This window comes from Thamnophis elegans, chromosome 3 (genome assembly GCF_009769535.1).
Source record: "Thamnophis elegans isolate rThaEle1 chromosome 3, rThaEle1.pri, whole genome shotgun sequence".
Classification (NCBI taxonomy): Eukaryota; Metazoa; Chordata; class Lepidosauria; order Squamata; family Colubridae; genus Thamnophis; species Thamnophis elegans.
In genome coordinates this window covers 113967135-114028082 of record NC_045543.1, presented here as the reverse complement: position 1 = coordinate 114028082, position 60948 = coordinate 113967135, and the positions used below count along the sequence as shown (strand labels likewise).

At 38.3% G+C, this 60948-nt stretch overlaps 1 protein-coding gene across 2 annotated transcripts; it reads left to right on the top strand.

Moving 5' to 3' along the window:
- The first annotated feature begins 16877 nt into the window (after positions 1–16877).
- Positions 16878–30528, top strand: ENC1 (ectodermal-neural cortex 1). Of its 2 annotated transcripts, none has more exons than XM_032213534.1 (3): positions 16878–17191; positions 22915–24716; positions 28430–30528. In XM_032213534.1, exon 2 carries the CDS (start codon positions 22927–22929, stop codon positions 24694–24696), a length of 1770 nt encoding a protein of 589 aa, XP_032069425.1. In that variant the 5' UTR covers positions 16878–17191; positions 22915–22926; the 3' UTR covers positions 24697–24716; positions 28430–30528. The 2 variants fall into 2 exon arrangements, with proteins under 2 accessions (XP_032069425.1, XP_032069426.1); XM_032213535.1 differs by having other exon boundaries at positions 16878–17234.
- The last annotated feature ends 30420 nt before the right edge of the window (positions 30529–60948 follow it).

Here is a 60948-nt window from a genome sequence, read left to right as displayed (position 1 = left end):
AACTATACCAGCTATGTATCTTATAACTGGTATTGCCCAGGTATTTATGGCCTTGATTGTATTTCCACCATTCAATTTAGATTTCAAAATTTTCCTAACTCTGTTGGTGTACTCTCGCCTGACAATAGTTTTTACTTCTCCATGCTTGATGTTATCCAATTGCAGAATTGCTAAGTATTTGTAGGCTTCATTTTCATACATTTAATTAGTTGGCCATTTCAATTCCCTCACATGCAGTGATTTTGCCCCTTTTTATGGATACAGTGGCGCATTTTTCCATGCCAAACTGCATTGAAATATCGGTGCTGAATACTCGGACTGTGTTTGTCAATGATTGGATTTCTATTTCTGACTTTCCATAGAGTTTCAAATCATCCATATATAGTAAATGCGAAATTTTTTCAGCTTCTATGGCAATTTGGTAGCCTAATTTCATTTTTTTTAAGATTACTGATAGTGGGATCATTGCGATGATGAAGAAAAGAGGTGAAAGTGAATCACCCTGGAAAATTCCTCGCTTGATATTAACCATTCCGTAGATCTCATTCCCTACTGCCAACTCAGTTCTCCATTGTTTCATTGCCTTTTCAGTAAAGGATGTAATATTTTTGCTAATGCCAGTTGTTTCTAAGCATTTTATGATCCAACTATGTGGCAGTGAGTCAAATGCCTTTTTGTAATCAATCCAGACCATATTCAAGTTCGTTTTTCTGTTCTTACAATTTTCTAATATCATTTTATCAGTTAGGAGCTGATCTTTTGTGCCCCTGCTCCTTCTTTTGTTGCCTTTTTGCTCTATTGGCAAGATGTTTTTTGTTTCCAAATAATCCATCATGTTATCTGCAATAATGCCTGTGAGTAATTTGAAGGTTGTTGGCAAGCATGTTATTGGTCTGTAGTTTTCAGGTATTGTTCCTTTAGTTGCATCCTTCTGAATCAAGTATGTTTTTCCAGTTGTCAACCATTCATCAATTTGGCCCTTTTGTAAAATTTCATTCAGTTGCCTAGCCAATATTGCATGTAAACTGGTCAGACATTTGAGCCAGAAACCATGTAATTGGTCCTTTCCAGGTGATGTCCAATTCTTTACCTTTTTTACTCGATTTTTGACCATCTCAGTTGTTATTTCTAATACTTGCATTTGTTTGTTGCCAATGCTTTTCTCAAAGTCATGTATCCACTTTGCTTCCTTATTGTAGTCCTTTGCATTTTTCCACAATTCTTTCCAAAATTCAACTGTGGCCTGCTTTTCTGGTTTTTCACTTTTGGTGTCACCATTCACATTAAGACTTTGATAAAAACGCCGTTGGTCTGATCAAAATTGCTGATATTATTATTGTTGTTGTTGTACAATTGTATCACAGCGGCCAGTTGTTTCGCCGGATTTGGCATTGGTTACTAGTCGGGCCCCACCCAGGGGCCTAGGACGTCGTAACGTATTTTCGTAATATGCATGCAGATCCAAGCAGTGCGGCTTTTTGCATTTGACTGATGGTGATTTTGTCAATTTTTAACTGTTTTAAATGTAATTCCAGTGCTTTTGGAATAGCACCCAGTGTGCCAATTACCACTGGAATTACCACTGCTGGTTTGTGCCATAGTCGTTGAATTTCGGTTTTTAAGTCCTGGTATCTTGCGATTTTTTCATGTTCCTTCTCGGCGACCCTGCTATCACCTGGTATTGCGATGTCTATGATTGTGACCTTATTTTTCTCAACCAGTGTGATGTCTGGTGTATTATGCGCCAGTATTTTGTCGGTTTGTATACGGAAATCCCACAAGATCTTGACCATCTGATTTTCAGTGACTTTTTCAGGCTGATGTTCCCACCAGTTTGTTGCTGTTTTAATATTATAATTTTTGCACAAATTCCAATGGATCATTTGTGCTACTAAATTGTGCCGCAATTTATAATCAGTCTGCGCGATTTTTTTACAGCAGCTGAGTATGTGATCAACAGTTTCATCAGCTTCTTTGCAAAGTCTGCATTTGGCATCATCAGAGGATTTTTCGATTTTGGCCTTAATGGCATTTGTGCGGATAGCTTGTTCTTGCGCAGCCAGGATTAGTGACTCTGTTTCTTTCTTTAATGTACCTGTTTTTAACCATAACCAAGTTTGTTCACTGTCCACTTTATCTTTTATTTTTTCCAGAAATTGACCATGCAGTGCTTTGTTCTGCCAACTCTCCATTCTTGATTTTATCACATCTTTTCTGTATTCTTGTTTTGTCTGTTGGGCCTTCAGTAGATTTTTGTTCTTTACTTCGATTAATAGATGTTCTTGAGTGTCTTTTAAATAATCAGCCAGTGCATGTTTTTCTTCTTCAACTGTTTGCTTCACTTGTAATAATCCTCTGCCACCTGATTTTCGGGGCAGATATAGTCTATCAGTATCACCACGTGGATGTAAACTGTAGTGCATTGTCATTAGTTTCCTGGTTTTTCGGTCCAAAAGGTCCAAATCAGCTTGTGTCCAGTTAACTATGCCAGCTGTGTATCTTATAACTGGTATTGCCCAGGTATTTATGGCCTTGATTGTATTTCCACCATTCAATTTAGATTTCAAAATTTTCCTAACTCTGTTGGTGTACTCTCGCCTGACAATAGTTTTTACTTCTCCATGCTTGATGTTATCCAACTGCAGAATGCCTAAGTATTTGTAGGCTTCATTTTCTTTGCATTTAATTAGTTGGCCATTGGGCATTTCAATTCCCTCAGATGCAGTGATTTTGCCCCTTTTTATGGATACAGTGGCGCATTTTTCCATGCCAAACTGCATTGAAATATCGATGCTGAATACTCGGACTGTATTTGTCAATGATTGGATTTCTATTTCTGACTTTCCATAGAGTTTCAAATCATCCATATATAGTAAATGCGAAATTTTTTCAGCTTTTTTGGCTGTTTGGTAGCCTAATTTCATTTTTTTTAAGATTACTGATAGTGGGATCATTGCGATGATGAAGAGAAGAGGTGAAAGTGAATCACCCTGGAAAATTCCTCGCTTGATATTAACCATTCCGTAGCTCTCATTCCCTACTGCCAACTCAGTTCTCCATTGTTTCATTGCCTTTTCAGTAAAGGATGTAATATTTTTGCTAATGCCAGTTGTTTCTAAGCATTTTATGATCCAACTATGTGGCAGTGAGTCAAATGCCTTTTTGTAATCAATCCAGACCATATTCAAGTTCGTTTTTCTGTTCTTACAATTTTCTAATATCATTTTATCAATTAGAAGCTGATCTTTTGTGCCCCTGCTCCTTCTTTTGTTGCCTTTTTGCTCTACTGGCAAGATGTTGTTTGTTTCCAAATAATCCATCATGTTATCTGCAATATTATTATTATTATTATTATTATTATTGCCACAGCGGCGCAGTGGTTAAAATGCAGTACTGCAGGACACAATTTGGCAGATTGAATTTCACCAGGCTCAAGGTTGACTCAGCCTTCCATCCTTCCAAGGTCGGTAAAATGAGAACCCAGATTGTTGGGAGCAATAGGCTGACTCTGTAAACCACTTAGAAGCACTGTGAAGTGGTATATAAGTCTAAGTGCTATTGCTATTAATGTGACAAAGTTAAGATTTCTTACATTTTGAATATACAGTGCAGCTCAACATCCAACTGATTGTAATATTCTTCAATAAGCAGAAAAACAAAAGAATTAGGGTATTATCGAGGAATATGTCTGCATTTGAAAATAGCCAATAATACTGAACTGGGCATCATTTTTAATTTATTAATGATATATGATTCAGAATCTGAACAAGATTGAATGATAAAGTGGATGTCCCAAAGATGCTTTTTTCAAGGGGCAACTGGACTTTCTTGTTTTTCTTTGAAGGCATTTTGCTTCTCATTCAAAAGCTTCTTCATCTCTGAAGAAACTTCTTGGATAAAAAGCGAAACGTCTTCAAAACAAAAGGGATAACCATGACTTGGATGACTGAGAATCTTCACAGACGATCAAGTGGATGCAAAATTTGAATGCAGTTGTATTATCCACTGAGCACAGCAGAGCAACATTGTAACACCAGCAGCAGGTAGATGCATAGAAGAATGCCATGATAGAACTAATGGAACAGCTGGATAGAATTTTCCTATAGTATCACAACAATTTGTGGCTCAGCTAATGCTACTGTGTTCCATGGGAGCTTGCCAGAGAAGTTTGGAGGGGACCAGAATCAATTGTGAACATTTCCAGCTCAGTGTAATGTTTATGGCTGGCAGATTGGTGGAAATTCCCACTGATCATACCAACGTGACTTTTGTGCTAGGTTTGCTGAAGGAAGCTGCAGCTAATTGAACAACACTGTGCCATTCATTGAGGGGAAGGATCTGAGCTGGACAACTATCAGGATTACATGTGTAAGCCCTGATGATAATTTGGAGGTCCCATCCGAAGAATCATGAGATCAAGAGATCCAAAAACTCTCCAAAACAAAGTTAGAGGAGAGCAAATAATAAATTACTGTACTTTTTGGAGATGCAAAATTGCTTAATCCGATTGTTCAAAAAGGCCTGAGAGATAAGCTGGTAGGGCAAATAACCCCCCAATCCTGGAAGAGCTGTACCAAAATTGTTCATGCAGAAATTTATTTCATCAGTGTCTTTGCTCCCCAATGAAAGAGACATGTGGATGGTTTTGTAGCATTGGTATGTCATTGGTAAGAATAATACATAATCTCAGATGCTCCAAGATTATTACCTGAATCTATATTACACTTTGCCCCAATTTCAGAACCTTTGTTCAACTGTTCAATACTTTGACTAAGGACAAGAACAATTTTATATTATCACCCATATTTGTACTTTTTAATTCAATTCGAAAACAGCAGGGGGCACTCTTGTATTGTCAAAAAATCTAAAGTATCATTACATTTTCAATAAGGTTGCTGCAAAACAAAAAAAAATTAATACAATCCTATTCTATGTTTTCCTTAGGTTAGATACAGCTCTCTTGAATGAAATTCCCCCTGAGATTTGAACAGCTCCCATCCTGCTGGTGTTTAGAAGGGTCTTAAAAACCTGGCTCTTTGCCCAGATCTTTAGAGAGAATAACTGATGCCCCCTCCTCCTTTTTCCCTGTTCCTTTCTTTGCCATGGATCTCCTTATGTCTTGTGCTGTTTTTTGCATGTGTTTGTGTGTGTCTGCTTTTTTCTGTTGTTCTTTATCTTTAAACATTTTAATGGTTGTAAGTGTATGCCCAAGGTCATTGGAAATCAGGCCGCATACAAATTTAATATATTACTATTATTATTAGTCATAATTTAAAGATATCTGACTCTCCTCACAGGATAGAAAGAGTATTGATGCCTTTGCACTTTAGTGTTGGAGAAGACTCCTGAAAATATTATGGACACCAAGAAAACAAATCAAAGCAAATCAACCTAGAATTCTCACTTGAGGCCCTAATTATTCTTTCTCAGACACAACATGCGAAGACCCATCTCTCTGGAAAAGGCTCTAACGCTGGGAAAGAGAAAAAAAAGAGAAGAGGGTCGCCATTTGCCGGTGAATAGAGTCAGTTGCAATGGTGATGAGTGCATCATTGGGAGACTTAAAAGAACCGGTTAGGCTTGTCAGATTGTCACGGAGAAAACTCACCTAGTCAATGGCACATAGTCAATTAATCTCTCTATACTTAGCGAGCATTCATTCATTCATTCATACACTGGAAACTAGTTTTACCCTTTCTTTCTGATAATAATTACACTCTGAATTTTGAAAGCAGCTGAGGCACAAGGCACAAAACTGCTTTAGCGATTTCTCATGTTTGGCAAAGGTGGGTCAATCTTAGGCAGAACAGGCTCTCTCAAGCAGCAGTCAATACAGAGAGTCTCTTGGCTTATGGCCACAACTGAGCATTTCTATTGCTAAAGTGAGACAGTTGTTAAGTGAATTTTGCTCGATTTTATGACTTATCTTGCCACAGTTGTTAAGTGAATCACTGCAGTTGTTATAATTTAGTTAGTAACAGAGTTGCTAAGTGAATCTGGCTTTCCCATTGATTTTGCTTATCAGAAAGTCGCAAAAGGTGATTGCATGATCCTGGGACATTGCAACCTTCATAATTATGAACCAGTTGCCAAGCATCTAAATTTTGATCAGATGACCATGGGGATGCTATGGTGGTTATAAATTGCTTTTTTCAGCGGTGTTTAATGTCAAACAGTCACTAAATAAACTGGGGGAATATAATTCTTGGTCCCATGGACTTCTGCATGTCACCTAAATTAAGGCTTAATTTTAACTCTGAACTTAATTGATTTTGGGTACAAATGCGTTGAGGGTTCAAGGGGCATTTACAGACATTCAAGATTTTAATTATACCTTGTGGCTTCAGTTATCTCATTCTGTTAGGCTACTCTAACTCAGTGGTGGGTTTCAAAAATTGTTCGAACCTACTCTGTGGGTGTTACCTCCTTTGTGGGAGTGGCTTGCCGCCCATGTGACCGGATGGGAGTGGCTTGCCGCCCAAGTGACCGGATATGAAGATGCTGACGACACTTGTCAGAACCATCTTAAATTACCTCACACACAGCACTGGTATGCATAAGAATATGATGTAAACTTGTTTTTTAAAAGGCATCTTTGGTTTGCGTTAAAACAACTTCAACACACGCAATGTTCTGATTGCACCACAAACGCAGTAGTCATCCTTACCTTTCACAGAAGCACCGAGTTTTATAAATATGAGCATGATAGTGTAGAATAACCATATCCAAGGACCAGTAGTGGGTTTCAAAATTTTTTGGAATCTCTTCTGTAGGTGTGGCCTGCTTTCCGGGTCCACTGGTGGAACCTCTTTTAACCGGCTCGGTAGATTTGACGAACCGGTTCTACCGAATAGGTGCGAACTGGTAGGAACCCACCTCTGCTCTAACTATACTTCTATGTTAACATACTAAGTCACTTACTGCTACTTATTTTTCCCTCTCTCAATTGTGTCATTAATCTACACTACCCCCCCTGCCCTCCCATTTTATCCACAAACTCTATATACATTAAAAAATGGGACAACTTAGACCAGTGTTTGCCAACTGTGACAGTCTATAGGTGTGTGGACTTCAACTCCTAGAATTTTATAACCAGCATCGCCATTGATGACAATTCTTGGGAGTTGAAATCCATGCATCTGAAGCTGACAAGTTTGAGAAACACTCTTTAGGTAGTAAAATGCCCTGTGTTAATTTTCAGACTTGGATATTGGGAGATTATTTAGAGTTCATAATGTCTCCTGTAAAATGAACAATAAAATAATTTTTATGTCTCTTCTTTATTTACAGCCTGTGAAGAAGGAAAGGCAGAAAGAGGGACGGAGGGGGAGAATGTGCATTAAAATAAAGATTTTAATTCACATTCATAGTAATGCAAGAGTGGGCCATAGATCATTTTATATATTGTGCATTATATAGAAGAAACACAAATATTATTGTGGAACTTTTGGTGCTGTCTGAGCTTGTTTGTCTGTTTCATTATCCAATTAGGTGACATCCTCAGTGCCAAAATATTATTGAATTGGTATAAATAATTGTTATCTTACAGTAAATGTGTTTTACTGTATATTCCAAGTTTTCCACAATACATTTGTTTTATTCTAATAATAGCAGGGTGATACATACCGTTTATGCAACCTAATTTTACTAGCTATATTTACTAGCTAAAATATTCTTCTGTTTCTTTAAAACTCACTAGCAAATTAAGTATGGATTTTAATCTGTATTCTGTAGGCCTGGTAGCAGCACTTTACCAAGGTGGTGCAGTGGTTAAATGCAGCACTGCAGGCTACTGCTAGATCAGCAGGTCAGCGGTTCAAATCTCACCGGCTCAGGGTTGACTCAGCCTTCCATCCTTCCGAGGTGGGTAAAATGAGGACCCAGATTGTTGGGGGCAATATGCTGACTCTCTGTAAACCGCTTAGAGAGGCCTGAAAGGCCTATGAAGCGGTATATAAGTCTACTGCTATTGCTATTGCTACTCAGCTAATGGACTACTTGAATTCCTGCTCTATTAAACTATGCAGAAGATAAAGGAAGGGACAGTCACCAGTGCTTGAAACTAGTGTATAAGTTTTGAATGGCATCCTTTTTGTTTGTGCTACCATATTACTCAGATAAAACAAACCTCACAATCTATAGGCAGAAGGTTTAGATAGCGAATGTCTGATTTGAACCTCAAACACTCCTGCAAGCCAGAGAGAGTGGTTGCAATAGTTATAGGCATACTTGAAAGTTTAAAAGCATGTTAGAGCCATTCAAACAGTTTTTTGTTTTTTTTTTGCTGTGGAAGGGTTCACCCGTTCAGAAAATGGTTACAGTTCTGTACTTCTACCGCAGATGGCTGATCTTAGGTGTTATTCTGGTGTCAAACAAAATACTGTAGGAAGTTAGCACCCACTCTTCTCCTAGAAGAATGAATAATATTCTAGGAGATATTAAAAAGGCAGAATATTATATTTCCCTGAATTACCCCTGCATGACCCCATGGGAGTCTGACAACCAATCAGACTACATTTCATACACAGAAACAGGAAGCTTCAAGGCTGGGCCAAAGAGAAGGTATTAATCTCTCTCTCTCTCCCACCCATGTGCTTTTTTTGCCCAGGATCTCAAATCCTGGGCTTTGCTGGCTGAGGAACTCTGGGAGTTGCAGTCCACAAGTCTTAAAGTTGCCAAGGTTGGAGACCACTGCTCTATACCATTAGACCATCTTCCCAAGTAGTCTCCATGTTTCCAGAGTCTTTCTTCCCACTTGGAACTGAACCCAGATGGATATTTCTACCAACAATTCAGAAAGCTTTTCTATCTTTTATATTGGGAAAAGCATGGCAGGATTGCAATAGAAAGACAATATTCCCTGGGCCACTTGTAAAATTTAGTATTTGAGGCTGAACAATGACCCAATGAATGCTTTCTGGAAAAAAAAATCCCTTGTATATCCGTCAAATAGAAATCATATCCAGAATATATTTTCCCCAAAAGATATATAGTGTACTTGCTAGAGGTGCAAGAATACAAAGTCTGTGTAGCATTGTTGCTTTTTTAAAAAAAAGAAAAGAAAAAAGAAAAAATATATAATTGTGGGGCTGTAGTTGAGAATGGAAGGACAAATGGAATACTTTTCCTGCTGTCATTTTCCAGATTACCTTCACATCTATTTTGTTCTCACTGGATATAATATTTATGCACTTTATTGATTAAAAAAAAAGAGCTCAAAACCGCAACTCTGAACACAAACTGAACTAAGAGAACAAATATTAGAATTTCCTTCCTGCTCAAGAACAACTTTTGATTCATGATTTTTCCTGCCTTCTTGCCTACCTGATCAACGTTTGATATATGTATCTTTATATGTTATATATATCTTTTTTCGGCCCTTAAGGAAAAGGTCAGGCTGTGGGTTTTCTATACATGCAAATCCTTCATTTCAATAAATGGCTTATGACTGACTCCAGACAACAAAACCAATCATTTTATATAATGGGAGACAATAATAGAACTGCTATCTAAACACAGATTTTCACACGGTCTTATGTAACCATTGCTTTCTGTCTGTATTTAAGTATCACCTCTTCAGTGATCAAATACCTTCCCCATTACAAAAAGCAGCCTTTACTGTTTTCACTTCCCAAACAGCTTTGTATTGAGCCCTTTAATTAAAGCAGTATGCACACATTTGCTCCCTATAGATCTTTTCTTTCAGGTGGGGACAAGTCTGGACATGCTCTGAAGATCCGTATATTAACAAAAGTACACAAATATAAAACAGCAACACTTTACTGTTTTGAGCAGCCATTGGATTTATAATTTAATTAAAATCAATTATCTGGTTTCCAAAACCAAACTTTCAGTCCTATGAAGGTCACAGTTTCACAGATTCAGATCAATAGGCAGCGTAAATGTGTTTTATTGATTATATTACAAAGCCCTTCAAGGCCCCAGTAGCTAAATGTGTGAAGCAATTAAGAGACTTAAATTTGCTACTCCTGTACAAAACCTAATACACACCTATGATGGTTATAACTGTAAAACTATTTAGCTACAACCAATAATAAATCTTCTTATGAATCAGCAGTTTCCAGTTGTTACTAATGTATGAAAATGAACATTCAGAAATGAAGTATTAACTTTGCATCTTATTACTGGGTAATGATAAATATGCCAGCAATTTAATACATGGTAATAATCTTTTTTGTGTGTGTGAGTGTACTATTTTTTATGGACAGTAACATTTATATATGTACTATAAATACACTATTGAAGTTCTTATACAGTATTTAACAATATGACTTTTGTTCTTAAATGCATAATTTCCTAAGATTGCTTGGGTTCCTAAAGACAGCATATATAAAAGTAAGACAGTCAAATTAAAGCGGAATAAAGAGCATTGTGCTTTTATTTTATAAGTCCGTCTTTCCAAGGAGACTTGTTATTTAGACATGCCTTACATTTGGTGGCCAGCATCTGCAAATATTCACCTTTATTTAGGACCTGGCACACACCTGCTTCTTTTCCCCTGCCCAGAGTCCCTGGTATATTTGTAATATTGTCATGGAATGCATTATAGTCAATATTTCATCCTTGGCTTCTGGCAAGAATCCTTTTAGAAATGTCATGACAAACACAATGCATTTTTTTTAAAAAAAGGGAATGAATAAAGCTAGGTCCATTTTATATAATGTTCAATTATTTGAAAATTTACTGTTTAAATTTGAATTTTCTTTCCAAGCACTTTCTCTGGAAAGTTCACATCTAATGCAAGATAGTTAATCTTGTCACAGGTTTTGATGAACTGCAAATTTCTGAATTATTCCAACATTTTGGTACTATCATCCGAGGTGTGCCAAACTATATTGGACTGTAAGTTCTACTATCATCGTCATTAGGTTCAATCATTCAGATCACTATGGTGCTGTGTCTCTTACATCAGCTTCCCTACCATCTGTCAATTTCAAATGGGTAATAATTTTTTTCAGAGACCATGTCATCTTGACACATAGCAGGTTACTTCATGTCTTTCATATCTTAACAGCATCAATACATTCTCTGTGTTGAGATAGCAACTTACTGTGTATGCTGTTTGTTCTTTAAACCTGCTTTTGAATAGTCACAGGAAATCTCACAAGATCATACGCGGAGATACATGGCTTTTAGAATATAAGCTTCCATTATTATTGGAAACTATAATTTATACTACAGATCTTATTTTTTTCTGGGTTTTTTTTTTGGAGGGGGGGTTAATAGATTTGCAGCATCACTTGATCTCTTAGGTCTTGAGTCAAGTTGGATTAGTGATTTTGCATGATGGCATTATCAAATTCATCACTTGATTCTTGAATTGGTAGGACAATGTTTTAAAGCAGCTTGAAAGGAAAAGAAAGGAAAAGAAAAAGGAAGAGAATAAGCAAGAGGAAGTGCTTTCTATTGAATTTAACTAGACAATTACCAGACTGTAGAATTATACTTCTGAAACATGTTTGCCCTGCACTGCAGTTCCTATAACTTGTCATTTTTGGCTTTATCCAGAACCAGATTGTGATAACATTGTCTGATTATTGTAGTTTAATTTTTGTAAATATTTAAGAGCCAAATATCTATAAGCTTATTTTAATGAGAGAAGAGTATCGTTTAAGCATGCAAAAGGGCCTTCATGCACATTATAAAAATAAGTTCATATTTACGAGAGATTGTACTTTGGTATGACTGGGTCTGTGATCAAACCTTGCTCCTTCTCTAAAGTTATATTTTCATTTGCCATTAGTACTTTACATGTTTAGGGTAAAAAATCTCAGTTGTGCAGCCAAAACAAACAAACAAACAAACAAACCAGAACCAACCAACAAACAAACACAAATGTCTGAAGATTTCAACCTGGCTTCATAGAATAAGCAAGAAGCGTGTGTTTTCAATCAATGGCTCTATGCCTGCAATAATTTCTACTGTAGCACCTTCTTTACCACTAAGTCTAGGTAGGACAACCTGGGATTGTGCTGTGGTGATTGCCTTGACCTGGTTCTTGCTGCCTAATTTTATTAGGGGGAGGGCCTTCTCTGTGGCTGCTCCGGCCCTTTGGAACGATCTCCCCATGGAGATTCGGACCCTCACCACCCTTCTGGCTTTCTGCAAAGCTGTCAAGACCTGGCTATTCCGGCAGGCCTGGGGCTGATGAGTTCCCAGCCCCACTTGAATTGCTGTGACTGTTGTGTTGTTTTTAATCTGTTTTGTGTATCTTGTTTCTGTCTTGTTTGTTTTTTGTATTTCCCCCCTCCCCACTTGTTTGTTAGCCGCCCTGAGTCCCTCGGGAATAGGGCGGCATACAAGTATAATAAACAAACAACAACAAACAACAAGTATTTATTTATTAAAATATGCTGCCATTCCTAAAGGCTCTGAGCAAAAACTTGAACACGTGTACCTGGACAACATCACAAAACAACCAAACAACCAAACAGCTACAGGTTCAACAAACTACTGAACTCCTGGCTATGTTTTCAAGGACTTGAAAGGTAGAAGCTATGCAAATCTCTCTGAAGATGTTGTTCTACTGCATTGTTTTCTTTTCCTCTCTTCAACCAAGGTTATAGAAGCAAGGCTAAAAATGCTTTTCTCTTTCTGGTAATTGAGAAATGTAATAGCATGTTAAGCTCAATATCTGGTTGTGAATCTAGTGAGGCTTATGTCTTCTGAGGCATGTTACCAGATTATAACGTCCACAAAGCACAGATTGACACCAAAGAAAATGTCTCTTTGGTAAAGCATATTGAATTTACTGAGAAACATAAACTAGCAAAGAAAACATGGGCAATTGTTAAGATTTGAGAAAAGGATTAGGCACAGGAACAAAGAAATAATAAGAAGGCACAACCATGACGGCCATTGTATCACAGGAAATATAGCTCTGAAAGAAACCTGTCTGTCTCCAGTGTGTGCAAAATAGAATCAACTGCTAACATCACATTTGCACAAGACGTCCTTGGGGTTTTTGATTGTTTGCTGCATTCTGGAGAATTTGACGTCACAATTTTCAGGTGGAGGACTTACGTTTCCTTTCATTTCTTATCCAGATCCAGGTAATGCTTGTAGTGAAACAAAACAAAAAACACAATAAACGTTCCAGAAACTACTACTCTGTAAGTTTTACCTACTAGAGATAGAGTCAATTGGATTTCAAATCAGTTGTACGTGCATTTATCTTGAAGAAGCTTTAGCAAGTTTGCATTGCTGGAGGTTCCCATTATATAAACTTTCAATGTTCCTACTACATATAAAATGAACCTAAAGTAAATTCAGTCACAACCAGGGCATGGAAGCAGTCCAGGCCATTCCTGGAGGTGGGGACCAAGGAATCAAAAATATGTAAGATGTTATAGTACTTTGGTGTGTTTTGTTATAGAGATAAGAACTAATTAGTTCGCTTCTCCTAAGAATCTACCCAGTCTATGCACAACTCTATATGAAAATGAGAAGCATCTAGCTTTAAAGAAAGTTTTGAAAGATAAAGATATACAATATACTCAGAACTTCCTTAAAGCAAAAGGAAATGAAAATAAGCAACCAATAATATTCAGCTTCATTTGAGTAATACTGATAAATGCTGTTACACTAACAGTATGTACCATGTTACCATTGGAGTGATCTTACAGAAATACATTTGATTTAAATACATTACGTTTTAAAATGATATAAAAAAGTACTCTTAAGTAATTTGAAAAAAGTTCCATTAAGAATACATATGGATTTTATTTTTGTTTGTTTGCTTTAGTACATTTTACAAGGACAAATCCTGCTTTTAAAAATGGCTTTTAAAACAATTCTTTATTACACTTCTCTTATTAAAGAGGCAACGTGTGTTCCTGCTCAATAGAAGTGCCAACTCTTTATGTGTAGCTTTGAAGCCCAGTCTTAATTCTTATGACTCTTTTTCGTTAATAAAGACTACAGTTCTCAAACAAAAGAAAACTTTTAAATAGGGGGTTGTTTTTTTGGCACTCCTTCAAATGTCCTCCTTCAAATGTCCTATGCAAAAGAAGAGTGATGATTATTCTTTTACAAATCCTACCATTTAAAACAATGGGAACATTTATGGTGCTAAATTGAAGACATCTGTACCAAGCAGCACTATCTAAATTAGGGACTAGATTTTCATCACTCTCTCTGGAAAGCCACAAGCATGGTCTAATTTAAGTTCAATGTAACAAAGCTTTAGCACAGAGGAACATCCAGAGATTTTGATAACATTCTGGTTCCCACTATTATAGTATACCCAGCAGCCAGATCCATAACTGAGATTGATTTGAGATTATTTTTTACCATGGCAACGGAAATAAATTTGACATCAATGGACGCATGTATTAATATTAGATTTCCATATTCATGATTTTTTAAAGAGTGCAGGCTCTGTAACATTTTAATGTCTCTCTTTCCTTCTCCTTTTAACATTTGTTTTAATATTTGGGTCAGTCAACTTATTTATTATATTTTACCAATTATAATAACTGAGTCTTTGGATATCTAGTACCTAGTTGATCCTTGCTATGGTGTTTTGTTGTATTTTAAATTGTAACTGGAAAAAATAGAGAAATTGGGAGTCATAGATATTATTTTCTCCTCTAGTTTTATGATCTTGTAAGGTTTTTTTTTTCTCTGTAAGGAAACAAAAGTCTTGCCAATGAGCCAAGTGAAATTATGAACTTCCTCTTGGGAGAAATTTAGACAGTCTCATTTTGCTTCCTTTAGGGCTATTTTTATACTCTAGGTGATTCACCATCTCCCAGCAGACATAAGGGAGAGCATCTGCATTCAAGCTATCTGGATCCTAAGTACTTTAACAGTGTTTAGTCAACCATGCAGTATAAAGCAACAAGTTTCTTGCAAACTATTATAGGTTGTAGATTGCTGATAGGCTAATATGACTGCATTTGGACTGATTTGTGCTTAGCAAAAGTATGGCTTGAATGATGTATTGAAAACTCCCAGGTTCCAATCTGGTAAGAGGGTGGAAAAGACTGATAAAATCTCCTTCAACCATATGTCTAGATTACTGATAATCCAGTAAGAACATTCAGCTATTGGCAAAAGTCTGGATCATCTGTCACCTAAAGGAGCTCAATTCTTTTGACCAATGATTCTTTTACAAGTTTGAAATGTGGTACAATGCGCTAATATAAGCTAAGTGCACAAAACACATCTTTCCCCTGATCATCTTCCTTTTTCTTCTCTATGCCTGAGTTTAGCCTTGTCATGGTTGTTATAATCATTGCTCAGTGAATAAAGCAGAATCATCTAGCACATATAATCTTTATTTAAACTAAATTTGTATATCAGCAATTGCATGATCTCTATAAATGCCATATGCTAAACAAACCTAGTGCATACAACTTGCTAAGCAACAGCCCATAGGTTACCCAACAATTGGGTTCACACTATGCTCTAGGTCTTGTTTACTGGATATATGTATGTATGTATGTATGTATGTATGTATGTATGTGTATATATATATAAGGTTATATATATATTTTCATATATATATATGTGTGTGTGTGTGTGTGTGTGTGTGTGTGTGTGTGTGTGTGTATGTATACAATTTAATACTAGTAAATAGTATTGAACTACTTATTATGAAAGCAATAATAATGATGTGGATTTGTTTGAACTTTAAATGTTGTATAAGTCCAAGTTGTCAGTTTTATACAATTTATGGCCACCAATAGAAAAATAACTGAATTATGTATCAGTTATATCTGTTTAAAGCATCAATTTTGCATTTAGACTCCATCACAACTTTATAGAAAATAAAAACCAGATACAAAATTTTCAGGCAACACTTCCTGATTTGTGGCTTAATCTTCTATGTGAACTTGATTATGGCCTATTAAAACATGGTTAAAGAAAACATGGTTTATCCTGACATAAAATGCCCCTCAGGTATTATTTCTTATGCTAAGTTTACTCTAATATTCTTCTATGAATATGGAACCTGATAAGGACCGAATGATCATTTTGTTCAAGAACAAGAGTAGGAAACATCCAGTTCCTATTAACTGCAGTATATTAGATGCTTAGAAGTGGCAGTTTTATTCTCTTTTGAATTCATTGGAGATTATGGATACAGTGTGTGTGTATCTGTGTATGAACACTGTATTCTTAACCTCCAGTGAATTCAATTGAGAATACAACTCCTGCCACCTTTAAGCATGTATAAAACTGTGTGCCTAATTCCAGCGTTGGGGTTGCTTTGCTAAGAAAGTTACCTTTTATTTTTATTGTATCCCCCCCCCTTTGGTATCGAACTTAACTGGAAGAAAAATAAGATAATGTCCGAGCTGTGTGTTCGTTATGTTTAACAGGAAGCATAAAGTAGGATGTGTATGTGTCTGTGTACCGTTTTTCATTATCCTTCTGTACGATTCTGCACTTGTGTGTTGGACTACAACTACCATAACCTCCCAGCTAGAATTCATGTCTGAAAGACACCCCGTCGACGGACGCCGTCCAACAATGCCTGCGTTCTTAACTGCAAAACAGGCTCTTCGGCACGAAAGAACCTGGGCCCTTCTGCCCGGACGTCTCCCACAGAGAAATCTGCGGAACGTGCACGGGCCGGTGTAAAAAAAAAACCAGAGCCGGGATGTTCCTTCACATCAACGCCGCTTCCGAGCGAAAGGAAAGGAAGCGCCTCATCCACATTCCCGCCCGCACCTTTTCTCTCTCTCTCTCTCTCTTCCTCTCCCCCGGGTGATACCCGGGCGACGTCCAGGGACTCTTTCAGCAGCAGAGCCAGGCCCCGCCCGCCTTCCTCCCCGCCTCCCACGTGTCATTCACTCTTTGCATCTCGGGTCCTCCCCGCCGGCAGGCCCATATACTCTCTGCCTCGCACTCGCCGAGGCCACAGGAGGAGCGGCGCCCCTCCTCCTCGGCCTCTCTGCCCGCCTTCTTCGCAGCAGCAGGAGCGCCGTCGCTCCCCTTCGTACAAGCGTGCGGAGTCAACCGGGACAGTCGCCGAGCAGGGGCCGCGTCGCTCTTCTGGTGGCCGGGAGGGGAAGGCGGGCGTTCTCGGTCTCTCCACGCGAGACGAACGACTAGGGAGAGCCGCCCGCTGGAACGTGCGCGACGGAGGACAGAAGCTTGGCTCCCCATGCCGTGAACTTGCGAGGGCTCCCAGGAGGCAGGATCCGAGGAAGCGGCGGCTGTAAGTGGGACCCTCGCGCGCCGACCTGTTGCCGCAGGAACAGGTTCGCGCCTAGGCGGGCGTGATGGGGTGGGGAACCTAAGCCGGTTCGGCGAGCGCCGGTTGTGGGTCTTTGCCGGAGGGATAGCGGTGGTGGTGGTGGTGGTGGAAGAAGACGCTGCTTCGTCTGCAGCCTGAGTCTAACTACCCCACAGCGCGGCGTGGTTCACTCAGAAGGAATCGCTGCTGAATCCAGCGCGATTTATTGTATTGCTGAGCGGAGGGGCTGCAGCGGGAGACCCGAAAGCGATTTTGTTTTCAGTTGCAGGGGTCTCCAATGGGTCGCACAGAGGCGGTTTGGACACCCTGCAAAGAGTTTTAACGCTGAGGGAGTACCGAAACTACTCTTTAAAAAAAAAAGGTGCGGGCTCAGAAGGTGCAAATCCTAAGCTGGTTTTTTATTTCCCCTGCACTCGGGTCGACCTTAGCCTCTCCAATGCTTTGCGCTTTAGAGGACTTGGGTCGGTGCACCTCCAGGCAGGGCGCATTTGTTCCTTTCCGTCCTACAGGAAGGAGGAGGGCCAGAGGGGTGTGCTGCTGGCTTCCTTCCTTTCCCAGGGCTGCCTGCCTCTTTTCTCTCTCTCCCCCTTCCACTTCAAAGCGAAGAGAGGGGAAGCGGGAGGCAGCCGTTGACGGAGCTTTTTGTATTTCGTTGAAGAGGGGCGCACGTGGTCCGCTGCTCTTCCGCGTAGTTGCAGGGGGTGCGCGTAAAAGTAGGGAAGAAGTGGGGTCCGAGCTATGCCCGTTCAAAACCTCTTAGTTTTAGACTCGAGCACCATTTGGTCCTCAGAATTTAAAACAAGATGTGTTGAAACAGGATGGGAAAACTCTTCCTTCAAATACACATTTTTATTCCCATCTCTTGTAACATTGTAAAAAAAATTTGGAAGCTTAAATTTACCAGCTTAAAAATAAATGTTTACACCTGTCTGATGTTATGGAATAAAAGAAACCAGTGATATCAGAAGATAGTAATTTAAAAAAAACAAAAAACCGGTAGACTTATGGCTCATCCAACTGTTTCTAGTGAATAGAATTTCTATCCATTAATTATAGCAATGGAAAGGGGATCGCTGCAAACCAAAATTAGCAAAATAACAGAGCAGATTCTTTACCCAATGATATGTGTGGCGTAGTATGATAAGCTTATCAGTATTTGCTTAGTAACTGAGCCCACCCCTCTTACAGCTCTTTTGAAGTCTCAGCCATTACACAAAGGAAGTAAAATATTTCCTTCCCTGGCTTTTTTTTCATAATATGTTGGCATATTGCTGCATTGAAAAACATAAAATTATTAAAAAGATACAATGCACATACTAGATTGGCTGCTAAAAGATTTTTAAGATAATAAAAGCTATACAATTTACAAGCTTGAATGTGCTTGCTTACACTTGTGTGTGCATGTTTTTGAATAATTTTTAGAAGAGCTATCCAAATTCAGAATACTGGAAAATAACATTCCAATAATGTGTTTCTATGTCTCTCTTTGAATGAAGAAATAATGGTTATAGTCAGTTCTTTGATTACTTCCATTGACTTGACCACACTATCAGATTGGTTTGGGAACAAAGTAAAGCTTCCAAATTCAATAATGACATAGCTTGTAATTCCAGAGGTTGAAGAACAAATAATGAAGGATAGCCTTGTGCTATTTGAGAATTACAAATATTTTGATAGAGTAATGTTGGAAACTGAGGATAAAATTTGTCTCACAAAGTCATTTCTTCTAAACTAAGATGTGAGTGGGAAAAACGTATTAAGAGCCATCAGTTCTGTAATTATTCCAAAGAATTCTTAATATACAATAATTCACACTTCAATTCTTATGTACTCTCCCCTCCACCTTTATGTTTAATTGTGTCTGATTTTCAGAGACTGCTTGGACAAATTCCTGCAGTTTCCTTGGAAATGTTTTTCAGGAGTAGTTTGCCATTGCCTCCTTCCTAGGGCTGAGAGAGTGAGAGTGACTAACCCAAAGCCATTCAGCTGGCTTTATGCCTAAATTGAAACTGGAACTCACAACCTCCAGTTTCTAGCCTGATGCCTTAACCACTAGACCAAACTTGCTTTCTGTGTAGCTTTGGCTGTGAATAAATCCCACCTGGTTTTTTTGAGGTTTACTTAAATCATGTATATGGCTCAACTGTTAATTTCAGTGTATTTTAGATATACAATTTAACTTTCATAAGATAAATTATCTGAATGGCATTGCCTTTATTTGATGGTTTGTTTGGTGTTGTAAATAACTTGGTAGAACTATTTATGGCTTAGAATTATAGCACTGGAAGTGGCTATTCAGATCATGTAGTCCATACTTAAGACAGTTTGCAGTGATAGCAGAAAGTTTAGAATGGGCTGTATTTGATAGATTGTGGGACCCGGAAATGTCTAAATAATAGGGAGCTTACATAAGGAGTGTATTAGCATAGAACCACATGGGAGACAATCAATAAATTGCATTGTTAAAAGTCTTCAATGGTTATTGCAGTAGTCTTTTTGAACCATTTAGGAAAAAATTGCCTAAGCACATATTAGGAAGCAGAACTTAGAAGAAATTACTACATAATTAACAATATATCAATGTTAAGGTATATTTTCATCTTGTGTTATTAGAAGATTACAAACAAATTTGCAGCCTTATTCTAACAGAAGGTATGTTTGGATTAGCACCTACAACCTCATAATTTGTTAAAAAAATTACCTGGAAAGTGAGGTGGGAGAGGATTATTCATAGGGATTTTAACTTTTTAGCTTTTAAAAATGGGAATAACATAGCTGAAATAAAGCAATTCATGTGATTGAGATTCTTCTCTATAAATGACCCAGGACTGTATATTCCCATGCTATTGGGGAATTGTAGGTGTTTCAGTCCATACATATAAATATAGATTAGTGAAAGTTAGCTTAGTCATAAGAATCTTTTAATTCATAGGAAATTATTTTAAGATTTTAATTTATATGTTAAACTGGGTACAACATACATACCATAGCTGTGCTGTTGAAATCCGTAGTAGCCATTAGAGCTGGCAACAAAAAGCTACAATACTTTTCTTTGCTGCTATCTAGTGGTCATGTGCATTTTGCATTGAAGTTGTAATAAGTATGAAGTATACATTTGTGGTATACTTCAACAAATTAACAAACATCCCCAGTGATGGGTAGATTTATCTTTTAACCATTTCTTTAAGGTAAGCATAGCAGATATTAAAACAACCACATTTTCCTCCAAGGATACAAAATATTTTTGAAAATAAAAAAAAATTGAAAAAAAGAAAAGAAAAAATCCTTTATGGTAGTGACTAAGTGACCAACAAGTCAAAAAAATGAGAATAATTGGCTATCGAAGTGTATCATTGTAGGTATAACAATTGATGCTTAATTGTTACAGATATCACCTCATAATAGTTTGATTTTTCATTTATGTAATTGATATGGCTGCCCAGCTCTCTGACTGTAGCTCTGGACAGCTGATATATTAAAAACATGATAATGATAAGTAGTGCCACAAAAAAGTAAAACTTATTTCTCCAACTTGTATTACTTCGTTTTGAATAAATATTAGACTCAAACTGCAAAACTTCTAATCTCTTAGCAGTTTCTAAACATACTTAGCAGTGACAGCACCTTTACAAGTGACAAAATACTAGGGAAGGGTGCTGTCACAAAGTAATACTAAACAGGAAAATTTGGAGGAATCACATGCTTCATTAGAATAGGTCCTACTTATTCCTACATTCTCACTTTCCCTATTTGGTCATCTTTTCCCTGAGGAAAGTGAGGCATTGTAGTGAATTGAACACAGGCTTTCTGTCCTGAGCTTATTGTCTGTTACCCATTTCTAAGTACTGACCAAGTCCTCTCAGGTGTCATATCTGATTCATCACTAAATAGCAGCTTAATGAGTAGTTCAGTTTCCGTTTGCTAGTTTCTGTTGACTTTTTCTGGTCTGGTGATGGGCAGACTTGTGGGAAAGCTTGTGCCAGATTATATTTTTGTCTTTCTTCACTCCTTCCTTGGTTGTGGAGATAGTCTTTTTCTATGGGCAGTAGTGGTTTCTATGACACCTGAACAGGTTGAACCTGTGCAGCTGGTAGGAACATCTCCAGGGGACTTCTGATTCTGTTATGAATATAAGAGTTCTCCATCATAGACAACAGGATATTGTCTCCCTTGATCATCTGCTTGCCATTCCCTTGCACATTACTTGTTTTTCCAAATTAGGACAACATTTTTGAATGTGTACTTATAAGACCAGCAATTACAATTTGCAGGTCTCTTGTCATAGGTTGAATCATTGCCTTATCAAATTATTGGAGTTAGAGCCAGTATAACTTCTGAACACAGAATGGCTCCTTCAATATGTGGTAGATTTATTGAAGCAGGACAGATGACCATATCTTGAAGGGGGGGGATAGAAAGGTGATTTTTGTTGAATCTTAATTCTTCTGGGACGGCATAGCTGGAAAGTAAACAACGTTGGCAGATTCTGTCAATATCAGCAGAGGTGGGTTTTTTTTAATGAGGAAAATTTTCACTGGCAGAATTGAAATTTTGCTCCAGAAAAATGGTTAGGCTCACACAACATTCCAAACCAGAATGTTATTTCCTTTTCATTTAGTGTATTAATATAAATCCAGGTGTCAGTGGCAGCTTAGCGTGATTGATTAGTTCAGAAATTGTGTCTTATTCTCCTGGTGTCTTTGTAGTAGTTTTAAGTTCTGAATTTATTCTAATGATTTTACCTTGAAAAAACTTTGATCCTGTATAGTTTAGGTAAGCATGTTCCATATTGAAGTTTTGGGGATTTTTCTCTCCTTCCCCAGCATTGGTGGAAATTCCTATTTACTGTAGGATTTGTTTTCCAGTCAGCATCTTGTTCCTTTTCATAATTTTTGGCCTTTCGCTAAATTGGTGGGAATAAAGATTCAAGAAATCTGGGATATACTAGGCTGAGAAACTCTTTCAGCATATAATTAAATCACATGTGTGCCACCTTAAAGTATCTCTTGCTGGAGAGATATGTAGCTTTGAGGTAAAAATATACTGGTAACATTATAGTAATTAAAGCAAAATATGCTGGGAATGATCTATTTGTGTCTTAACTTTTTACATATTTTCATGCTGTGGGTGGAATTGGTTTTATCAGACTATAATCTTAATAGGGTTAATTTGTGGATGCTTGTGTTCCTTAAAGTATTCCTGACTGTAATGTCCTTGTTGCTTGTTCTACTATGATTCAAGGCAGAAGCATGTTTTTAAATATGTGTGTCAGTACATAATTATTAAATCAGCTGCTGTATGCTGGAAAGGTGTGGGAAAAATTCAGACCTGTCTTTTTTTTTTCACCCATTCTGAAACTGCCACTTATATCGTTACGAAAGTGGGAGGTCTGGTTTGCCAAGATAATCCTGCTGTCTTGAGCAATTATTTTTAGACTATGCCAGTTAAGAAACGTATAGTAGGAAAAACAGGCATAGGATTGGATGTCCTCAGCTCCTGTTTGATGTTGCTTAGCATATTCTTGTGTTTTGCAACTGTTTTTTTTTAAACCACAATTTTAAGTTTTGGAAATAAACTCTGTAGTCAAAGGATAGACTTCCCAGTAGATGTGTACAGGTAACTTATTTTTAAAACATTCTTGTATTTTGATATTTCTTAATCATATTTATTTTTTTAACATTTAGGTGTGGAAGAAAATGTCAGTCAGCATGCATGAGAATCGGAAGTCTAGAGCCAGCACTGGCTCTATAAACATATATTTATTTCACAAATCTTCATATGCTGATAGTGTCCTCACTCATCTGAATCTTCTGCGTCAACAGCGTTTATTTACAGATGTACTCCTCCATGCTGGAAACAAGTCATTTCCTTGCCATAGAGCTGTCCTAGCTGCCTGTAGCCGATATTTTGAAGCTATGTTCAGCGGCGGTCTTAAAGAAAGCCAGGCCAGTGAAGTCAACTTCCACAATTCCATCCATCCAGAGGTTCTAGAACTTCTTCTGGACTACGCGTACTCTTCAAGGGTCATCATCAATGAAGAAAATGCAGAGTCCCTCTTGGAAGCAGGTGATATGTTGGAATTCCAAGACATTAGAGATGCTTGTGCAGAATTCTTGGAGAAGAACCTTCATCATACCAATTGCCTTGGCATGCTGCTTCTGTCGGATGCTCATCAGTGTACCAAACTTTATGAGCTCTCTTGGAGGATGTGCCTTAGCAACTTCCAGACCATCAGTAAAAGTGAAGATTTTCTCCAGCTTCCAAAAGACATAGTTGTTCAGCTGCTCTCTAGTGAAGAATTAGAGACTGAAGATGAACGATTAGTTTATGAGTCTGCCATGAACTGGATTAACTATGATATAATTAAACGTCACTGTTACCTGCCAGAATTATTGCAGACTGTGAGACTGGCTCTTTTGCCAGCCATATACCTAATGGAAAATGTAGCTACTGAAGAGCTTATCACCAAGCAAAGGAAAAGTAAAGAGGTTGTAGAGGAAGCAATCAGGTGCAAATTGAAGATTCTGCAGAATGACGGTGTAGTCACTAGTTTATGTGCTAGGCCTCGAAAAACTGGACATGCCTTATTTCTTCTGGGAGGCCAGACATTTATGTGTGACAAATTATATCTTGTCGACCAAAAAGCAAAGGAGATCATTCCAAAAGCTGACATTCCAAGCCCAAGGAAGGAATTCAGTGCATGTGCAATTGGCTGTAAAGTCTATATTACTGGCGGTCGAGGATCTGAAAATGGAGTCTCTAAAGATGTTTGGGTATATGATACGCTTCATGAAGAATGGTCCAAAGCAGCTCCAATGCTAGTTGCTCGGTTTGGCCATGGTTCTGCTGAACTCAAACACTGTCTATATGTTGTAGGAGGTCACACAGCAGCCACTGGTTGTCTTCCAGCCTCTCCCTCAGTATCCTTAAAACAAGTAGAACAGTATGATCCTGTGACTAATAAATGGACAATGGTTGCCCCACTTCGAGAAGGAGTAAGCAATGCTGCTGTAGTCAGTGCAAAGTTAAAACTCTTTGCTTTTGGTGGTACCAGTGTCAGTCATGATAAGCTTCCAAAAGTACAATGTTATGACCTGGGTGAAAACAGGTGGACTGTACCAGCCACTTGTCCTCAGCCATGGCGATACACAGCTGCAGCTGTTCTCGGTAACCAAATTTTTATTATGGGTGGAGATACTGAATTCTCCGCTTGCTCAGCTTATAAATTCAACAGTGAAACTTACCAGTGGACCAAAGTGGGAGATGTGACAGCTAAGAGAATGAGTTGCCATGCTGTTGCATCTGGAAACAAGTTATATGTTGTGGGAGGCTACTTTGGAATCCAGAGATGCAAAACATTAGATTGTTATGACCCCACACTTGATATGTGGAACAGCATAACCACAGTGCCCTATTCGCTAATCCCAACTGCATTTGTGAGCACATGGAAACATCTCCCTTCTTAACTGCATGTGTGCTTATACAGGTGAGAAATTGCTTATTGAAAATATAAGTGGCTATAAATTCACTTTTTTAATAAATCAAAACTGCATATTCATTTGAATAAACAGGAAGCAAAAAAGCTGGCATGACTCAACCAGTGCATGAATAAATATAATAAATAAATAAAAATATCTGTTTCATAAGATACTTTGTTCATATATAAGAATTATCCTGGTTATCCCCAGTTAAATAGTGCATGAATTGGTCATGCACAAGTATCCATATTAGTACATCTGTATCTATCCATGATTATTAATTTATAGGCTTATTTATGTAAGATTGTTCCTAAGGCAATTATGGGTTGTTCACATAGATATATTTCCCTCCCCCCACACTCATTTGCAAATGATCTTAATAAAATGCAATCTAGGAGAAAATCTACTTAATTAAAATTATAGTTTTCTCACATTTTTTTCTTTTGTTCAGCTATGTCCTATTCTTTTAAGACTTTGTTGCCATATCCACACCTTACAATTTAAATTATATATATATAATATATATATATATATATATATATATATATATATATATATATATATATATATTTGAAAGAAAACTTTATATGAAATATTATAAGACTATATCTTGGACTTTATAGAATTGGGACTATTAATAACTGAAGCAATAAGAATCTGCTTCCCCAGGGTGGGGTGGAGTTAGAAAAGAATTCGTATGTGCGATGGTGAATCATTCTGACCTTATGTTTAAAAGACATGCCAGTTAGCTCAAGTAATTTTTGGTTTGCACTTTGGGATGTTTCAAAGCCCATAAATTCAATCTGAAAGTTTAATGCAGTGGTTCAGGTGTGCACCTGTTGTGGGCAGGTGCAGTGTTTGTGATTTTAATGGATTGGTATCTACTTAAAACAATTTTGTTTGAACTAGCTCATCCAGATATCAGTATTTCTTTTTGCTACATTTTTTTTATTATTGATTTTCCTCCTGATTTTTCATTTTGAAACTACCAGTAAACCTTCCTTGCAACATATCCTTTTATTTAAATAGTGGCCAGCTATAAATATAAACCTATCCTTTTATCTATTTTTTATTCTTCCAGGATTGCAAGAGGTTTATGGCCTTTAGTAAGGAAAAGAGGAACCATTAAGTTCAGCAGGGCATGTTTCTGAGTTAGCATGCTGGGCTCAGATGCAAATTTTGCTTTGTTAGAATGCGTGCAGGCCATTTGTATTCATTGCTCATTGTGCTTGGGGTAAAAAAAGCTGAAAGGACTTCAAAACTTCAAGCCACATATTAACCAGCAGTATATATGCTCAGGTATAAATATTTCAGGGAACTTCATTTTAAATAGACCTTGCTTATAATTTATCCAATCATCTAGAAGTTTTTAATGTATCCATAATTCCAGTTGTAAATATTTCTTGCCGTTAGTCTTTTCTTATGAAGTTAAAACTTTTGGTGTCAAGATTAAAAAGAACTAAGTAGCACTTGAAATAAAATCAGAACAGATTTTTTTTGGGGGGGGGTAAAGAAGAAAACAGTGAGGAGGCCCAATAGTACCCTGTTTCCCTGAAAATAAGACCTCCCCAGATAATAAGCCCAATCAGGCTTTAGAGCGCATTAGCCCTCCCCATAAGTAAGCCCTCCCCAAAAATATTGCAACACTGCAGCAGCCATGAGGTGACCACGCTTACCACCACCTGTACCTCAAAAATAAGACATCCCAAAAATAAGGCCAAGCACTTATTTCAGGAATCAAAATCGGGGAAACACGGTATATTGTAAATTGATTCATCAAAATACAAATATCCTTATCAGTATAATTGCAGAACTGCAATCTTAATTGTAAAGAATAGCTGCAATGCATATTTTTATTCTCTATAAACCCATGGCATATTTTTCTCAGTTAAAGCTTGATCCACATACATCGAGGCATTGTTCAGTACTTTTGGTCTAGGCTGAATTTAGATACATTTCCAGAGAAATAGTTTTATCCTTCTAGTAAACAGCAAAGTACCTGAAACTCTTCTATCAATCACTCCCCCCCCCATCAGTGTTAATATTCAATGTTTTGTATATTAAAGTTTTACACGTTTTTTTTTTAGTTATCTAACAACTTATAAGGTAGCTGTTCTATAATTTCCATCCATTGTCCTGGCAGACCCTAGATTAAGAAAAAATGCTATAAGGTGATAGATAGTATTGTTTCCAGTAGATGCAAATTTTTAAAATAAAATAAGTTACTTTTTATTAAAAAAAGGCCTCATTTCCATCTTAGATTGGACTTTAAGAATATTTTATATATCTAATTGTAGTGTTTCAAATATCAAATTTCCTTACATCTGATAATGAAAGATTATCCTGTTATTCCTTTCAATATGTTTGTATATGAAAGACTTATTTTCTCAGGATAATCAAATAAGAGTTTACTCTCGGTATCATTTTCCTCCATCCTCCCAACCTGTTTTACTTGGGTGATTGGTTAGTATAACTGAATCAACGTAACCAACCTGCAGTTTGCGCTGTACCCAGTGATAAATTTTTATGTGTGGCTCCTGCTGCTCCATCAGTGGGAACAAAGGACCAGAAGAAAATGCTTCTGATTGTCCCCCAATCAAAAACATTTTTCTCCTGGCCCTTTCTTCCCATTAATAGGGCAGCAGGAGGCAAAAAAAATTTTTTTTGTGTGTGTTAAGAGTTAAGGAAAAAAAGTTAAGAAAAAAAACCCCATGAAGTTGCTTTGCAGTGTAAAATATAATATGCTTCAAATTCAACTCAGGAATATGTAGCTGATTGTCCTTCAGTAAAAGTGGTTTTAGTTTTTTAATATGCAAGAGATTGCAAATTGTGTCTATAGTATTCTTTTGCAAACTGCACATACACACCTTCTGTGATCCTGCCCAGTGCTTTTAAGGTGCACATGCACCTTCCAATCAGTCGCACCAAGTTAACCACCAAATTTTTACAATTGCACTGCGGAAATCCCATCAAACTTCGCTTCATATGTTCTGGCAGAGCTATTAATTGCTACTTTAAAAACCAGCATGGTGCCTGGTTTGAAAACCGGCTCTGAGCATAATGGAGTGAGAAGGTGGAGTACAGAAGCCAAACACTGGCTTCCAAAGCTAATATTTTGCACTGAATAATTGACGTATAGGAAAGGCTTCTATGGGGAGGCAGCGAAGCGTACTGCATTGTTACAGGACAAAGCCCCACAAAAGAGAGTTCTGCCATAATGAATAGCAGAAATGTTTTAAATAAGGGGATTAATATGTCTGCCTTTCATATTCTGAATCAGTTCTATTCAGGATCCTCCATGGTTAATAAGGCATTGATTGGTGATTCTTTTCTCCAACAAGCTGCCTTTCCTTCTGTTTCTTTGCTACTTGGATTTGGCCCATGACCAAAATGCCTGTCCCTGCTACTGTGCCAGCCAACGTTATGACAGAGATGTTGCATTACGTTATTTTCCCCCTTAACAATCAACTGTCTCTTCATTTGCAGGATTGATTTATTGCGTTCAGGCACCGTTCTCCCTCTGTCTGCCAAGTTATTAATGTTATTAAACTAGAGAGTTGCTGGTTACATTATAGAGGAATAACATACGATCAGTGAGGTTACAGCATCTAATATTTAAGATACATAATGACAGGCGTCTGTTTTATACACCTTTAAAACATATATAAACGTTATATTGCTCCATCAAAGTGTTTATAATGTTTCTGTTTCTTTTCTTTAGTTTATTGCATTATAACGCTGAGTAAACCTGGGAACCAACTGTGGAGAAGTGGTTTTGATGAAGACATTTCTTTTTTGAATTTGAAGAAGATACCCTGCACCTTCTAAATTCTTAAAAGTTGGAAATGAAGGAATGGAAGTGGGAATATTGTTTTCAGTATATCAGCACATGGTTTAATTATGAATGAACGAACCCATGGTCGGGTCCTTGTGTTAGTAATTGTGGATTAATGTCAAGTTTAATAATCCTTTCAAATGGGAGGGGAGGTAGGGGGGGGTGAACTTTCCAGAGCTGCATAACACAGCACAACCCTCAATTTTCATGGACTTTGCTTTTTGTGTGCAAAATTTGAAATGGTTGTCACCTCCCTTTGTGACAGTTTGAAGTGTCAACAGCAGCTGCGAAGGAAGCATACAAGGGTTCAGCAAGATGTATCCTTTGTGAATGAAGATGCAGTTTTGCCCAGGGCAATGAGCTTTGTCCTAGGCAGTGCTGGGAGCATCAGTTTCAATTGGTGAGCTGCGTTGTGGCTCGCTCTTGAATTACTTTCTTAGGGAGCAGCAGCTCAATTATTAAAAAATAAAATAATTTTTTTCCCCAGCGTCTACGCGAAAGGAGAATGACTCTTCTTCCCTACATACATGCAATTTATTTCTTCTTGTATTTATTAATTATGACTGTCCTGCTTCTGAATTGTTACTTGTTGTAGATACAGCTATTTATTGTTCAGTGCTTGCATGCTGAAACAATGCCTGGAGTAATTTTCAAGTTATAAGGGCTTATCGGACTCTTATGTTTTGCACATTCTGTGATTTCTGACTTGTTCTGCTGCACAAAAAAAAAGCTGAATAATATTTCAGAGCTGGGTAGGGGTCAGAAATGGAACGATTTTACATTGCATGTGTACTGAAGGACAAAGCCATGGAGGTTGTTTTCTCAAGCCATTGACTCCCTGAATTACACGTCTGCCCTGCTGATAGTATTTCTGTTACACTTTATTTGCCTAGTCATGCCTTCTGAATGAAAACATCTAGAAAGAGAGACAATAGCTTTTGTAGCTTTCTTTTTGTGCAGCTTCATCACTATTGGAAAGGGGACTGGAGGGAAATTCTGCAGAACCTTTTTTTCCTCTAAAATCTTTCCAATATGAGATATACAGTTTTGTTTTGTTTATTTATTTATTTATACCTGATCGAATGTTTTAATGTGCCATTTATATGACCAGGGGAATTTTATTCTCTTTAAGAGATGGGAAACCCTTGTGGGAAAGAGTTAGTGTCTGTTTAAATTAACCCCAATTCTCTTGGTTTTTCTTCTTGGATTAAATTGGAATTAAAACCCATTCTCTACCCCCTCCCCCATTGTTTCTTAATATAATAATATATATCTATATTATTAGATATAATAATTAGGATGGTCAATGGGGGAGCAGGGAGTTGCTAAATTCATTTAATATATTGTTTTGCATTCATTAGCAATCTGAGCTTTCAGAGGAATAGTAGCTGGAAGTATCATATGTGGGATCCTGATCGATCAAAGGATTTTTAAATATCCTACACCACCAACTTATTTTTTGGCTTGAATGTAAAAATAAACCTATTCAGTCTTTCCTGATGTACTTAGCCCATAGTTCCTTTGTTTAACTTTCTAGTTGTGCTTTTCATAAGAATTGGTACAGCCAAACAATATACTGCTACCAGTCTTCCATTGTGGTTGGTTGTCTTAATGTTGTGTAAGCAAATTGTTTTGAAATGCATGCATGCATGCTTATAAACAGTTATAATGATCACGTCTGCTTACATTTTGATAATGTAGCTCAATTCTGACAGTTTACTGTAAAGAACAATTTGTGTTCATGGCACAATCCTATGTTTACTCTGAAGTAGGTTTTAATATCTTAACTTGAGCTTACTCCCCAGTAAACATGTTTAAGGATTGTAACCATTGGCGTTAGAGAGCTTTCTCATGTTGCCGTAAGTGTGCTTCCCACCCCCGGATTCTCAATATATATGCATTTCTTATGTATTATCTTAAGTAAGAAATGAATGTATGTGAAGTTTTTCAAATTGTTAGTTGTGGTTCTTAGCATGGGTAGCAGAGAGGATTGAAAGAAAGTCTGAATTATAAAACACATAAACATTGTATTGTGAACTTCTATTGATTTATACATTGTTGACTGAAGTCTAATTTCTTTGGTCAATCTGATCCAAAAATATTGGTCAGTTGCCTTCATTTAAGAATAATTCTGTTTCTGAACTCTGAATTAAATATCCAAGAGTGAAGTTATATTAATATTCATTTCACTGAGTTGTTTGACAACCAGTACATTGCTGTGCAAGTTAATGCACAGAGTACAGCTGCATTAACTTATGGCAAATTGGGAAATCTAAAAAAAAAGCTATCACAAAGCTCTTATAAAGCCCTGCCTGCAAATTCTCTCAAATATCTCTTAACTTACATTAGGATTGGAGGTATTACTGCTCCTATAACATACATGCAAATAAAGCAATTGTAAGTGCTAGCCTTTTGCATTCACTTTATATAGGAATTAATGGCTATTTGTGTGTGTACATGTAAAAGGGTGAAAACATTATAGTGAGAAATGACAGAATTCTGTTTGTGCACTTCTCCATGGAATTGTTGAGCTTAGACCGCAAACCTGTTTTGTAATACCATCCAATTTCCTGTAGTGTCTGAAGTTTTTGCAGTTGCATTTCAAAGCAGTAGCTTGCTTTCAAGTGCTTGGATTTACTTCATGGGTATAGGCAGAAGGGAATGGAAAATCAGGGTGGGCCTCTACCCCTGCAGGCGAATATTTTGAGCTCCTACTCTTTGAATCAGCATGGGAATCTTGATTCCGTTACTTGGTGATTTCCAGTCTGAAAAAATAGCCCACGCTTCTGAGACAAAATGCGGTTCACTTAAGAGTGCACACAAAAACCTTGGCATAAGACGAGAAAGTTCTTCGTATTTTGTGGGCCAGTTGCTGTGGAAACGTTAAACAAAGGACAACCTACCACTTCTGGTATAATTGTGTAGCCCCTTTTCTTTACGCCTGACACCTGTCTGAATAAGAGTGATTAGAACTGAATAGTGTTCCTTGTCTGGCAACTGAAGATGCAGTTCACGTACAAAAATAAATGAAGTAAAATGTCTGTGTGTTTTTTTGTATATGCTACTACGTTTTGAGGTTTTGTAAAACTGCATTTTTTTCACAATGTGAAACTGAAGGTCAATAAATTATTAGAGATTTTCTCTTAAATACGTTCTTCTGAAGTTTTTATTTCTTAATAAAAACAAAACAAAAACGCTTAGCTCAGCGTATAAGTTCTGTCTTTGTGGAAAGGGTGTCTCAAAATCAGGAGTTGATTGTTTTGTAATATCTGCTTTGGATACACTGGAACGTTCTTTGTTCCAATCTGTCACTCTTAACTGTGTATCAGCTTTTAAAGTTCAACAGCTAAAATGACAGGAGCTTTGAGATGATTCTGTGTGCCAGCATTTATAAACTTTCTGCCCTCAGTTTTTGAAACATGGCTTAAGAGACTGATACTACTTGAGAAATAAATTATGCAAGATAGAATTATTCCTGAGGGATAAAGTGAAAAATAACTAGTGCCTTTCCCTTTCCATACTAAATACACATTAATCTAGACTAGAGGTTAGATTCATCGAAATCAACAAGAAGTGATTATGGACAAAAAACAACTAGATTCCATTTCCCTGCATAACTTTGTGGTGATGGGGGGGGGGGGGGTTTCTTCCAATCTTTAGTTAGAAGAAATATAAGAAATCCAACAACCTTGGGAATTCATTTGCATTTCTATTATTTTTATAAGGAATTAACATGATAACAAGTGTATCTAGAATTATGGTCATGACTCAGGCTATGGTCTTTAAGTAGGCTGCCTTGTGGCTGTGCCTGATTTTATGTCTTTTTTGCTGTGGTTAAGCAAATTGATTATTAAGCAAAAAAAACCAAATTGCAGTTATGTGATGACAAAATACTACAAATGGCTTTAAATGCAGGCTGATTACAAAGAGCCCAAATTATGATAATATATCTGGGGGAGGAGGAATGGTTGTTGGAACTCCAGAACTGAATTATCAGTACCTCCAGTTGTTAGGTGACTGATTGTAAGTCAAGGACTAGCTTTACATATATGCATCCATGTATTTTCATAATATTTATAACTTACTCTAGTCTGGAAAGCTTCTGGGCAGCATACAGCATCAAGCAAAATGAAAAAAAAGAAAACACTGAAGGGTACATACATGTTCAATAATAAAAGGCTGCAAATTTTCTGGGTTATACTTTTTGCATATTGATCTATAAATAAGCGCAAACAGTTGTAGCTTTCACAGCTGTAGAACCATCTAAGGATCATTCCTGTATTGCATTAAATTCATCCAAGCATTCACATTTGTTGGGTAAACATGCAGAAACAATTCCCAATGCAGTATTTGCTATTTTGCAGAATGTTTAAGCTGCACATTCACACAGTGGTAAGTGCAGAGGGACAAAGAAGAGAAAGCTGTAGTAAACCAAATGAATGGTGTTCTGCAAGATGTTAGAAATAGACACTGAACAATTGAGTTCTTAACATATTGCATCAGTGTAAAACAGCAGTGGCCAACACCATCCTTTCAATTGTCCCATATTCAGAAAGAAGGCTTGGGAGATCTTGATAGGTAACATGATTCAATTTATTTATCTAGGAATGTATATTAATGGCATATGATACTGTGGAATTATTAGAAGAAGATAAACTAAATCAAATTCTTCAACTTTGGAATATATTTCTGAAACAGTTCTTTTCTTCATCGAACAAGCCCCAAAGCATAGCAATTTTCTACGTTTTGAATAAAATATCTTGGTGAATTTTAATAGCAATAGCACTTAAGATCCAAACTGAATGAGTCACCAGGACCAGAGTTTTAATCTTCCAAGCTTTTAAACTTTTTTCTCTCCAGAATGTGTGCACTGGGCTATTCCTTGTATAGAATTTATGTGGCTGTGCCTCATTCTGTGTGGCTATTTAATTGTTAATTGGATGTTGATGGCCAATTATTAAGTTGATAATTGTTGTTTCCTTGAGCTGCCACTCACTTGGCTCCTAAATATCTGATAAGCTGGTTGTAAATCATCATTCCTGTTGACTGATAAGGGGCCACTTCCTAGATTCAATCATTTTTCTGGCTATTTTTGTTCCTGCTCAACCAACAATCTTAGCAGCTGTGAAATTGAAAGTATGTCCTTGTTTGTTGAAATGTGAGGCTACCAATGAGTTCAGGTCTCCTCATTCATATTCTTGCAATCTGATAGTTAGCTTCCTTCCCATCTGACTTACATAGTCATGAGCAATCCATACAGAGAATCTGGTAAATTACAATAGAAGTTTCTCCCACTTCCCAGCAATCTTTGTAATGCATGATTTGTCTTCATATGGTAGACTCTGGGCAGTGGGCAATGCCTACTTGTAGATCTTGGAAGCTGCTTCTGAAATTTTTTGAAATATGGCAGGGTGTACCATTTGGTTGGTGCCATCTTTCTTCCTTTCTCTCCCCTGCATGTTGGGCAGTTATCTTGTAGTAAACACTTGTGGGTATCCATTCTAACCTGAATGTTCATGTAAGTAGCTGCTCTCCAGCTGTTTTGCTTGCTGGGTACTAGTGGGTATTCACCCTTCCATATAGTGTTCTGACACAATTCTTTTTATGTGATAGTGGATGGATTACTTTTGAAATTCAGAATGCATGGGGTGCTGGTAGCCTTGCGATATAATACCTATTAATACCCTTAATTGGGATCTATCAAGACTCCAATTAACAACTAAAATCCACATACAACCAGGCACCACATAAATACTACACATGGAACTGCCCAGTGCACACATTCTGGAGAGAAAGAAGTTCACTGAGGATTGGCTGCAGCACAAGTCTGAAAGTTTGGAAGACTAAAATTCTGGTCCCAGTGACCGATTCAGAATGGATCCTGCAAAATTATCCTGAGATACGTATATTTCAAGGGGTGAAATGCTACCGGTTTGCACTGGTTCATGCAAACTGGTAGGGACAATTATTGTCAGTTCTGTGAACCGGTAGTTAAAAAAAAAGCTTCCAAGGATCGCGCGGCTCAGCTGTGAGTCGCGCAATTGTTGGAAGCTTTTTGCTCGCTTTTTAAAGCATTTTTTCCCTGCCTATTTGCCCGAACTGGCAGGAAAAAATGCTTTCAAAAGTGGAAAAAAAAAAAAGGTTCCATGACAATTAGCTGTGCCATGGGAACCTTTCCTCCCCACTTTTTAAATATATTTTTTTCTAGCTACCCTGTTTCCCCGAAAATAAGACAGGGTATTATTTTCTTTTGGCCCCAAAATAAGCACTTGGCCTTATTTTCGGGGAGGTCTTATTATTTTTAAGGTGCAGGAGGCCCCTTAACCTTGGCCTGTGGATCAGCTGATCCAGAAAGGGCCAGATGTTTTGTGTCTGTTTCTGGCACACTCCTGCCAGCCATAGCATCACTGGCCCTGCCACTCTCTTTGCGGCCGCTACTAAGAGAAGGGGCACGGTAGCTAGGGTTTGTGGGAGTGGCCTTCACGAGGCTGTTCTGTGTGGATGGCAGGTGCATGTGGGGCATGCTGATTGGGTTTATTATCTGGGGAGGTCTTATTTTTGGGCAAACAGGGTAGGTTCCCACGATCACACAGCACAACTGAACCTTTTTTTCACTTCTTAAAGCATTTTTTATTACCTGTTCGGGTGAATAGGTAGTAAAATATGCTTTAAAAATTAAAAAAAGTTGGCCATGCCCACCCAGTCACATGACCCCATCACCACCAAGCCACGGCCAGAGAACCGGTGGCAATTTTTTAAAAAAATCACCACTGGTATATTTGCCTTCATTTGTAATAGCACTTAGAATTATGTACTGCCCCTTAGTGCTTTATTGCACTCTCTGGGCACATTACAATGTCAATATCTTTTACCCAAAAAACTGGGTCCTCATTTTACCGATTTTGGAAAGATGGAGACTGAATCAACCTTGAGCCTTGTCAGGATCAAACTCCAGGATGTGGGCAGAGTTTGCCTCCAATACAGCATTCTAATCACTGCACTGCGAGGAGTTTTTTAAACATGTTGCACTGTTATTAAACTAGAAAAGTGAAAAACAGTACCCAGAAAAATCTAGTTGCTCAGAGTTGTTGTTGCAAGATGGACTGCATATAAATTGGATAATAATTTACTAATTTAACAAGCAGAAATTATTTCCATATTAATGACAGTTTATGTAACTTAAGTTGTTCAAACTATACACATGCATAATATAGCTTTTGGAAATAGGGTGTGCTGAATGAATTAAATCTTTAAAATCACTTTGCAAGCTGCATTTGGACATAATCAGCATCTTTCTTTAATGGGGAGAGTGCAAGGCAAAACTGTTAGGTAAGCTGCCTGTTGGGAGAGCGAGTGCATTCAGCGAAGCGTTGTGAGAGTTATGTTGGAGAACACACAAACCAGCATACAGAGACACTGCAGTTTAAATAGGCTTTTACTTTTGTGGAAATAGAGGTATCAGAGTCCATCAAACAGTCCAAGTCATACACGGATAAGTCAGTCAGTCATCAATGTCTTTTAGTTAAGGGATAATCCAAATGACATAGTCCAGTATCATATAAACAGTCCGGTACACAAAGTTTGCTAACAGTTGCAAAACTTACATAACTCACGGCACTTTCTAACAGCCGGTTTCCAAAAACACTCAGATCAGATCAACCCAGCATCTAACGAAAAGAGAGCTAACAATCATTCTGGGTCCCTCTTATGGCCAATTGAGCAAAACAGCAACCAATCACATTTTACAGTATGACTTAAAGAAACGGGTACAACATTGTTACATGGTTTATATATTACCAACCCAACCATTAGATTATATTCCTAACAAAAACCAACAAACTAATTCTCACTAAAGAAAATCCAATAATAAATGTCGCCATCAGGTTCTACTCTTTATTCCCAGCATTTTGATTGAAACCTCAGTGTTTTGAGGCAACACCATTAGGAAAAAATATATGAATGTAAGCCAAAAAAATAAGCATTTTAACATTTTAAAATAGTTGCATCAAGAAAGTAAATCTTACAATCAAAAACAGAATTTAAATGTATAGTCCTGTGATGGTGAACCTATGGCACGTGTGCCACAGGTGGCATCCGGAGCTATTTGTTGGGGCATGCAAGCCGTTGTCCTATCAGCTCCAGCGCGCATGCGTGTGCTGGCCAATGAACTTCGGCCTTCATTTTTGGCTGTTTTTTGCCCTCTGGAGGCTTCCCTGAAGCCTCTGGAGGGCGAAAAACAACCCAATGTGCAAACTGGAAGTTCGGGACCAGACCAGTTTTCATGTTGGGCTGTTTTTCTCCCTCCGGAGGGTGAAATACAGCCCTATGGGCATACCGGAAGTCCGTCCCCGACGGCCTCTTGGGGGGGGAGGGGCATTTTCACCCTCCCCAGGCTCGTAGAAAGCCTCTGGAGCCTGGGGAAGGCGAAAAACAGATCCATTGCATGCCAAATATTCAGGGGAGGGGGGAATCCCTCACGCATGCACATGGGGGATTCGCGTGCATAGAATTAATGTTGTGGGAACGCCTGTGCACAATCCCCCTGTGCTCCCCTCACTTTTGGCAGTCAATGGGAAAAACTATTTTAAAATGTTAAAATGCTTATTTTTTTGGCAGTCAATGGGAAAAAGGTTAGCCATCACTGATATAGTCATTTAAAATGATAACGATAGCACAGTTTGTTTGACTGTCATATAGTTTTAAAATACCATGATAATCTATGAAATGTGTTTTTTTATAATTTAAATTGGTTTTAATTGTTAAAAGTCCATTAATGCAAGCTGTATAGATATATGATTGCCTTATTACACTTATGGATAATTTAAAGACTTGCTTTATATGGCATATTTATTTATTATACTCTAGAAATGTTTTAAAAGCTATTATGATGCAAACTATAGCAACATGTTATTCTATTTTTTCTCAAGCCTTATAGAACAAAAGCTCTCTCTTGTCAAGGTCATTCATGGAGATAATGTTTCAGTAAAGATTACTTTTTCTACAGGGCTACGTATGCCTTCTCCGCCCACCAATTGGTCTCGAGACAATGAACAATTTATACAAATCACAAATTCTGTCTCTGCTGTTCCTCAGAAAGATGAAGATAAATGAGCGTGATTTCGGAAGAACTGGAATGAGAGATGTGCCTTACTTTCAGGGGACACATTAGAAGTGCTGTCCAAGGATAGGCTTCTCTTTGAAGACATGACAGGCAGCTATGTAGAGAGCTACCCCATTCATATCCAGTTTAAAGACAAGGAACTTTATGAATGGAGAACAAGTACCTTGAAGTTATCCATCAACAGCAGTTTGAGCAGACAGATAAATTACCCAGTCATAGTATTGCAGATTAGGTTGGTAAAATATTCTGCACGTCTAATTAAGCTGTAATACTTATTTATAAATTTGTACCACTAAATATAAAACAGTTCTTTCTGGCCCAAAGGTTTTCCTGCCCCCCCCAATAAACTACTTCCTTTTGAGGTGCTAGGTTATGCCATAAAACAGAAAAGTATATACAATTTTCTTCACAGTAAGCAGTTTTCTATTCTTACTGGTCTGACTCGTGAAATAAATAAATTATTTTTAATTTAAATTCTCTAAATAACACATGTAAAATACCAACAGGAGACTGCTTAAATTTTTATTCCGTCCTAAAAAATTGAATGGACAGCACGAGAGTCTCAAATGTAAACCCCCACACTGTTGTCAATGGTGTGTGTGTGTGTGTGTATGTGTGAAAATAGTGGCCATGACCATGAATTTCAAGCCTTATCCCCTTTTAAATTAACTTGTAACACGTAAAAAGAGGTGGGGCTTTGATCATGTGGCTGTGGCTGCGTTATGCTGTAGTTGTCAAGAAAATGAAATATGGATAAATCAACAAAGAAGAAATCTAATTTAATTTGAAGACAATTTTCTCTTTACCTCTGTTTTACTTTTTATCACATGGGCTCCAGCAAGTGATTTACAGAACTATAGGCTGCAGAAACTTCATACTGCAGTTATTTAGGCACCCCAGTGAAATGGTTTCATTGAATCATAGACTTGAGTGTGACTACATTTATTATTACATAAGAAGAATCAGGTGTGGTAGCTCAGAACTAAATTTTGGAGCAACAATTCAAGTGTCAGCCTTCTGAGGAAATACAGACAAGAGGCACACCCAGAAACACTAGTTCTAAATTTATTGAAAGGTTACATTAACAGAATGTTGCAGGTCTGAAGGTTCATCTCCTTCCCATCATCTTTATATTCCAAATAACTAGGGAGGGTTCTTTCTGAGAATTTGCCATGCTCTCATTCCTTCTGTGGGCTAAGCCATTCCTTGTCTGACTATTTCCTAATCTTCCACCTATTTCTCAAGTTGGTTCCCACATTTTGACATGATAAAACAATACATGTTGCTGTTTAAAAAAAAGAGTGTGGCAGAGCTTGTGGTGGCTAGGAAATGCCACGTGGCAAATTTAGTTCATAAATTTAACTGCACCTAACATGGAATGCCATTTTGAGAATATACGTTTATGCCTGTCTCTTGCTGAATGTCAAAGAAGTAGTTTTATGGGAAGATATTTGCTCTTGCTAAAAAGCACAGACTTCTGCTGTCAATATTGTTTCTGTAGCATTTGGAAAATGGGTTCATTTGAATTTCTGTAAGGTAGAAATGCACACCTCTGATTGTTTTTGGAGAATTGTGTGTTCTTTGGGAGTTCTCCATATTTCTAACCTTTTCCCCTCTGTAGTGAGTGAATCTTATTTCTGGGTCTCCTATCTCCCCTTCTATAGCCCTGCTCCAATCCTTTTCCTAGTCAGGTTCCAACCAGTATGTATTCAAAGAGTGTCTTTCAGATGCAGAACTCCCTTTTTGTCACTGCATTAGAGTGTGTGGATCAGTGGTGGGATTCAAATAATTTAACAACCGATTCTCTGCCCTAATGACCAGCTGGATAGGCGGGGTTCAGTGGTCATGTAACTATGTAGCTGTGGCTAACTCAACATCACTCACGTCAATGAGCGCTTCGCCTTAGCTGTTACAATGTAATAAGGGTTAACTGAAGAGGCAGTTTCTGTAAGCAGGGCAATAAAGATTAGGCTAAAAACAACACCAGGATGTTTCCTTCCTGCCTTCCTTACAGGATTAGCCCTGTAAAGTGAGAAAAAACAAATTGAGATTTCTTCCAACAACTGGTTCTCTGAACTGCTTAGAAAGCTAATAACCGGTTCTCCCGAATAAATGCGAACTGGCTGAATCCAACCACTGGTATGGATCATACTGTATTTCATTCTTTCTTAAATTTATATGCTGTCCAAAGTGACTCTAGGTAGTTTACAATGCCGTACAGATGCAACAAAACATAATCAGGACTGAGAGAATGAGAGTCAATACAGTATGTCACATGACCAGGAAGAAACCCCTCCCCCCAAAAAGAGCAGAGGCATCTGTTTGCTGGAAAGTGCATTTTCTATTAGGGAAAGACAATTAAAGACTGTAAACAGTTTATATGTATAAGTAGTGTAATTCAAGTAAATTATTGTGATTTTCAATATGTTTAAGTACATCAGCAGGGATTAGGTATTGTGGGAATACAAAAAAAGGTTTAATTGAATCAGAGGTAATCTTCAAATTGTTAATCCAAAATTGACCCAGTCATGTACAAAGTTAAGCTCAATCCACCCAATCGGTTACATAGTGGGAACACAAAAAACCACCAATTAACCTGTTTTGCCAGATTCTAGTCTTCCTGCTTCTGGCTGGAGATAAAGAATTGCTAAAACGAGAAAGCTCTCATTAGAAAATTCTTTGTATTATTTGCATTATGATATAACATGCATACTATTTGAGTAATGTGCATGATGATACAGTTAGCCTTATTTGTTCACCTGCCTTGGATGCCCATATGTATGGCAGTTAAGGTGATATTTTGGGGAATTAGTGTGACCCTTTGTTATTACAATATACTGTAAGTGTAAGTACTACTGCTATTAGGATACTCATGCTTCATTTAGAAAACTGCCACACAGATGCTATTTGTTTAATCATGTTTGATTCTTAGCAATTCCATGGACTGGCTCTCCACATTTTCCAATTCTGCATGGTTTCTTCCAGTTATGCTCTGGCTGCTGTTGGTTTTAATGGTGTCTAGCCACCATGTTTTTGTGCGGCCTTGTTTCCTTTTACCACGGACCATTCCCAGCATAATTACATTTTCCAATTAATTTGAGTATATGACATGAGCAAATAAGTAAGGTGGAATTTTGTGATTTTGTCTTCCAGTGGTATGTCTGAAATTTTATACAGTCCACTACTTGCTGGTCACTTTTGCTGTCCAAGAAATGCATAGGAGCCTTCTCCAACGCCACAGTTCAAATGAGGCAATTTTTTTAACTATATTTTTTTTCATAGTCCAACTTTCACAACTGTAGGCAGCTATGAAAAACGTGTTAAGGTGAACTAATCTGCACTTATTTGCCAGGCTGATGTTCTTGCTCTTCCATACTCGATTCATGCTCATTGTTGCTGGGTGATCCAATGTGATTTGATGCTTTATATCTAGATAGCATTCATTGAGTTGATCAATCGGCAATCCTAGGAAAGTGAATTCTTGCATGCTTTTCTCTCTCCCTCACTCCTCAGCGCAGTGCAGAGCCGAGGTGGCGCAGTGGTTAAATGCAGCACTGCAGGCTACTGCTAGATCAGCAGTTCAGCGGTTCAAATCTCACCGGCTCAGGGTTGACTCAGCCTTCCATCCTTCCGAGGTAGGTAAAATGAGGACCCAGATTGTTGGGGGCAATATGCTGACTCTCTGTAAACCGCTTAGAGAGGGCTGAAAGCCCTATGAAGCGGTATATAAGTCTACTGCTATTGCTATTGCTATTAGGGTGGTCATGAGCTTGGTGTTCTTTATGTTCAGGAAGAGGCCAAATTTCTTGCCAGACAACTTACAGATCAAAAAAAGGTCATATTCTCTTTGCATTATTTGTGTTTATTTTACACATATAAACAAGATTTGCCAGACACCTTTGCACAATTTGAATGAAGAATTTAGTATCTTAAAACTGTTGTGACTATTGTTATCAGTAATAGATTAATTCTTGGGTATGACTGCTTTACATCAAATTGGTTGATGTGTGTGATCTATGTGGTTTGGTATAGATTTTGACTGGCAGAATCTTGCAAAATTGTAAATAAGGACATAAATGCCTCCTTTTGTCAAAGGATGACAAAATACATTCTTAATTTGCATTAAATTTCATGTCTGCTCTGAGTATATGAGTAGATGTAAATTTAGAAAACATTGTACAAGGTAGATTATTACAGTTGAAAAGCTTATAATCAGATATATGTTCATGCTCAGTCTTCTGCCCAGAGGCGAACTAATGAAAGCAGCTTAATGTCTCCTGCTCTCTTTTAAGATTCTTTGTTTTTCAATTTCATCTGTTTCAACCAGTCAACCTTCTGGACAGAGGACAAGCATGGTATCCTTTAAATAGAAATGTCAGATTTTCTGCACTCAAAACAAGTAGTCACCAACTTGGCCAAGTAAGTGAACTAGGCTTTTGGTTAATAAATGCATGAGATGGCATTTGCTGCAGTGCCTAAAATTGTCGACAAGGCAATCTGTCTTCTATGTCACTTCTATAATCATTCCCAAATGGAAAGAATCCTTAATGAGTTGTGACCTTATAATCAAGTATACAAGCCAACCTGCAGAGCCAAAATGTGTTCAGGGCATGACCAAACACATGATCATGTGTTTGATTAAGCAAATTATGGATCCTATATAATCAGGCTTAGATTAGGCTTTTAGACTAATAGTGCTTTGTGAATCCTGAGAAACTAGATTAGGACCCTTTTTTTTCTTTCTGTATGTTATTTTGCTTAGTTGCCTGAGCAACCATAATCTTTATTTCTGAAGAGATAGAGAGTCCTGAAATAGGAAACAAAATTTCAACAAAGGTGGTTGTTAATCCTTTTCTTATGTCTTTAGATTTTAGTTGCTATTTTACACTCATACTCTTAGATGATACTTTGAGATGTCTGGGATTCTATATTGGCTTTTGTGATGCTTTAATTCAGCCATCACACATCTGCTGCTCTTCAAATGTGCTTGGCTTAGGTGCCTCTATCTACTTAGGTGGCAGATCATGGGAATTGAATCTAACATATTTGAAAGATACCAGATTTCTGAAGAGAGTTTTAAGTTAACTAAACAAGCAATGTCTGAGTCATAGATGGCAGGCTATCTTATTTCATTTTGTTTATGTTTTTAACTATTTACATTTAGTATTATATTTAACTAGCTGATAACACAGTGCTGCCCGGGTATTTATTTATCCCAACCCTCTTTCCATTAACGTCGCCACAATTTCTAATGTTGGATTTTCCCCCTTACCAGAGGGATCCCCCTTGTGGAGTACTGTGAAGCTGCCACCATGGCAACTCCACAGCGCTGTACAGTGGAAGCCATTTTAAGGCAGTATAGTAGAAACCATTTTAAGGCACAACAGACTGTATCTTAACAGAACATACATGAAAAATTGGCAGGAACAATAGTTGAAAAACTACTGGGAAATGAACAGGTTAAAATATTGTGGGAGTTTTGAATATAAACTGATAATATCTTGGCTCATAACATGCCAATAACTGTGGTTGAAAAGAAGAAACTGTAGATAATTGATGTGGCAATACTAGAAGAAAACAGAAGACAAAGAATTGGTGAAGATCACTATTAAGATCTGAAAATTGAAATTGAAAGATTATGGTATAAACTGGCCATGGGTCCCAGTGGTTATTGGCACTCTGGCTGGCATATCTCAAAAAATCTTGGATGGCTCTTAGAATATCTGTGGATTCACAAATTTTCCATCCGTTAATTGCAAAATACACATTGAATACTGCAATGTGCTCTACATGGGGCTGCCCTTGAAGAGCATCCGGCGACTTCAGCTAGTGCAGAACGCAGCCGCGCGAGTGATTGCGGGTGCACCCCGATTCACCCGCATTACACCTATCCTCCGCGAGCTGCGCTGGCTACCTGTCGATCTCCGGATGCGCTTCAAGGTGCTATTGACCACCCATAAAGCCCTACATGGCAGTGGATCTGGATACTTGAGAGACCGCCTTCTGCCAATTACCTCCCTACGGCCTATAAGATCTCATAGGTTAGGCCTCCTCCGCATCCCATCGGCCAGCCAATGTCGGCTGGCAACCACAAGGAGGAGGGCCTTCTCAGTAGCGGCCCCGACCCTTTGGAACGAGCTCCCCGTAGAGATTCGTACCCTCTCCACCGTCCAGGCCTTCCGCACAGCCTTGAAGAACTGGCTCGCCCGTCAGGCCTGGGGATAAGGACCATTACCCCGCCCGAATGTTGTATGCATGTTGTGTATCATTTTTATTATGTGTTGTTGTCTTAGTACTGTATTGTATTGTATTCCCCTCTCCCTGGTTTCTGTGAGCCGCCCTGAGTCCCCTCAGGGAAAAGGGCGGCCTACAAATAAAATCAATTCAAATTCAAATTCAAAAGGCCAATCTGCTTGGATCTGCATGCATACTACATTGATATATTACATCATCTTAAGTTCTTGGGAAGAACTTGATGTGCATGAAGGCCAACACCAGCTAAAGAACTGGTAGTTGTGACTTCATATTGTTATGAACATATGATGATGATGATGATGATAATAATAATAATAATAATAATAATAAGTATTAATAATTAAGACAAAAAGTTGGGATATTGGCTATTGCAGTATCTGGAGACAGGAGAGTAGAGTAGACTAAAGTAGAGTAGAGTAGAATGAATTGGAGAAAATCACAAAATGGAAAGATGGGCAAATCGAAGTAGAATGTCTATGGCAAGAGATAGTTGCAATAGTAAAACGACCTTAGCTGGAATCCCAAAACATCTGGGGCACCATTGGGTTTGATAAAATCACACAGTCAATCGCAAAAGGCAGCTTTACTTAGTACAGGTTAGATCCTGCGACAACACTTTTAATATTATTAATGTCTACCTATTCCAGATCCTTGGGAAAGACTTGATAGATAGACAAAAATGCTAAACCCAGTCTGAACATCTGACTAGGTGACGAACCAAATCATACAAGTCATAATGCAATGCCTGTTATATTAATCAAGTGAGTAATCCAGTTGGTGCACTCTAGAATAGGTGTGTTTGCAAACTTCTGTTGAAATTTCTATATTTTATAATGATCAGAGCCAGCACCCAGCATGCATGATATAGGTTTAAGATGCTAAGCTTTGGTTGAAATGCTATGATGAGCATAATTCCAAATGCTCAAGAAACTGGAGAAGTTATGCAAGACATATACATTATTAGCAAGACTAAGTACTTCAGTGCATAGATTATACATTTAGTCTATCTATTTACACCTATCTTTCACCACAATTACTGAAGAATAGAATTTTGTGTATTTGTGTGTGTGTTTATATGCCTGCATTTGGTTGCATTTAGGAAGGAAAGGTCATCCCATCATCTTTGTAAGAAAGAGGTGACCTTTCCTTTCTAAATGCAACCAAAATCCCCTCCTCCGCATGGCAATCAGGTTTTTTATGGGGGGGGGGAAAGGCCCCACATGCATAAATAGAATATTTTGTCTAAATTTAATTGAGTTGTACAGAGAGGGTGCAAAGAAGGCTACAGGCCAGACTTAAGGCACCACAGCCCGACCTTAATCTATAGGCCAGGGTTTCTCCACTTTGATCTATCTCTTGTATTTTGTCCTTTTTCTAAAGAGTTCACAATGATATTTATGGGAGGAGGATTAACTCATTCTTATCTTCACAATAACCTATCAGGGAAGGTTAAACAGAAAGTTAGTTCCTGGTTCAAAGGTCATTTGGTACAAGGATGGAGAAAAAAGAAGAAGCAAAATCTTTAATTTCTGTGACAGTACCTTTCTAAAGAGGGATCACACTAAGGATACAAATCTACCTTGCCTAAGATTTCTATCATTGTATATTTACTTATTGACAACTATCAAGGCAACTGAAAATATGTAAAAAAGGGAACATAGTCTGGCTAAAGTTTTTCCCCCAAATATGTTCCCCCAAATAAGAAGGTTCCATTATTCTTTAGGAAAGAATAAGTCTTTAGTTATGTCAAACACTTGATACCAAATGTTCTGTTAAAAAAGGTTGTTCATAAAAGGGATGTGGCCATATTAGGAATGGTTGCTAAGTGACAGGAAATAATTCTAAATTTTCATACTAAAGCAATCTTTCTGTTTTAATTCATCCTTCCTTGATCATTTTTAACTAAAGAAGAGCCAAATAAACAGCTGCCTGAGGGTGGTGTAAATTTGTGCAACATAAATTCTTACAAATATCCTTCCTCCTATCCATATGTCCAACACCTACATATGATTCTTCTGGATTTATCCAGGCACAAACCATGGCATTACAGCATTTCACGAATTCTTATTTTTGGCAGAGAGAACTATCAAAGGGAAATTCAGATCATTTATTGAGAAATTTTCCAAAGTTCTTAGAAATCTTGAGTGAGAGTCACATTAACAAAGCTTACTAGATGAATATTGCTTAATGCTTTTTTCTGATTTGTCTTTGCAGTTTTAGGAAAATGAATATTCATAACCCCTATACCTTCATTTTATAGTGATCTCTGTGGCAAACAGTGATGCACACATAGAGTGTGCAATGGCTTTTATTTATCAGTGGCTAATCCTAGTTGCTATGGCCAAAGGTTATCATAGAGATCAGACTGTTAGTTGTTGGGGGATCATGCAAGGGATGAATATTAACTTCATATGCTATCTATCGGCTTCCCACAGATAACTGCTTGCCTCTCATGTGGATGCTGGATTAGATAAAATAAACAGGTACACTTGTTAAATCTTTAAATTAACAAAATGCATTTTTTTTATTTCAGATTTCCTTTTATTCTGTTGAACTCCAATGGAAGATAATTTTACTATATATCCAGTGCTGCAAATGCACACACATACACATGTAGTTTTCAATTACTTTATGTGAAATCTTTGCATAAACTGAATTTGCAGAGAGACATTGAACAGGTGGAAAAGAGAATTGCAAAATGTGGTGACAAATTTTGTAACCCATATGCACTGACAAATGTGCTCATGAATCGTCATTTACCCAAAGCTGTTTTCTTCCTTGCTTCATGATATATATACAAGAAAAGCACTTTCTCCATATTTCCTACAGCTGGATTTCCAGTGGACATGATGAACATGGTAAACAAAGGGGTAAAATGCAATATGGCACTATAAATGCATTTACTATAGAATTCTTTATGTTGTGTACTGTAAATTTGCCCAGGTTAAGCACTCCTCCTAAGGCTGAAGATCATTCGCCAGTTTTGGCATGATGTAATATGTCCAGTTTTATTTCTAGTATTAGAGAGATCATTTTTCCATCCATCCCTCCATCCCTCCATCCATCCATCCAAATTATATATCACCCATATCCAGTGGTTGGATTCAAATAATTTAACAACTGGCTCGGTGGTCATGTGACTGGGTGGACATGGCCAACTCAGTGTCACTCACATCGATGGGCGCTTCGCCTTAGCTGTTACAATGTAATAAGGGTTAACCAGAGAGGCAGTTTCTGTAAGCTGAACATTAAGGATTAGGATAGAAACAACAACTAGAATATTTCCTTCCTGCCTTCCTAACAGGATTAGCCCTGTAAAGTGGGAAAAAATCAAAATAAGATTTCTTCCAACAACCAGTTCTCCGAACTGCTTAGAAAGTTAACAACTGGTTCTCCCGAATAGGTGCGAACTGGCTGAATCCCACCACTGCCCGCATCACTATGCAAAGCAAGTTGGGTGGCTGCTTTTTTCCTTTTGGACAAGATGTTCATGATCATTTTGACCCACGGTAGCAATAATAGCAACTGCAATGAAGAGATAGTGGGAAACAAGGATGCATAACTAACAACTGCATACCAGATGATCAATATGAGTGAGGGCAGAAAGGTGTTTTAGCAGGAAAATGTTCAAGTGATTTTGGCAGGAATAAGTATTGGCATGCTTCCAGACTGAACAGAAATTGACTGCTGGAAAAAAATCACACAATAATTTATTTATTTATTTATTTATTTATTTATTTATTTATTTATTTATTTATTTATTTAAATGTTTATATAGATGACCATCTTATAACCAACTTGAAACGGCTCCCAATCAAAAGTTTTGAATTTTGTTTGCGTAAAGTGAACTCCTGGGGAAAAAAACCCCAAACATATTAAACAAGGAAAATATTTAATTCCAGTCAAATAATAGTCGAAATGTGCAGGCATATCTTGCATTTCTTTCTTTTCTATTACTTGCAAGGCTCTTTTTGGTATATAAAACCAGGGGTACATACTGGATTCTGGCCCCAAACTTGGGATATATTCTTCTCTTCTTGCAGTCGGATAGTGCTTCTTAATAAGGAAATTTTCAGATTATTTTTGCTTGGTTCTGGTGTGTGTGTGTCCCATTCCTATTGTTATGTTTGTAAACAAAACAAACAAGCAAACAAACAAAAGGATTTCCAACATACAAAACTATTGACAAAAAGGACCTCGGCTTGCCGGTTCCTGGAGAGAAATTAAGTGGTTATGGTTATTATTTACTAGATATAATAATCTGAGAATTGATTTGGTAGCAAGATTTGGGGGCAGGTGGATGGAGTGTTGCTGTATAGACTAAAAGTTGCTTCCTAAGAGGTTACCCCCGGGGATGTGGACAAGGCCATGAGAGCTGTGAGTTCCTCCACCTGTGCTTTGGATCCGTGTCCCTCATGGCTGGTTTCTAACTGCAGTGAGGTGACACGAGGCTGGATCCAGGCGGTTGTAACCGCCTCCCTTCGGGAGGGGAACTTCCCCGCCGCACTGAAGGCGGCGGTGGTGAGACCCCTCCTGAAGAAGCCATCCCTAGATCCAGCTGTCCTTAATAACTACCGCCCGGTCTCCAACCTCCCCTTTTTGGGGAAGGTTGTTGAGAAGGTGGTGGCCTTCCAGCTCCAACGGTCCTTGGAGGAAGCAGACTATCTAGACCCCTTCCAGTCAGGCTTCAGACCCGGTTACAGCACTGAAACCGCCTTGGTCGCATTGATGGATGATCTCTGGAGAGCCAGAGATGAAGGACATCCCTCCATCCTGGTCCTCCTTGACCTCTCAGCGGCTTTCGATACCATCGACCATGGTATCCTTCTGCGAAGACTGCGGGAGGTGGGAGTGGGAGGCACCGTGTTACGGTGGTTCTCCTCCTACCTCTCGGACAGGTCGCAGTCGGTGTTAGTGGGAGGGCAGAGATCGTCCCCAAGGCCCCTAAAATATGGGGTGCCGCAGGGTTCGGTCTTATCCCCCCTACTATTTAACATTTACATGAAACCGCTGGGAGAGATCATCCGTAGGCACGGGATTAGATACCATCAATATGCGGACGATACTCAATTGTATCTGTCCGCCCCGTGCCAAATCAATGAAGCGGTTGACGTAATGGACCGGGGGCTCGAAGCCGTCATGGACTGGATGAGGATTAACAAGCTTGTGCTCAACCCAGAAAAGACCGAGTGGCTGTTGTGTTTTCCTCCCAAAAATTCGGCCATTAATCCAACACTCAGGCTGGGGGGTCAAATTCTACACCCCTCAGAGAGGGTTCGCAACCTGGGAGTCCTCCTGGATCCACAGCTGTCATTCGACCATCATATAGCGGCTGTGACCAGGGGGGCATTCGCCCAGGTACGCCTGGTGCGCCAGTTGCGACCCTACCTGAACCGGGAGGCGCTCACAACTGTCACTCGGGCCCTCGTGATTTCTAGGCTGGAATACTGCAATGTGCTCTACATGGGGCTGCCCTTGAAGAGCATCCGGCGACTTCAGCTAGTACAAAACGCAGCCGCGCGAGTGATCGCGGGTGCACCTCGATTCACCCGCATTACACCTATCCTCCGCGAGCTGCGTTGGCTACCTGTCGATCTCCGGATGCGCTTCAAGGTGCTATTGACCACCCATAAAGCCCTACATGGCAGTGGATCTGGATACTTGAGAGACCGCCTTCTGCCAATTACCTCCCTACGGCCTATAAGATCTCATAGGTTAGGCCTCCTCCGCATCCCATCGGCCAGCCAATGCCGGCTGGCAACCACAAGGAGGAGGGCCTTCTCAGTAGCGGCCCCGACCCTTTGGAACGAGCTCCCCGTAGAGATCCGCACCCTCTCCACCGTCCAGGCCTTCCGCATAGCCTTGAAGAACTGGCTCGCCCGTCAGGCCTGGGGATAAGGACCATTGCCCCGCCCGAATGTTGTATGCATGTTGTGTATTATTTTATTATGTGTTGTTGTTTTAGTATTGTATTGTTTTGTATTCCCCTCTCCCTGGTTTCTGTGAGCCGCCCTGAGTCCCCTCAGGGAAAAGGGCGGCCTACAAATAAAATCAATTCTAATTCTAATTCTTCTAAGGTTGAATAGAAGTCAACTGGATGTCTAAGATCAAATAGGTAGCTATTGTGCTTAAATCCCTGTTTCTTGTTCTGCAATTTCCTTCACCTACTATTCTCTATTGTTCTGATGTTCTCCTTAATTGCCTTCTCTGCACCTTTCTTTCAGTCATTTCTCATTGGACTTTACTGCAATTTACTGTATGTCCTTTTTTAATTTACCCACTTGGCTTCCAGAGTTGACCTTCCTAGAAGTTGTGTAAGGTTTAAACCTAGCCGATGTGGGCTGCAAATGTTCATAACAATTTTGTTTCTGAGAAGAATGATGTTCATAAATATTTTTTTATCCTTTCAGTGACTGCTTCATAATTAAATACTGGAAAAGATGAATAAATTATATAGCAATTCTTTTTCACCAATCCTGCTCCCAAGGGAAGAAAAGAAAGGGATGAAAAAGGGGAGAAGAGGAAAATAATTTTGTAACAGCAGCCAATAAGAATAAGTGTCCCCCCCCCATTTGAAGGGTTATTGGTACAGATACTCTGTTCAAACTGACCCTTGTTCCTTTTTGTTCAAAATGGTAGAATCGATATTTGCAGATAACTGACATTGTCAACAATAACATCAACCCACTTTATATTATTTCTTATCTTCAGATAGCACTCCTTTAATTCACATGCCTTGTTTTGCAAGGCAAAGACATTTCAAGGAAATCTTTCATAGAGAAATTTATTTCATTTAAAAACTGATCCTTTTATGTTTGTTCCTATGCAAAGTTTGATTACTTTGTATTCCAGTAAAGTTATTGAGAATGCTTCAAATTAATATATAATTGATTTATTTGCCTAGGTAAACAATGTTCCATGTTTTATTTTGAAGCTTGGAGAACAACAATTGCAGCAATTTCAGAGAAAAAAGATCTAAGAAAAAAAAGTGACAGAGGATTTTTATTTGATTGTTACCCTTCTTTTTTCCACCTGATTGTTATCCTTATTTGTAGTTATCTAAAGCAGAACATAAATCTAAAATCAGCCTATGTGGCCAGCTATACATTATCTTTGCTTGTAATCAGATCTTGACCTCTAAGAGCAGAAATGCCTTGTTTTCACTCAAAGATTTCTGAAAAAGCAGGGCTTTTCTCATCTGGGGGAAAGTCTGAATGAAAGGCTTGTTAGAGTGGGGATTAGAATCAAAAACTCCTTCCCACCTCTCTGGGGCTGGCTTTGCAAGGGCTCTTGGCAAACTTTGGATAGGCTGCAGGTGGTCCCTAGACTCGTTTTCAGCTTTCCCAGAACACACAGGAAGAAAGGTATTCCCAGCAGGTATCAAGGAAAGATGCTACTCAATGCTGCTTGCTTTGGACCATCTGTTTTGTCTGAAGTGGCTGTCCAAATTTACCGGCTGTTTTTTCTCTTAAAAGAAAAAAAAATCCATATTGTTGCCAGCAAAAAAATGACAAATGGGATTGTGGGGATGGGGAAGAACCCCCTTTGTGCACAGTATGGAGCCAGAAGACAGAAAAAAAATATCTAAAAAGTGGCAGATAATTTTGCTGTATATAATTTCAGGGCTGAACATTCCATTTGTTCTGGAAGGGAAAAATCTTTCCTATTCTGACTGAAACGTAGCGTGCTTGCACATATGCTGAATCTTGGTTGCTAATTTAGGAGACAGCATTAAAACAATCCATGTGGGGGAAATATAGAACAAATATTTTCACCTAAAAACATACATAATGTCTTCAATTTTAGCATACATATTCAGATGAGTCTCGAATGTGCATATCAAATAAAATACTAAATGCAACTAAATAAGAGGCAAGACGGCTGCATTGAGACCTATAGAGAGTTGTATTAGGGATATAATAGAGGGCTGAAGTTATAATCTCTCAAATTTACAAATACATACAAAATGATACATACAGGGGTTCTTTTCTTCTCACTCCTAGCACCTGGGTCAAGACCAGTAGCTTCAGTCAGTTAATGAAAAACCAAACCAATGCTGTTCTGTCAGAATATTGCACTAATTTCTCAAAGCAGCCTTATATAAAGTGCATTAAGATATTAACATAATATATGCCCAGGCAGCATCAAAACTATGGAGGAAAAAGAAATACATGCTTACAGAGCATGAATCCCTATTATGATAAATGACCCCGAATGGGGTAAAACTTTTTTTCAGGCCAGGGTCTAGGCATTTTTAAAAAATTGTAGAGGAAGAGTCTTCAGATTTCAAACATCACAAGGGATATGCCCTATGACATAATGCTAATTCTGGGGGGCTTTTCTGGGGTATAATATTTTCTCCTGGAGATAAAATTTACTTCATCCCTTACAATCTCCCCCCCCCCCCAAAAAAAAAAACTGAGAAATTATGTCTCTGGCTGGTTCAACTATTTTTTAAATATTTTTTTATCCCACTGTTATTATTTTTAGGAATAGCTCAACATGGCAAACATCTTAATGATCCTTTCTCCTACTACCGTGTTTCTCCAAAAAAGGAGGCCAGGTCTTATTTTCTTTTGACCCCCGAAAAAACAGTTAGACCTTCTTTTTGGAGGGTTCTAATTATTGACTCACCTCACGGCAGTGACACTGACACTGACACACCCAGCAGGAGCCCACTTCTTCTGGGGCCACTTGCCACCACTTGCATTCCAGCAGGTATCTGAAAGTGAAATAGAAGCCGGAGCAATGCATGTGAATGGCGGCAAGTGGCCGCAGAAGATCTCAAAGCAGGTGTTGGGGTGTGTGAGGCTGGGTAAGTAGGGCAGTTCCAGCACCATCCCCATCCTAGCTTATTTTTTTACCTGTGTGCCTTGCCCCACCCACTGCACCCTGAGGTGGGTGGGATCTTAATTAGGGCTAATTTTATGGGTGGGGCTTAATCTGATTACATGCGCTCAAAAAAGTGATAGGACTTCTTTTCAAGGTGGGTGATCTTTTTGGAGAAACATGGTATTTTTCTCATAGCAACAACCTTGTGAGGTAAATTGGCCTGAGTGTGGCCCAAACTCACCCAGCTGGCTTTATGCTTTAAATATGACTAGTTCTCACAGTCTCCTGGTTTCTGAAACTCCAAAATTTTCAGCCAAACTGGCTTTCCTTGAATGTACAGGCTAGGAATTCTGGGAGTTACAGACCCAACACATCTGAAGTTTGGAACAACTGATACAGAAGGTCATATAATGCATTAATGTATTAAGAAATGTTGTGGTATATAATGTTGTTATCGTTTTTTTATTCTATTTCTAGTCCCTCTGGCCTAAACTGGGGCTAAATTGCATGCATAACTACATGATAGTCAGGCATATTATCAGCCCTTTGAGGTAATCAAATGAGGATCTGGGAATGTGTTTTGATGCAGTTACAATATTGTAACAGAATTTTGAAAACCCATCAAAGCCTCTACTTCTACTTCTACCTAACAGAGTCAAGGCAGACTTGTTTTGAGTTACTTTCTCATGCTTTTAAACTTCTCAGATCTCAGATATCCTTTGTGTAACAGCTTACTACTCTTTTGAATCAAACTCCCATTCAATCACACATACTGAATCACATCAATATTCCAATTAGCCCAATATTATCTCCATGTTACCATCAAGGATGAGCATCTTCATTAACTACTAGAGCTATCTAAAATTGGCATTGGCTGGTATATTCTTCCTAGCTACCCAGAATATATGTGATCAATAAATTTCTGTGTTGTAGCAACAATAAATAAAGAAATACAAATAACTTATGAGTCAACAAAAACAAGGAGAATGATTTCAAAATTCTATGGAAACAAACCAATGTTTCTCAATCTTGGCATCCCTAAGATGTGTGGCAGTAGTGGGATACGATCGGTATGCCCCGGTACAGGCATACTGGTGCCTGCTGGGAGCACCAGGTACCATTCCAGTACAGTGCTCTGGAGGGCCCACCTGCTCGCCCTCCTTACCTGTATTTGAGCTGATCGGGGCTTATGCGCACGGAGCATACAGCGCCTGTGTGATGCTCCGCCGAGCAGCTTGAGTGTTGCGGGCCATAAGTACGCAGGTGCGTGCTGTGTGCATGCATGTGGTGGATATCCAGCCCCGTTGCACCGTACCGGTTGCAATGGGATCTGGAACCCACCATTGATGTGTGGCCTTCAGCTCCCAGAAACACTGCAAAGTACAGTAGGCAAAAAAACAATATATGTTGCATTATAGAAAATAAATAAAATGTGGGTAAAACTTTCATCTATAAGAATACTTTAAAAGCAAGAATATTAAAGTAAACATAAGAATGTTGTTCATTCTTTAGTTATATATGACTACTTAACCTACAAGCTAAAAAAACCCCATGGTTGCTTTGGAGAAAACTACTAGCGCAGATACAGTCCTGTACAATATTGCTAAGGTATAACTAAAGAGTTTCTTAGCTTGTCACACAAGCTACATTTTAATAATAGCACTCATTCATTTTTAAAGCCTTTTCTTGGGCAATTTTGATCTGTTTTCTAAATATTTAAATCATCTTGCACATATTATATGTGGGCACTTTACAAATATCTAAAATATAAAATATTTATATGCAATTTGTGAAAAATCAAACCATTATTATTACTTAGATAACTTCTTGAAATATCTTATTCAGAAATGACAAATCTTTGTTTTGCTTGGAAAAAAGTCATATGTTTGAAGACATGGGGACAAGATAAACATGAAATGCAGAACTTAAGAATGTTGATTGGAGTAGAGATAAAAGAGAAAACCGGATGTAATTCTATAATTTTCATCCATCCATCCGTCTGTCTGCATCTTTCTCTGTCTCTCTGTCTCTATCTGTCTCTGTCTCTCTGTCTCTGTCTCTCTCTTTCTCTTTTTCTCTTTTCTCTAATATTCTGATTAACACAAATAATGGCAGACTGAACTGTTTATAAGGAATATTTGAAAACCGGACTTCCTGGGAGGAGCCTGCTGGTGGTGGCAGCAAAAAAATCAGCTGCCTCCGAATTCCTGGCTACGTACCTGTTTAGAGGATCTTCCATCTGACGTCTTATCAGGTTTACTTATCCTTCAGGCAAGAAGGAAAGAAGAAATTGTTTTGCTGGCAAATGCTTTTCGATTTTTGCAGCTTTTGTGCTTGCAGGGAAAGGGGGGCTAGCCCAAGGCAGAACGGCTGTCCGTGCTGGGAACTTCAAACTGCCTTGTGCGGGACAAAGTAGGTCTCCCCCACTCAGTTCAAAGTTTTGTTTGATTTAATCTTATCACGAGCTGAATCCATTTGCGTGGACAATAATTGTTTATCAACATTTTAGCTTCTTTTCTTTTTCTCCTCCGAAAAATTATTTACTTAGAGCTTTTAAAATGGCGCCGAGCAGGCTGGTTTCTCCGGTAATAACGAACACTTTTTGTTAATTCTCACAAGAATTCAAAACAAAAGAGATTGCTTATCATTTGTTTTGGTTTCACAATAGGCCAGCAGAAGCTTTTTAATTAGTTTCATTTTTACAAGAATTTCACTCCTTCATTAATCTTGCTTATCTGGAAGTTAAATGGTGATGAATCTGCTGAACGGTCTTGTTACAATGTTTACTCACTGAAAGTTTTGCCAAGCCTTAACTTCAAAATAAAAGGGGAACTCAGCCTCTTTACTTAAAGCTGCATATTCAGGCAATAGAGTTTTATTAACTGCAGGCAGATAAATTTTGAAATGGCTTCAAAACCAAATATTAACTCAAAGTCGTCACACTCTACTTCCAGGGGCACACCCTCAGTGCCTGGCACAAAGCTGCAGCCTCTGCTTCCTACGCCCCTGCTGGGGATGTGTTAACGAAAGAATTTTTCCTGAGCAATCTAAGCGAGGCTCTTAATGCACAGACAATTAAAATGGAAGATAAGTTTAGAGATAATAGAGAGGTGGTAAAGCAGGAGAGAAAAGAGGAAATAAAAGAAATGAAAGAAGAAATCAAAAGTGAAATAAAAGGACTTAAACAGGAGCTGTATGAGAAAATTGACGCTAAGGTTGGTAAAATTAGAGACGAAATGCTGAGACTTGTAACTGTATTAACAGAACATATTTCTGGACTGGAAGATACTCTAGAGGTTCTTAATGATGCCAATGCTAACTTGACATTGAAAACAGAGGTGGTGGAACAAAAAGTGGAAAATGCTGAAAAAGAAATTATTATGATACAGTACCGACAAATGGAGTTCGCATTAAGAGTAAGGAGCGTGAGGAGAAACAGGAGAACCTGAAACAGATTCTATCGGAAGCTTTTGACCGCTTGATGGGAAGACCAGGGACCAACCTTGACTGGCAAATCGACAAAGCTTACCGCGTTAACTCCTGGCTGGCAAAGCAGAAGCAGCTTCCTCGAGACATCGTTATATATTTTACTACAAGAGAGCTTAGAAATATGGTACTGCAAGCGTCTTATAACACTAAGCTTCAAATTGGCGGTCAAGACCTGATTGTTTTGAAAGAGATACCACCTCAAATGTTAAGAGCCAGGAGAGACTATGCTTTTTTGGTCGGAGAACTCAGAAATCGTCAGATACAGTATAGATGGGATGCACCATTTGGCATCATATTTACATTTGATAAGCAAAGGTACCGCCTCAACTCTGTATGGAAAGCCCAAGATTTTTATTATAATATATTGAAGGTCGGATACCCTGCACCATCTGGACCTAGAGAAAGACCACAAGAAGGACAGGATAGACAGCAAACTACACAACCACCAGACAAGGAACAAAAACCTAGCCATATGACTACTAGATGTATGGAGAAACAAGCTAAAAAGCAACAGCATCAACAATCATCGGCCATCGATCAAGGAACTACAATAACAAATCTGGAAGCAGTGGGAGGAGCTAGATCTAAGGTTAAATAGGCCATGCAGGAAGCTCTAAAAATGCTTCAACCAACCAAAGATGACAACTAAGATTTTAACATGGAATGTCAATGGACTGAATTCTCCACAGAAGAGGAAGAAAATATTTCATTATCTCAAACAGTTTAAGAACAATGTAATTTGTTTGCAAGAAATTCATATCAAGTCAACTGATCAAAAATATTTGATCAACTCAAAACTTGGTCAACATTTTGTAGCTTCCGCTATGGAAAAGAAGAATGGTATAGTTGTATACTTAAGAAAAGATATGAAAGCTGTATACTATTGGGTGACTGGAATGGAGTGATAGATACTAAGAGAGATAAGAAGATTTCCCGCCTCAATACTAAGATGCGAGCAAAGTTACCCAAACCTTTCTTTGACATTATGGATGACTTTGAATTGAGAGATATTTGGCGAGAAAGAAATGCAGAGGAATATGACTTCCTATGAATCCCTTTCAAGGATTGATTTTATTCTAACCACTAATGATTTGCTTTCTAGGGTCAAGAAGACAAAGATTGTGGCTAGGGTCCTTTCGGACCATAACCCAGTTTGGATGGAGTTGGGAAGGGTAGTGCAGGCAAGAAGGTCTTGGAGATTGAATGAAAACTTATTTAGATATGAAAAGTATATTAATGATTGTAAAAAATTACTATCTGAATATTTTGTTTCGAATATGAATAAGGGTACATCTATGGAATTTGTATGGGATGCAAGCTAAGCGTATATGAGAGGAGTCTTGATGAATATAAATAAAACACATAGAAATAAGCAAGGGTTAAAACGAACAGAACTGGAAGAGGAAATTAAGAGAAAAGAGCTGGAGTTAACAATGAACCCAGACGATACAAAGGTTAAGGAAGGGAGGTGTGGTTTTCTCGATGCTACATATTATCATATATGGTGGACCTGCCAAAAGGTTAAGCAGAAATGATTTAAACTGTTAAAAGTTAGTTCAGTAAGAAGAAGCTAAGGTCAATGTAGAATGTCATTAATTTCTTTATCTCTTTTTTCTCAATAGATTTTAGACTGTGTTAGTTAAAAATCCATACCGTGTACAGGTTCTGGGAAGTCGGGGGGGGGGGAAGGAGGAGGGGGGTTGGGGGGTGGAGGGAGGGAGGGGCACACACACAAAAAATGTACTTCAATGTCTTAATGATTGACAAATGATGAAATATTTGTGTTTTTTTTTAAGAAATAAAATAAATATTTGTCACAAAAGGAATATTTGAAAACCCATCAATAATTGTTAAGCTGTTAGAAAGAGTTTCATGGCTCTATTTAGCCATTGAAACACCGATTCAAAAGAACTTTCTATTACATCATCAATTAAATAAATTGTAATAATATATTAAATACCTTTTACCAGTATATCTGCTGCATCCAATTAAAATATTGCCATAGCCTTGCTCTGTTATTATGAATCACTCTGGTGATGACATATTTGATAAATCTAGCAGTTAGAGGAAAAATGAATAAAAATGAAAACATAGAATGTTTAAACCTGGGCTTCCAGGGAGTGGCCTGTCGCCGGTCGGCAGCTTAACAGAGCTGCCCCCAGAATTCAGGACCGTTATCTACTCAATATCAAGAAGATAACTCTTTTTTCAGACAAGAAAAAAGCAGTGAGGAATCTCAGCTGGTAAGAATCTTCTTTGAAGTTCACAGTTTGTTTCTTTGTGAGCTGTGGACGGAGGGGGAGGATCAACCCATAGCTGAGTCATTCAAGTCCGACCTGAACTTCGCAGCTGTTATCCACAGCACAAGACAGGATCCCCTCCCCCTCAGGACAATCTTTAGAAAAGAGACTATTAAAAATCAATACGAGCAAAGACCAACTTGTGAACTTTAAAACCTTTCTCTATCTGAAATACCAGCTTCAATGTTATAAAAACCTCTTTTGTTTAATTGTCTTCAAAATGGCGTTTACAGCTTCTGCATTTGTTATCTCCGGCTTCCTGCTACAGAATTAAAGAAATAATCTCTTATAATTTAATTAGAGCTACTCCCTTAAAGCTTTCAAGACTCTTTGTTGATTCAGAGACATTCCAAACATTCCAAACGGACTTTCTCTTTTGAAATCCTCCGTAAAACCCCTTGTAAAAAAAAAAAAAGAAGAAGGAAAAAAAGGGGGGGGGAGGAATTTCTTTTTCTCCACATAGCACAGTGGATTAGTAATTTAGAATAAATAATTAAAACCAAAATATAATGGCATCCAAATCAACCTCTGTTAAATTACCTCCGAAAACGTCTCCCATACCTGGCACAAAGTTGCAGCCCCCACCATCTATGCCCCCTAGTGGAGATGTACTAACAAAAGAATTTTTTCTGGAAATGTTCAAAAAATCCAGAGAACAGAACTTAGAAATGTTTAAAGAATTCAGAGAACAGAATCTAGAAATGATTAAAGATTTCAAAGATGAAATAAGGAATGAGATGGAAGTTCTATATGACAAATTCGATACCAGGGTCACTAAAATGAATGATAATATGATGGGAATTGTAAATGTGATAACAGAATATATTTCTGGAATGGAAGATAATTTAGAAACTCTCAATGAAGCTAAAACTAACCTGATATCCAAAACTGAAGTGGTGGAACAAAAAATTGATAATGCTGAAAAACAAATTATTATGATACAGTATAAGCAGATGGAGCTTGCATTAAGAGTGAGGGGGCTGCGTGAAGAAAAGCAGGAGAACCTAAAGCAAATGTTTTCTGAAGCTTTTGACCGTCTGGTGGGAAAACCGGGATCCAATTCTGATTGGCAGATTGACAGGATTTTTCGTGTTAACTCATGGGCGGCAAAACAAAGGCAACTTCCCCGAGACGTGGTAATATACTTTGTTACAAGAGAATCTAGAAATATGATACTACAAGAGTCCTACAATACTAAGCTTCAAATTGGTGGACAGGACCTGATTGTTTTGAAAGAAATACCGCCTCAGATGCTAAGAGCCAGAAGAGATTATGCTTTTCTGGTGGAAGAGCTCAGAAGGCGTCAGATACAGTACAGATGGGATGCCCCATTCGGTATTATAGTTACAATGGACAAACAAAGATATCGTCTCAGCTCTGTATGGAAAGCTCGTGATTTCTATCATAAGATTCTGAAGATGGGATACCCTGAACCTTCGGGATATGGTGAAAAACCACGAGACGAACAAGATAAACAGCAAACCACACAACCATTAGATAAAATGTATCATCTCCCTCTTCCGGAAGGGCAAGGAGTCAAGGAAAAAAGATCCAACCGTAAGACCACCAGACAAACGGATAAACAAGCTACTATGCAACAATCTCAACAATCATTGGCCACTGACCAAGGTGCTACTGCAACAAGCTCAGAAGCTGTGGGAGGAGCCAAACCAAAGGTGAGACAGGCCTTGCGGGAGGCTCTAAAAAAGCTTCAGGCAACCAAAAATGACAACTAAGATTTTGACATGGAATGTTAACGGACTGAACTCTCCACAGAAAAGAAAGAAAATATTTCATTATCTTAAACAGTTTAAGAATGACATAATTTGCTTGCAAGAAACTCATATCAAATCAACCGATCAAAAATATTTGTTTAACCCCAAACTGGGCCAACATTTTGCGACCTCAGCCATGGAAAAGAAAAATGGCATAGTAGTATATTTAAGAAAAGACATTAAAGCTGAGCTAATTGAAGCAGATCCCTTTGGAAGATATATAGCATTAGATTTAATCTTAGAAGGGAAAAAGACGTTACTTTTGGGAATTTATGCTCCTAATCAACAACAAGATGGATTTTATAGAAATCTCCATGCTAAATTAGTACAGTGGGATTTTGAGTCTTGTATATTAATGGGTGACTGGAATGGCGTGATCGACACCAAAAGAGATAAGAAGACAGCTCGCCCGAACACCAAATTTCGAGCTAAGTTACCCAAACCCTTTTTTGACATGCTGGACGACTTTGAATTGCGAGACGCTTGGCGCGAGAGGCATGCAGAAGAATATGACTTTACCTTTTTTTCCAATAGACATCAATCTCTTTCAAGGATTGATTTTATACTAATTACAAATGATTTACTTTGTAGGGTGAAGAAGACAAAGATTATGGCGAGAGTTCTTTCAGACCA

Bases quoted from the DNA above. Each gene is read 5' to 3' on its own strand.
- ENC1 (XM_032213534.1), top strand. From the start codon at position 22,927: ATGTCAGTCAGCATGCATGAGAATCGGAAGTCTAGAGCCAGCACTGGC.